At 30.6% G+C, this 71,772-nt stretch overlaps 8 protein-coding genes across 12 annotated transcripts in view; 5 read left to right on the top strand and 3 right to left on the bottom strand.

The window, feature by feature from the left end:
* The first annotated feature begins 2,871 nt into the window (after nt 1-2,871).
* On the top strand, nt 2,872-4,487 carry LOC114187386 (peroxidase A2-like). Its single transcript, XM_028075631.1, has 4 exons — nt 2,872-3,158; nt 3,270-3,461; nt 3,558-3,723; nt 3,818-4,487. The coding sequence occupies exons 1-4, from the start codon at nt 2,940-2,942 to the stop codon at nt 4,291-4,293; spliced, it is 1,053 nt and encodes a 350-aa protein (XP_027931432.1). The 5' UTR covers nt 2,872-2,939; the 3' UTR covers nt 4,294-4,487.
* Nucleotides 4,488-8,029: 3,542 nt separating this feature from the next.
* On the top strand, nt 8,030-9,718 carry LOC114189243 (peroxidase E5-like). The gene is made up of 4 exons (XM_028077964.1): nt 8,030-8,341; nt 8,435-8,626; nt 8,801-8,966; nt 9,055-9,718. The coding sequence occupies exons 1-4, from the start codon at nt 8,132-8,134 to the stop codon at nt 9,525-9,527; spliced, it is 1,041 nt and encodes a 346-aa protein (XP_027933765.1). The 5' UTR covers nt 8,030-8,131; the 3' UTR covers nt 9,528-9,718.
* An 8,051-nt stretch (nt 9,719-17,769) lies between these two features.
* Nucleotides 17,770-21,053, top strand: LOC114188922 (peroxidase A2-like). The gene is made up of 4 exons (XM_028077592.1): nt 17,770-18,074; nt 18,149-18,340; nt 20,150-20,315; nt 20,398-21,053. Exons 1-4 carry the CDS (start codon nt 17,847-17,849, stop codon nt 20,877-20,879), a joined length of 1,068 nt encoding a protein of 355 aa, XP_027933393.1. The 5' UTR covers nt 17,770-17,846; the 3' UTR covers nt 20,880-21,053.
* A 2,374-nt stretch (nt 21,054-23,427) lies between these two features.
* LOC114186697 (U3 snoRNP-associated protein-like YAO) lies at nt 23,428-27,047 on the top strand. The gene is made up of 7 exons (XM_028074671.1): nt 23,428-23,931; nt 24,015-24,354; nt 24,815-25,039; nt 25,271-25,499; nt 25,980-26,158; nt 26,615-26,680; nt 26,836-27,047. The coding sequence occupies exons 1-7, from the start codon at nt 23,540-23,542 to the stop codon at nt 26,908-26,910; spliced, it is 1,506 nt and encodes a 501-aa protein (XP_027930472.1). The 5' UTR covers nt 23,428-23,539; the 3' UTR covers nt 26,911-27,047.
* A 634-nt stretch (nt 27,048-27,681) lies between these two features.
* Nucleotides 27,682-43,936, bottom strand: LOC114186898 (serine/threonine-protein phosphatase 6 regulatory subunit 3). 2 transcript variants are annotated; one of them, XM_028074967.1, is made up of 19 exons: nt 43,645-43,936; nt 42,215-42,318; nt 39,149-39,235; nt 38,988-39,063; nt 38,838-38,912; nt 38,463-38,516; nt 34,966-35,025; nt 34,605-34,721; nt 32,921-33,015; nt 32,602-32,804; nt 32,001-32,098; nt 31,704-31,807; nt 31,463-31,628; nt 31,170-31,292; nt 30,893-30,975; nt 30,221-30,362; nt 29,509-29,538; nt 29,079-29,149; nt 27,682-28,963 (listed from the first exon to the last, which is right to left on the bottom strand). In XM_028074967.1, the coding sequence occupies exons 1-19, from the start codon at nt 43,681-43,683 to the stop codon at nt 28,432-28,434; spliced, it is 2,259 nt and encodes a 752-aa protein (XP_027930768.1). In that variant the 5' UTR covers nt 43,684-43,936; the 3' UTR covers nt 27,682-28,431. The 2 variants fall into 2 exon arrangements, with proteins under 2 accessions (XP_027930768.1, XP_027930770.1); XM_028074969.1 differs by having other exon boundaries at nt 27,682-28,915.
* A 3,441-nt stretch (nt 43,937-47,377) lies between these two features.
* On the top strand, nt 47,378-50,839 carry LOC114188840 (nuclear intron maturase 2, mitochondrial). The gene is made up of 2 exons (XM_028077497.1): nt 47,378-49,622; nt 50,430-50,839. Exons 1-2 carry the CDS (start codon nt 47,494-47,496, stop codon nt 50,557-50,559), a joined length of 2,259 nt encoding a protein of 752 aa, XP_027933298.1. The 5' UTR covers nt 47,378-47,493; the 3' UTR covers nt 50,560-50,839.
* A 957-nt stretch (nt 50,840-51,796) lies between these two features.
* LOC114188662 (beta-glucosidase BoGH3B-like) lies at nt 51,797-58,576 on the bottom strand. 4 transcript variants are annotated; one of them, XM_028077240.1, is made up of 12 exons: nt 58,390-58,576; nt 57,644-57,898; nt 56,386-56,590; nt 56,070-56,160; nt 55,800-55,945; nt 54,997-55,240; nt 54,218-54,322; nt 53,931-54,113; nt 53,181-53,385; nt 52,484-52,976; nt 52,327-52,406; nt 51,797-52,212 (listed from the first exon to the last, which is right to left on the bottom strand). In XM_028077240.1, exons 2-12 carry the CDS (start codon nt 57,870-57,872, stop codon nt 52,199-52,201), a joined length of 1,995 nt encoding a protein of 664 aa, XP_027933041.1. In that variant the 5' UTR covers nt 57,873-57,898; nt 58,390-58,576; the 3' UTR covers nt 51,797-52,198. The 4 variants fall into 4 exon arrangements, with proteins under 4 accessions (XP_027933041.1, XP_027933040.1, XP_027933043.1 ...); XM_028077239.1 differs by having other exon boundaries at nt 58,282-58,543; XM_028077242.1 differs by having other exon boundaries at nt 58,421-58,443.
* A 12,841-nt stretch (nt 58,577-71,417) lies between these two features.
* Nucleotides 71,418-71,772, bottom strand: part of LOC114188957 (S-protein homolog 5) — an 878-nt gene continuing 523 nt past the window's right edge. The window contains exon 1 of the mRNA XM_028077639.1: nt 71,418-71,772. This exon is cut by the window's right edge and continues 523 nt beyond it. Within this exon, the coding sequence (XP_027933440.1) occupies nt 71,682-71,772 (91 nt within the window). The 3' untranslated portion in view covers nt 71,418-71,681.

Below are 71,772 nucleotides of genomic sequence, written 5' to 3'. Positions count from 1 at the left end.
GAATGTTGTTTGGGACCAATGTCTGAAAAGTACAATTAATAAGAGTATAAATTCACATAATCAACTCTTAAATTATTCGTGTATAATAGTGAAATTTAAGTATAATTCAACTTCATAATTCCGATTTATAAAATGAGATTTATACCTTAGTTATATATTATAAAATTGTCTTATTTTTAGTTAACGTAAAATATTACACAATTAAAAATATCAATTTAAAAAATATCACCTATCAACTATTTAGAGACAAGAAATATGTCAACATATCATCATAGTATTTATTGTTCATACCGACTTTTATTAAGAGTCCTCTATATGATGAAAAAACTGAAAATTTATTTATATAAACATTAATGAGAAATGTATATATATATCAATCATTGCTGAATCTGCTAGGAAGTTACTCTTAAAATTTAAAAAAAAAAAATGTTATTGTTTACTTTAATTTCCTGTGTTTATTTGTTCTAGACCCTCTGAAGCAGTCCAAAAGTATGAACAGGGAGCGTGGAAAATAAACAGAAGAAGTGCATGCACGAAGTCCCAAAGTGTGGTGTGTCCTACCATATGGTACCCCATTAGGGGGTTTATTACTTCGACGTTCCCTCTCAAAACGTGTTTTATGTGCAACCTTCAACTTTTTTTCTTCATTTCATACTAACATTTTTCATAAAGAGTTAAGATCTTTTGTTACTTTCTATTTTTAGCGATAAATAATTTCTTAAACATCAATTTTAACAAGCAGTGACACATTTCCTACATTTGAATAATCCTAAGAAAAAGTTTATAATTTTATCTACGTTTCTACCAACTTTAGAAGCTTCGTACGCGCGGACTTCACTTTTAACTTCAAAAAGCAGAACTTTACCTGTGATTGAATACGATGTATACCCTCTCTCACACCACAAAAGTAAAGATTTCTTCTTCTTTTTTTCTTTTTACTTTCTATAAAAACTTGAATTAAATTTGAATCAAGATAGGTAAAATAAGACACATATTCTCACGAAAAAAAAAAGGTACATAAGCATGTCTTTAATGTTATTAGGAAAGTAATATAAGTTGAAGGATGATGTGATAACTACTCCATCTCGATTAGAATAAATTTGAAATAATTCTATTAGAGATGAATTTAAATTTAACTCATCTGTATAAAATATATTTGTAAAATAAGAAAGACTATCGCTTGTGTAGATAATTTAATCTTATCTAATTAACGTAAATAAAATATCTAACACAGTACCTAAGATCAAAACATTAACATTTTATCCGTGAAACAAAATGTTTGTGAGTAGTCTAATAACAATATTGTAGTGAGTGAGATAATATTTTTAACAAACTTTATTATTATAAACTTTGATACTAGGAAAATAAATTTAAATTATCTTTTACCTTCACTTTTAAGTCACGCCAATCTCCAACAAATATAAAGTATATTGAAAATAATAAAATTAAATATATGGGTTTACAAATAAATTTTTATAAAAAAAAGTAAATTTTGGTTTTAAGTTTTGTATATATATATATATATATATATATATATATATATATATATATATATATATATATATATATATATATATATTATAAACTATGGTTTATATTAATTTACAATTTAGTTTTTTTATGTTGAAAAAATATATATTAGAGTCAACATTTTTTATTATTAAACTTTATTGATGATCACGGCTTAATTTGTGAGGCCTGGTGTGAAAACATATTTCGTATCATGTAATTACAAGTTTTTTCCTACGTTATTATTCTTTTTATTTAACTCATAAAATTAATTGCTAAGAAATAAAATTTTCATGCATGGCATACATAGTGTTTCAATTAATACGGGCATTCATTATTTAACTTCCAATCTATTTACATATCCTAATGCATTTGTATATGATGAGGCCATGCATTTCTGACGAAACCATTATTTTTCACAGGGTGAGTTCAAATGTTCCTTTATTCTTAATGCAACCAAAGAGTGATTATTAGCGTTTTATGTTACATACACTAATAGTCCTTAAATTTAATCAAATTTTACTTACTTGTCCATTATTAATATACAAAGATTTTTCTCATGTATGATAATGTGAGAAAAATAATGTTCCTTTTTTAACACACCACCAAGATAAACTTTTTTTCTAATATCACCAAGATACGATAAACACAACATGAATAAGATACAAATACTAGTTCACTCACATATGAAGATGATCAACTTTTGATTCTAGTATCATTCGGTCTTTTGAAAACTTATTACCTAAAAGATATAATATCGTTAAAATTTAAATGTAAGTCTAAGTTTCTCATCGAATAGAAATGAGAGAGTAGAACATTATATAAGGACGAAGATCAATAAATTTATTATCTCAAGTTATTGGGTTAAGAGTGCTGTCAATACCTTATGTAGTTGAACTCATGTCTCATTGGTATTATATCGAAAGTCTAGCAAAGGTTTCAAGTTAAAAAAAATTTAACGTGGTTACATTTCTACTTAGCATTTTAAAAGAAAAAGTACATGGTGTCTGGAAAAGCAAGTGCAATGTTCTTATTTCATGTTCCTCGTTGGTGGTTTAGATTTTATTTAGTATCCAATATAATCTTATTCGATCTATTCAAGATTACAATAAGTTATAAAACTTTCATTTTTGACATTTAACCCATGAAATGTATTCAAAACTTAAACCCCGGTCTTGGTTCTTAATTTAATTTTTTTAATTATATTATTCATACCAAATAGTATCTATCAATTTTGTAGATATGCAATCTCTATCTACAAATCAGACTCATCAATCTTAGAGGTGTCATTCTTTGAATTGCGTTTTTTTCATTCACATGCTTAAAACCCTGTTAAAAGACGATCTATAAATAGAAGCACCTGATCTGCATGTTCTTGCAACAACAACAACAACAACACGCTCATAAATTTGAAACATCAGAAAGACAAAATGAATTCCCTTGGTCTCACTACTACTTTATGTTGTGTTCTGGTCGTGCTTGGAACACTACACTGCTTCTCGTGTGAACAACTAGATCCTTTGTTTTACAACACCACATGTCCAAATGTGTCTTCAATTGTAACAGATGTGCTCACAAATGTTTCCCAATCTGATCCTCGCATGCTTGCAAGTCTCATCAGACTCCACTTTCACGACTGTTTTGTTCAAGTAAACTATATTCTTCTTCATCTCGTTGCCACATTTCCTTTCATCTTAGTACAAAATCTTAATTTTGTTACAGTAAGTGAATTATAAATATATATTTAATATGACTAACAGGGGTGTGATGCATCGGTTCTTTTGAACGACACTGATACGATCGTGAGTGAACAAAGTGCAGCGCCAAATAACAACAGCTTAAGAGGTTTGGATGTTGTGAATCAAATCAAGACAGCAGTGGAAAATCATTGTCCTGGGGCTGTCTCCTGTGCTGATATTCTTGCCCTTGCAGCTGAGAGATCTTCTCATCTGGTATCTGCATAATCATTTCATCTCAAACTTTGTTAATTATTTACTATATAATGTTTAATTCTAAACAATTTTTGTTCAACTTTTGATATTCTGCAGGCTAAAGGTCCTTCTTGGGAAGTTCCATTAGGAAGAAGGGATAGTTTGACAGCAAATCGAACCCTTGCTAATCTAAACCTTCCTGGTCCTAATTTTACACTTGATCAACTTAATTCCTCATTTGCTAAGCAGAACCTCACTGTCACTGATTTAGTTGCACTTTCAGGTACGAATGTTTATGAAATGGTTGTGTATGTAATGTGGTTTACAGTGTGAAAATACACTAAAGCTATTTATGATTGAAAAAATTTGATTTTTAGGTGCCCATACAATCGGTAAGGCTCAATGCAGATTTTTTGTGAATCGATTATACAATTTTAGCGGTGGGAACCCAGATCCTATTCTCAACACCACTCTCTTAGAATCATTGCGAGCAATATGTCCCAATGGTGGAGTTGGAACAAATCTCACCAATTTGGACTTAACTACTCCTGAAACATTCGATTCCAAGTACTATTCCAATCTTCAACTTCAAAATGGCCTGCTTCGGAGTGATCAAGAGCTGTTTAGCACGACTGATGCAGACACTGTTCCTATTGTCAACAGCTACATTAACAATGAAACTCTTTTCTTTGAAGATTTCATAGCGTCGATGATAAAAATGGCCAACATTGGAGTGTTGACAGGATCAGAGGGAGAAATTCGAACGCAGTGCAATTTTGTGAATACAAATTCTTCTGCATTTGATATCTTTACCATCCAACAATCAAAAGAAGAAATGGTTAGCTCAATCTAAATAAACGGAGAAAGATTAGGGTGGAAAATGTAGTGATTAAAGGTATAATAAATAGTTTTATGTGTATGCGGCTTGTGGTGAACCATTCACGTTGTACTTTGTATTCTACTGAAGCTCTGTATCAGAACAAGCTTCTACCTTCAGTCTTTTGTTGAAGAAAATAAATAGCACTTTTTTCGTCTTAATTATAAAAAGAAAATACAGTATCACTTTCAAGTGTATTAATCGTTGTTTTTTTTTTATTTTAAATTGTAAATTATTATATTTAATTTTAAGATAAAATGTGTTTGTACTCTTTGGTTCTCATATTTTAAAAAAATTAATGAAGTTCTTTTAATATAATTATATAAACATTTTTTATGTATATAATGTATTTTATGTTAATATTTAAATTGTTTAACACATTTGACATGTGTTTCAATATCAATTCAAAAAACACAATTGATACCTAAAATGAAAATTAACATAATATAAATTTTACAAAAATTCATAATTAATTTTGATCTAATAATCATTAATATAATTTTACTTTATTTACAGAAAAAAAATGGTCACAAGTATCTAATTTTTTTTTAATATTTTATTTGATGCATTAATAAAAAGTAAAAAAATAATATAACAATTATACTTTAATATTGTTAAAAATTAAAATATAATTTAAATTAACAAAAAATAATGTTAAATATTTAAAAAATTTAAAAAATTAAATAATAAAATAATCATATTTTAATGTTATTAAAAATATCAAAGAGTTTTTTTTTCTTTTCAAAAATTAAAGATAATACCTTTTAAACCGTTTTAAATGTTTACGCTTTTTGTGTTTCAGTTATATATTTTTTTACCTTTTAATAGACACTTTAGAAATTTCAAAGTAATTATTTTATATAAAAAATATATGACATCAAAATTTTAAAGAATATTTTTGTTTTTATAAAATTTATTAAGTAAATTTATAATATAATTAATTAACATAGTTAATTAGTTAAGTTTTCATGTAAAATAATGAACGAAAGACTATTAATTATATTTCAACAATTACTCTTAAAACACTATTAGCATTCTCAAAAAATATATATTGATTCATTTATTTAAAATTTAAGATTAGAATATAATAAATTTCCATACGGAAATAAATTTAATTCTTAGTTTTACAATTATCTTTTAAATAAATTTAATTAAAATTAAGATTTTATTTATAGATTCTGTCAGAAGCAATCATGAACTGTGGTCTGAATTTCAACGTGTATTAACAAGGTGAGTTAAAAGTGTCGGTTGTATGTTGGCATGAAAGTTCCTCGTTGGAAAAAGTGAACCAAATGAAAAATTACTGTGTTTCCAAATTCCAAGCTACGTGGAAAATTTTCCTCACTTTAAAGATTGAAGCGATTGGGAAAGGTTTGGATTGTAGCAACTACTTGACTTTAAGGACAAATAAAGATGATGCAACCAAATTTTCTCTTATATGTGGGCCATTCAAGATCAAATTCCTGCATTCTAACAAAAAATCAAAGTATTATAAATTTAATTTAATATCATAAAATCAACTTATAAAATTAAATTTGTGTTTATTTTAACATTATAATAATCATTTTTTGGTAGATTTGGAATTTCAAATACGGAAATAAAGACATTAATTATATCTTAAATACATTAACTATAATAAGAATGAAAGAGAGGCCAAATATAGAGAATCCAACTTTCTTTTTATATCGTTTTGGTCCACTTTGATTTTAATGCATTATATATTGGAGCGAGTTTTCTATTTTATTTATCTTCATAGACTGTATACGATTTGGGTCATTTTTTAGACTAGTTGTTGATATAATAATTATTGAAATCATGCGTTGAGATCATTGATTGTTGACCTGGTATTTAATTAAAAGTCTATTCAAATTATTTATTAATTTAAATTAATTATTTGCCGATAGAAATAAGTAAAAATAAACATTGTTTTACCTTTTATTTGAGAAAAACATAGAAAAATAGAGAAGTTATTTTCATGATGTATGACCCCTACATATCATGAAATGGTTTGGTAATTACAAATTAACGAGAGAGATTGAATAATCAATTATTAAAGATCACATGAATCTGATATCACAAGTAATATTCGTTATCCATTTGGGGCATCAAATTAGGTTTTGTGCATTGTTAAATCCAAACATAAAGAATGGCAAAACTAGCCAATGAAAAATTGGTACATGTGTATGTGTGTCATTGAAGTTTCGTCCATATTATAATAATCATCTTCGTAACAACTGCTTCATATTTCAATGCCCAAATTAATAATTTAGGTAGAAATGTAAGCAACCACGTGGTTGTAATCTAGAGAAAACTCGATCTCAATTTAGGTTTTAACAACTATATGTGGAAGGAGATAATGAAACAAATTATGGATAAGAAGATAAAACGATGTCAATGATCAACAAATAAAAAAGGTATATTATTTATACAATTTATTTTACAAAAAGAGATAAAAAAAAAATACGTCAATTTAGTTTTCTTGATGGTTTAAAAAATACTACACTCGCATATTTTTTGCATTATTTGTTTGAAAAATATTTTAGCATATATATCTCATTAAGAAAATAAAAATCACTACAAAATGTTGAAAAAACAATAATTACCCCAAACATTTGTGCGAAGATCCATCCTTACTCAAAACATTTGTGCAAGAAACTGAAGTCTATAAACGATGATGTTACGTTCAAGACAATTGAGGGTTGAATGTTGAATAAAATACTTACACTAGGCTACTATACTAATAATTAAGTATAATAAATAATTAACAATGACCCAAAATGGAGTGTGTCGAGTTTGAATATTTGGAAAAAATATTATAATAGAGACCACGTAACATTTATGTTAGAGTGTTCAAAAACAAATTATATATGGACCACTTATTGTTTCTAATCTAAAATAATTACACCCAAATACCTAGAGGATTTAGATTGTTCAACACACTTCTGCGCTTGCCAAAATAAATCCTATGACTATAAACTATAGCCAATAATGTGAAAAGAATATTCATCGTATTTTTTTAAATATATGATCGACAACAACTTTAAATTTGTCAGAAATCATCATATATTTTTTTTCAGAGTTTAAATATGTTTACAATTTTATAAACATTTTTAATAAGACTAATTCAAAATGAACAAAATATTATAAAAACTATAACACAAAATGTTAAGTATTATAAGAGTAATTTTTATTCGATAAAATTCATGTTTAATAAATTAATTTTCCTGTATAGTCTGTATAATAGTAAAAGAATTTAATTTAAGTTATCCAACATAAGTAGTTACTTGAAGATAATTAAAAAAAAAATATTGACTAAGAAGTCATTCTTAAGATCATGTTTAAACATTTTACAGTACAGAAAAATTACAGCATTTGTATATAAGTATGGCGTATATTATTTTACGAAACTTAATTTTGGTCAGATAAATGGTATATCCACAGATCTAAAGTACGACTTTTTTTGTGGCAATCGATGAGAGTTGACTCGGCAATAAATGAGTCGATTAAGAAATGCAACACGGTAAAGACTAGCATTGCACCTTCCTTGATCAAGTGGCTCTCAACATAATCTATCACAAATACTTAAATCATCATTTAGTGTAAACAAACAACTTGTGCGAGTATTATGTTTAAAAATATATATGCATTTTGTACCAGATAACGTGCCCAACAAAAAGTCTTGATCTTCATTTCACAGTTCAGGAGCAAGGCCATGGCCATTTGTAGCTATAAATAAAGAGTGTAGCATCATGGTCTGTCTCAGAATACAGCAACACACAAAAACACTTAAGGGGTTAACATTTCAGACATAAAAATGAGGTTTCTTTGTGTTGTGGTAACAGCCCTAGTGGTGCTTGGAGGGTTACCCTTCTCCTCAGATGCACAACTAGACCCCTTCTTCTACCGCTGGACTTGTCCACCCGTGCGTAATGTTGTGTTCAAAGTGGTAGAGAAAGTGTCACGAAGGGATCCTCGTATGCCTGCAAGTCTCGTCAGGCTTTTCTTTCACGACTGTTTTGTTCAAGTATGTAACTTTTTCATGTTGAAACAACCATCAAATACTTGATAGTTTTAAGAATGAACTGAGATATATGTTGGTGGTGGTTGTGGCTTGCAGGGTTGTGATGCATCGATTTTGTTGAACAACACTGCAACGATAGTGAGTGAGCAACAAGCCCTCCCAAACAACAACTCCATAAGAGGTTTGGATGTGGTGAATGACATCAAGACAGCTGTGGAAAATGTTTGTCCCAACGTTGTTTCTTGTGCAGATATTCTTACCATTGCAGCTGAAGTCTCTTCTATTCTGGTACGTCTCAGAACTCAGACCAAACTTCTTTGCACCTTTTTGAAGTTGTCCAATCAAATTTAGCCACATAGTGAATACTATTGAAAACAAGATTCAACACGTGTCTGTCACCATTCAAGTTCTTTGATTTGAATCTTGTTATTATTTTGTTCAACAATTGTTTAATATTGATAGGCTGGTGGTCCTTCCATCAAATTTCCACTGGGAAGAAGGGATAGTTTAACGGCAAACAGAACACTTGCGAATCAAAACCTTCCTTCTCCTTTCTCCACACTCGGTCAACTTAAAGATGCATTTTCTGTTCAGAAACTTGACACTACTGATCTAGTTGCACTCTCAGGTAATAACAAATGTTCCCTGATTGCATTAATAGCAACAACAAATGGAAAAAACTGTTGAAAACCGATTTGGATGTGGTTGAATTTCAGGTGCTCATACATTTGGCAGAGCTCACTGCTTTTTCATTCTTAGCCGATTGTACAACTTCAGTGGCACTGGCAGACCTGACCCAACTCTTGACCCTACTTACTTACAACAATTGCGCAATATATGCCCTCAGGGTGGACCAAACAACTTGGTCAATTTCGACCCGACCACTCCTGATAGATTCGACAAAAACTATTACTCCAACCTTCAGGTTAAGAAGGGTTTGCTTCAGAGTGACCAAGAGTTGTTCTCAACACCCGGTGCTGACACCATCCCCATTGTCAACAGGTTCAGCAGTAACCAAAACGATTTCTTTAGCAGCTTTGCCAAATCAATGATAAAAATGGGAAATATCGGTGTTCTCACTGGAAATAAAGGAGAAATAAGAAAACAGTGTAATTTTATTAACAGAAGATCTGTTGAAGTTGATACTGTGGCCTCTGAATTGGAAGAGGGTATGGTGAGCTCTATATAAACGAATTACGAGGAGTTGTGCACACTTGGAATTGTGTGATTCACATGGTCACTAATAACGAAGCTATAGCCACTTTATTCGCGTAAAGTGTCCGCAGCTTACCATGTTTCATTGTCGCATGTATCGTCTTTGTCTTTCTTGTATTTTTGAACCATGTTCTGTTCTTAATATCAGTTTTTCGTTTTCTTATCTCTTACCTGCTCTTTTATTTACCTATATGTTTACATATGTTTCACCAAAGAATTTATACAAATAATCTAAAAATAAAATAGCTAACTAAATTTATAAACTTTGTATTTTCGTAGATTCAAATCAATTTCAAAAAAGATTGTCAAAAGCCAAATACAAGAATACGAACTCTGTTGAGACAGACACGATAGAAAACAGAACAAGGGTTGGAGTGGTTAATTATAGATTGAAATATACACTTGCTTAAGAACTATTTGCAAATTAATGTCAAATTATGTTTCTACAAGTGGTATATATTAGATTGAATAGAATAATTCACCAAGCCTGCCCTCATAACTCCATCCATGGCAATGTTCATTGCTACATTATGGTAACAATCATATGTTTGTCGGGTTCGGTAACATTTGATTCCTTCTTAAATGTAACGTTAAGAAAATTAATATAACTAATATATATATATATATATATATATATATATATATATATATATATATATATATATATATATATATATTATAATTGGTTTCTCACAGCATCATTAACTATGAAATTATCTATGATCATATTAATTTATATCACTATACATTCGTATAAATCAATTTATTAAACACATTCTCAACTTCATCTAAAAACACTTCTAATTGAATTAACTTGACTTATCATTTAGAAAACTATTTAGCACATCAACAAAAAAATTAACTACTAATACAAGATTAAAATTTACTCATTAATATCATACTTCACAAAACAAATAAAGCAGTTCCTTGTATTTACTATAATAACTAACACGGTAAAAATTTCTATTAGTCTTCATGTGTTAAATGTAGGGGCAGTGGTACTTTGACATTGTCAATTTTCTCTTATAACCATTTAACACTTCAAAAAACTACTATTTTATTATAATATTTTATATATTTATTTTTATAATGTTAATAGAATATTTTATTATTAAATCTAGTGTGAAATGAAAATCAAAATTGAAAACGGTGTGAAAATAACTTTTTCTTAAATGTAGAGACCTAAACATTAGTAACATTAATCTTGACGTCTAATACACGTTAAATCTCGGTTAGAACTACTTTCGTCTACAAATGTCACAGAGCTTAGTGTAATATGAGTGTATTTGAGATTTCCCGTTTTTTTTTTCAAACACGTAATATTGTATAAATAATTTTTTTAATTTTAATATATTTTATATATTTAGCGTTCCAAAATTTTAGTATATTTATTTTAGTACTTCTAATATATCTGTTGAAGATTTGACTTTGAATATATCAATAAAGTCATCAAATCATTTTTTTTATTTTTTATTTTATTAAAGGAATTCATAACTAAATATGCAAATTTATTTAAGTCCTATAAACAAATAATAAAAGTTCATTTTTTCAGAAATCCATCCTAACATTCTTCAAAATGTTCTCATTTTAACGAGTTTTTAAACCCACTAAACTAATTGCACAAAAAAAAAACATATTACATATATCAAAGTACCGAAACCACCCTTTTCATAATTTTTCCAAAATTGTCCAAACATCAAATAAAATTGCCAACTAAACTTAATATATATTTATTACTAGTTGATCCAAAGTTGTAAAATATATTTTGAAATAAAAATTTCTATTATATATATATATATATATATATATATATATATATATATATATATATATATATGAGAAACTTCTACATTAAAATATATTTACAATCTTGTACCAACTATTTTTGGTCAATAAACCCTAACAACTTTACAAACTACAATTCAGCTAAGGAAATTAATAGTACGCATTGTCTCTAGTCAACTTAACTGAGCACTGACGAATTTGTACCAAAAACTCTCATGTTTTGTTTAAATTATGTACTTAGAACACAAATGTTTTATTTTAAACAAAATATTACTTCGTTATTTTCTTTAATTTTTACATTTTTTCCATTTACATTACTATTGAATTTTCATATGCAAATAATCTTTAGTAATAAAAAGTGCACCGATCTCAATAACTTAAAAATTTGTGTTTCTTACACGTTTTGTTCTTGAGTAAATAAAGTACATCAATCAAATACTTATATTTCAGATTAATTGACTAAGATAAAATAAAATACATGTGCAGCAAAATCCAAGCAAAAATGTCTGGGGGTTTAGGTCGAAATCCTAACTGAAAGTTAGACAAAATCTACATTAATTAATAATCAAATCAACGTGTGGTTCCAGCAAGATGTTCCCATAACCCCAGATTGTACCAACTACTTAAACAAATTTAGCTATAAATGTTAATTAATTCCATTACGAAGCACGACACTGTGCATGCACACAAACAAGACCCACGAAACTAGGGTTATTTTATTTATTTATTTCATTCTCGAAGTTCGATCCTCGGTTTGATAACTTTTATTTAATAATTCAATAAGCTTTTTTTCTTAGAAATAGAAAATAATTTAAATAAGCTGTACCCACAAAACTAGGGTTCAATTTATATTTTTCTTACCGAGGGGACACCTAATATAGATAAATACAATAATTAACAACTAATAGATCAATAAAATAAACCCTCAATTGGATAAGGCTAGTTTGAATTAATCTACAGATTCAAGTTATATCTTATCGTGTTATATATTTAAAATCTAAATGTCGCATATTTGATATGATAGTTTTTATTTTTGGTTTAAACTTTTTTTCTATTTTATCATTGTTACTTGACTATATTGATCTAACACGATATTGAACGATCAAGGAGAGTCAAACATCTTAAAAAAAAATACAAAATATTTTTGCTAGTTAAAGGGACACTATAATAAACTTAAAGACAAATAGGGATGGAAAAAAATCTAATTTTCTTAATCCGATCCAATTTTACTCCGATCCAATCCATTTAAAATTCATTTTAATATATCTGACTTTCAATCTTATTAAAATTATATAAATTTTATGGATTGGATATTCATTATCTAAATCAAGATTTTCAAATATAGATAATCAAAAAAATGTAATCTAAATTTTCAATTTAAATTTTTAGTTGGATTAGGCTAAATGTTGGGATGAATTAAACTAAATTCAAATTTGGACATGCCTTTCCCGACAACCAGAACGGGTTGGGTGGGCCTAAAGATACAAATGGGCTAGGCGGGCCTGACAAATTGGACGAGTCGGTTGGGCCCAACAAACCGGACGAGTCAATCAGGTTCGAAGGCTGGGTCGGCCCAATGACTCGGATGGATCGTGCCCAACGACCTGTACGAACTAGGCAGGCTCAACGACCATAATGGATCGAGCGAGCCTGATAATCTAGACAAGCTGAGTCGGCCCGACAACTTGAACGAGCCGTGCTAGACGACCCATACAGACTGGGCATGTCCAATGACCCGAACGGGCCAGGTGGGCCTGAAGACCCATATGGGCTAGGTTGGGCTGACTGACGACTCAAACGGTTCATCTCCAACGACCTGTACGAACTGGGCAATTTCGACGACCCTGATGGGCCGATCAGGCCCGATGACCCGAATAGGCTGAGTCGACCCGGCTACCCGTATATGCTGAGTCGACTTGAAGACCTGTACAGACTAAGTCGTGTCGACCTTAAGGACACAAGTTTTAAAAAATTTAATTTAAATTTCTTTTATAAAAAAATGATTTTGAATTTTGAACTTGATCTAAATATTTGGATCTATATTTAAAAAAAAATCAAACTAATTTTGTTAAAAAAATAATTTAAATTATAAATTTAGATCAAAAAAATTGATCCAATTATTTAGATATAAAATATATATAGATTGGATCATTAAATATCCAATCCAATCCATCACCACTATTAAGTATAAGCCCAACAATTGGAGACCAAATCCGTTGTTAAGTAAATTTTAATTAAGAAACAAGATGGAGATGGTAGTCAAATTAACTTTATCACGTGATCACTAATATAATATTAGTAATATCCAGTTTTGGTGGGATCTTGTTTAGAAAATAGAAACTAACATGAAAGCATCATTATAGTGTATTTTGAGACATAAATTTGTGATTAAATAAAAATATATATACAGATTGTGTATAAATGTTAAAATGGTTTGGTGAAAGCAAAAGGAGATGGTTAAAGAGAAGTTACTCGAAAAGGGCATGGGGTGATTTTATTGACCAAAGGATCATTGAAAAATAATGGTTGGAAAACTCAGATTAAATAAATGTATTCAGAATTCAGAAAGGTCCCACGTTACATGTTACTGTTTCACCACTCGTTGTTTCAAAAGCATGGTTGTTGGAACACACCTTTACTTTAAGGTTTAATAATGCAGACCTTATCTTTTCTCCAATATTAAATCGGGACAAGATTTGAGTTTAATTTTTTAAATAAAACATTACTTTTGATAGAAATTCATTTTCAACTATCTACATTTCATACATTTAGTTTAGAAATGATATAAAGTCTTTCTTCAAAATTTGTTGAAAATATTTTACTGCATTACAACACTATTTTTAGATCATCAAATATATAACATCACTTTTTACTCAATTTTAAAGGAATAAATTTGTAGATATATTTTTATATTATGTTGCTTAACTTTATTGATTTTACATTGTATAAACTCCATCTTAGATTTCATTCCTAACATAACACAAGAGAAATACTTTAATGAACTTTATTTGTTGATATATGTACATTCATACTCCTCTTCACAGTATTTTATTAATATTTATTCAATAATTTAGTTTATATTTTCATTTAACATTTTATTATTGTTTAAAGTTGTTAAATGGTTATAGAAAATAAGGTTTAAAAAAAATTCCTATTATATATACATATCAACCAATAATATTGATATATAATTTTTTTAATTAAATATGTTATCACGATTTTGGGTATGAAATAATACTGCTTCTCTTTTATTATAAGTATAAATATTTTAAATAAATTAAACTTTTACAAAAGTTAAAACATAAATCGCAATACTTATAATACAAAGAACCTTAATTAAATATGGACGCCACAAAAAGCAAGGTTAATAACGTGAGCTCAGAAAGAAAAAGTTATCAACAAAGAAATGGACCCCATGTTGCTTTTGTAGGAATATCTTATTTTTACATGTATGTTCTAAATTTTAAATACTTAATATTATAATTAAAGTTTCAATTTCAGTAAATAATTAATTTAAATTTTCAAATTAAATTGTATTCTTAATTATATGAATACCATTAAATAAATAACACTTGTGGAACCATGGACCATCTTGTAAAAGGTTAAAACAATGAATAATATATTAAAACTACTTCAATAATATTTACATTCCAAAGAAAGTAAAAATAGTGTCTTTTTCCTCTCTCTTTTTTTTCTCTTAGACGCACCAACCGAAATATGCTCCTTGTTAAAATAACATTATAACTAAAGTTTTCCAGAACTTCAATAAAGGAAATCCAATTATATATTAATCATTCATACACTCGTAAGTAAAGAGGAAAATTAAATTTATTCTCTCATCATAGTCTTGATTCAATGTTGAACAAAATAGTAATAGGTATAATAAGTGAACTTTGTGTTACCGTACGTAGCATTGTTGTAGATAATCGTTAAATTTATTTAAATTAAGGGTTAAATATTTTTGTATGTTTTCTTTTTGTATATATTGATTTTAGTTCTTATAAATAATTTAGTTGTTCCATTTCTATAGTCTTAGACAATAATGACCATGGATCTTATTTTTGGATGTATTAATTTTGTCTTGTGAATAACCATGTTTATCTTTAACTTTATATAAGGTATACATGTCATGTTTTTAAGGTAAGTAATGAATGTGTATTTCTTTAGTATTAATTTGAAGAGTAAAAAAGAATGGGAGAAAAGTGTTATCTTGAAGTGTTTATGTAAAGCCTTCCCTATTCTCTTCCATAGTTTAATTTTTTTTTTCCAGTGAAGATTTTAAGGTCTTACATAAGTGTCATGCAAAGGTGTCACTACAACAAAAATGACTTTAGACAACGACATAAAATTATGATATAAATTATAAAAATCGTGGTCTAAAGATTAGACCACAATTTTTTAGGCGTGGTATAGGTGAGTGTAGCTATAGGTAATAGACAACGGTTTTTAATATGACAATATTTTTAAAATCGTTGTTTAAAATTCTTACAATAGACAATAGTTTTACATGTTGATTTTATACCTTACCTATGTTTTTAGACCACATTTTTACTAGTTTTGCCCACATAGTTTAAAGCAACAATTATATAATCATGGACTTTCATGATATTTATACATCATTTATAAAAATGTTGTTTATTATATGTTTAGGCTACATTTATTTAGCCTTTGTTTATTTTAGTGTGGTCTAAACTATAAATTGTTGTAGTGTGTGTTTGTGTTTCATAGGAATTTGTTCGTAAAGTTGCCTTCATTACAATGCAGATATTTTTTTTTTCTATTTTAATATTTGGGGTGTGTGGAAGATAACTTGATGGAGTATATAATTGTTAGTTTCGAATGCGCTTAGTTTGCAATGTATACAAAATAATGAATTTAAGATTTTATTGTTTGAGTTAACATGTATTAAAGGATTAAATTAATCATACAATGAACAATGTTTGATTGTTATATTTGTTGAGATTAGGGATAACAAATAAATTCGTTTTGTAAGTATTGTCTTAATATGTTTCTGTTTTGATAATGAATCCCTACGATTAATTGGGTATAGATATGGGATGTACACATTCGTACATATAATTTTATTATTATAATTATATAAATAAATTTTATTTATTATAATATAATGATTTAATATAATTGTCATGAATTTTTTTTATTAGAATCCAACATATATATTGAAGTTCAAAATATAAAAGATATGTTAAAATTCTATTATTAATAATTTAATTTTTTCTTTGTGTGATTTTGATAGAGTGATGTATTATAACTTTTGTTAGTGTATAAAAATAGAGATTTCATTATAATTTTAAAAATTGAAGTAAACATACATTTAAAATATTTTTTAATTTGAATATATTTTTTATATTTTTTTAAAATATTTTTAAATTTTATCAACTAGGTTTCATTAATGTTTGTAAATTTAATAAATGTTTTGGTTCTCACAAAATTTCAGTTAGTATTCTAATTTTGAATGTATACAATCATAATTATAATTTATTTATAAATATTTAATATTAAAGAAACAATTATCTCTTAATATTGAATATTTGATAATATTACGTTTCTTTTACCGTAATCTTTTATTATTTCATAAAAAAATTTAATTTAGTAAAGATTAGACAAAATTTTGATACCTGTTAAATTTTGATATGGAGATAAGAATGTTTTTTTTTTCATGTTTTATCGATGAAAAAGTTAAAATTATATATATATATATATATATATATATATATATATATATTTACACACGAAAATATAAGGTAGAAAATATATATAGTCAACTACAAAAATTAGTAGTGAAGAAAATCGCATTTACTAAAAAAAACTAAATCGTAAACACATGTTAGGAAATAAGAATGGAATAAAATTAAATATATACAGAGACATCAATTGTTGTGCAAGAATCATAAGGATCCATATTTTAATGTGTTCAATTTTATCATCCAAGTCAATTTAATCACACCACTTAGAGAAAATAAATAAAGGAAGAGTGAGTAGAAACTAATGGACATATGAACATTTGTTCGGAACGAAGATAGGTAATTGTGATCATTATTTAATTCTATCCTCATTCAAACCAAACATTATTTTTTTATCTAATATTTTTCTGGTTAAGTTCAAACATCAATGTAGTTATATAAATATTAGCTCATCAAATTTTTGGTCAAAATCAGAGTTCACCATATCATATATTAACGTGTTTAGTTCTGGTTAATTTATTTTTACTGAGAGAGAACACACTTAAACAACCTGGTCTAGGTGTAGCATCGTGAATATATGGATGAATTCTTATTAAATTTCAGAAACACCAAATTTGACTTTTCTCATTAATCGCGGTAGCATGATTGAAATCTGAACCCACCACCAGCGGATCATAAAACTAAACCACGTTCCTCTTTTCTTCTTTCTTCTTTCTTCTTTCTTCTTTCTGTCTCTTTAAATAGACCACAAGCATCTGGGGAAGCTCACAACAACATCACATTCACTGCTCAAAACACAAGAAACAATGAGTTTTTTCAGTGTTTTCACAGTGAAAGTAGCACTTTTCTGTGCGGTGGTTTTGCTGGCAGCATCACCACGCTTCTCAAATGCACAGCTTGATAACTCATTCTACAGAGACACGTGTCCAAGGGTGCATTCTATTGTGCGTGAAGTTCTCAGAAATGTCTCCAAATCCGATCCTCGAATTCTCGCCAGTCTCATAAGACTTCACTTCCATGATTGCTTTGTTCAGGTATATACCATTTGTGTTGATTTTCTTTTTATAAAGCATCTTTGAAAAATCTTAGTAATCACTGTGTGTGACAGGGGTGTGATGCATCAGTTCTTTTGAACAGCACTGACACGATCGTGAGTGAACAAGGTGCAGGGCCAAATAACAACAGCTTACGAGGTTTGGATGTTGTTAATGAGATCAAGACAGCAGTAGAAAATCAATGTCCTGGGGTTGTCTCCTGTGCTGATATTCTTGCTCTTGCAGCTGAGATATCTTCTGTTCTGGTAACTATGCTTATCTTCCTCTATCACTCATATTAACTAATCATGTAATTCAAATAAGATAAACAAATCTCGCTCTAAAACTTCAATTTTCCCATTCTTTTGGCTTGAAAAATAATTATAAGAAAAGAAAGTTAGTATTCAAATTTCATAATTACAAAATATATTTTTAAGTTTAATTAAACTTTCTAAAATTTATTTATAAAATAAAATAAATAAATTGATATTATCTTTATCGGGCATGTGACTTCAATAATACTCGGTTATAATTAACTTGAAGATGATAATAAATTTAGGAGTATTCTTTTTATTTAATGCATATGTGAACTAACTTAGATATGAGCTAGTGAGTTGTTGTGGTGTTATTGTCAAGATTTTTTATGAGTCCTCAATAATGTCAGATCCTATGGTACTATAATAAATCCTTGTACTAAGGCCAAAAACTCATCACACAATTTGTGATATATCTTTCCATAGACAGAACAACATGACAGTGAACCATCTGAATAAAAAGTATTGATATCTCTTGTTAAAACTGAGAAAATTATATTTTTACTTTCTTTTTCTATTTTCATTATTATTTTTAATATAATTTAATATGGATCATTGCTCCTTTCAATAAAAATAATAATAAGATATTAATCAATAACTTATACTAAATCATGTTAAAGAGGAAAAGATCTAAATAAAAAAAAGGAGAGAGATATTATCATTATCGTTAAAATTATTCAAACATAATGACAAAGGATTATATAGTTCCCGTTAGGTTTTGAATGGTAGGAGGAAGCTTCGTGTACTTATAGTAATACTGAAAAAAAAAAAAAGGTAGGTCTTTCTTTAAATATATTACCTTGCAATCATTTCTCTTTATCTTACACACTATTCATAACTAAATATAATATAAAAATCTGAAAAAAAAAATTTCTATATAAGGGACATCTGATGTATTGGTATAAATCATAGACATCCTAACAGAGGTAGCAGCACTGTATCCATCAATTATTTGGATAATTTCGAAATAATATATTTTATTTCAAAGTATATACTTGTTAAAATTAAAACATAAATTACTTATTATATAATCTAATTGTTTATAAGAAAAGTAACAAGTCATTCTTTTTAGTTTTTATTTTTGTAATGAATTTATATAATTATTGTTACTTTTAACCGAAGGAAATAAACGAATCCAGATGCTAAATGTATCATGGTACTTTAACATTAATCAAATAAGTTCGATATTTTTTAAATAAAATAGGAAAAAATATTAAAGAAATTAAGATAGATATAATTATGTATAAAAACATTTCCCAGAAATTCCACTTGTTATTTAAAAAAAAACAAAAACATATAATCAGATAAATAAATTTATTTAAAGAAAATAAGCATTCAAATTTATTATATTGTAAATCTGAATCTCATCTTAAAGTTTTATTGGGAGATGTGGATCCATGGACAATAATCAACTTGCCTTTGAGCCTGGAGCCCAAGTCTATAAATATAAAGCCCATATTTTAAAATATGTTCAAGGCTTCTCTATTCTCACTATACATGTGTTAAGTTCACCTTCGAAAAATACATTGATAGGATTATCTTAAAGGAAACAGTATTTAGATACATAACCAAAAGAATCGGTGGATGAACTCATAAAAACAGGGTGGAAATAACACAGTCCTATGTACTTTACATAAAAAATATCATCTTAAATTTTTAGTTAAAAGAAAATACAAGTTTAGACAATTTTGCCCTTTTTTTTATAAAAGTCAAACAAATTAATTTCAAATATATAAATTTGTTTGTGTTGTTACTTATTAGGCTCATGGTCCTGATTGGAAAGTTCCTCTGGGAAGAAGAGACAGTTTAAACGCAAGTTTCGATCTTGCTAATCAAAATCTTCCTGGTCCCAATTTCTCTCTCGACCAACTCAAATCTGCATTTGAAAGGCAAAACCTTAGCACAATTGATTTAGTTGCACTTTCAGGTAAATATATTTTTTGCATTCTAAGAAACATATATTTAACAAAATTGGTATAATATGTTACATATATATAATTCCTCTTCAGGTGCTCATACAATTGGCAGAGCTCAATGCAGATTTTTTGTGAATCGATTATACAATTTCAACAGCACTGGAAACCCTGACCCAACTCTTAACACAACCCTGCTACAAGCACTTCAAGCAATTTGCCCTAATGGTGGACCTGGAACCAATCTCACTAATTTGGACTTAAGCACTCCTGATAGACTTGACTCTAACTACTACTCCAATCTTCAACTTCAAAATGGGTTGCTTCGGAGTGATCAAGAGTTGTTTTCCACCACCGGTGCAGATACTATTCCCATTGTGAACAACTTCAGCAATAACCAGACTCTTTTCTACGAAAATTTTAAGGCTTCAATGATAAAAATGAGCATCATACAAGTGCTGACAGGAACACAGGGAGAGATTCGAGCTCATTGTAACTTTGTGAATGCAAATTCAGCTACTTTGTCTACTCTACCCACCAAACAATCTTCAAAAGATGGTGTTGTGAGCTCAATCTAAAAAAAAATGAAGAATGTTGTAGTAAATGCGACACAGTGGTCATTAATAAAAGGTTTTACAGGAACATGCATGTGTTTGGTAATGTTGTGTTGTAACAACCTTTGTATTTTGTACTCGTTAAGGATAATATCCACTTATAAGAATTGGTTTGTTTGGTTAATTTGGAGGTGAAAATATATTTGTCATGGTAAATTTGGAATCCAACAACTATTTTCAACGTGTTATTCATTGTTATATTTAGAAGAGTGTAGATTTTAAAGTTATTACATCTTAGTACTTTATCACAATCTTTATCAATTTTTAAGTAGGAACATAACCATGATAATGACAAACAAAATAAAAATGGTGTAAATTTTGTTAACTATTGAAATTAACAAATTTTTAAAAAAATCATAATAATAAACAAGTGGTGTAAATTTAATATAATTTTGTTATAAAATTGTATCAGCATAATACAACTTCAATGTATTATGATATAAATTGAATTAAAAGTCGTGTTAAACATAGTAAGACTTTTTCACACTAACGCGACTTGTTCCTTTTGGTAATTTTTTTGAAATATAGTCATTTGAATAATTTTGATAAAAAATTTCACCATTATAATTAGGGTTAAATATGTTTTTAGTCCCTCAAGTTTTAGTAAATTTTGGGATTAGTTCCTCTTCGAAACTTTATACCAATTTAGTTATCAATCTTTAAAAATGCATGAATTTAGTCCTTTTGTTAAGTTGATTTGACGTTTCAAGTGCATTTCATGATAATATTTGAATTGTTTACACCATTTGATACATTTTTGCTTCAATGTTAACTCAAATATTATCATAAAATACGTTTAAAATGTCAAATAATCTTAACAAAATTTGGTAAGAAGGACTAAATTTATGTATTTCTAAAGATGAAGGACTAAATTGGTATAAAATTTTGAAGAGGAACTAATCCAAAAATTCGCTGAAACTTAAGAGACCAAAAACATATTTAACCCTTGTAATTATAATACTTTACCTTTCTGTACCTCTAGTTTAATAATATGCATTAAATAATATGCATTAAATGTAATTATTAAAAGATGAGTTAATAGCTATAATATTTTTTTTTACAGTTAAATGACATGAGATTCGCAAAAATAATAAACATATTTGGCTCATATGTCTAATGTACAAAATCAAACAATTTTCATAAAAAAATTACCACTGTAACCATTATAAAATAACTGAGAACAGTAAATTTCATTGTATTTTTTAAATTAATCACGTAGGATCGTGAATTCCAATCTCACAAAATCAACTGCTTGTTATACAAATTTGGAATTGTTTTCAATGATCATGAAGGAAAAACGGGAACAAAATAACTTGTAAAATTTGGAATTTTATGTTAGATAAAGGAATTAGAGAATAAATTAAACATGTGCCAAGAAAACAATAATAGGAGAATGAACACATACAAAGAAAGTAAATAAATAAATGAACGGTGTCTGAGAAGAAAATGATTTTTTATTAATATTTTGTTGACAAAGTTGACAAAATTATTAAATAAAATAATTTCTTATATTTTTTATGAAAATTATAAAAATAAAATAGTAAAATTTTAGAATTTTTTATCAAAAATAATTGTTTGTCAATGTTAAATAAAACTTTGTCAAAAACATATTTTCCGTTGACAAATTAAAAAGGTGAGATAAATTAAAATCTAAAATCAAAGTGGGGAGAAAAAAAGAGAGTTTTTTTACGCGTAATTTAATTATATTTTAGATGTTAATGGTTATTTTTTTAATTAGTGGAAAAGTTTATTTTCGTTCCACTGAATTCCTTTTTTTTATTGTTTTTATGAATTTTGTATTGCAATTAAATATATTATTAAAATTAAAAAGAAATCCTTATATAAACTTGAAATTATAAAAGATATGAATTACTATCGTAATTACTGTTAAATATTATTGTTTTTAACTTTTATTTGTATAAGAAATGAAATATTATTATTGTTAACAAATTTTTTTCAAGTTATTCAATTTTTATTTATTATTTTTAATTAAATAAATTTAATATTCTTTTGTTAACCTCTTCTTCCTTTTTTTACTCTTTTTTTTATTATTATCAACATGCCTTAAGAAAGAAAAGAGAGGAAAAGTAAACAAGAGAACATAATTCACATTAATATGCATGTGATATTCCTCATTATTCATGAAAAAAATATTAAATAAAGAAAATGCTGGACTTAGTAATCATGTAAAAGTATATATACATAATCCATAATCTTGCAATGCATGCAATCTGAATAATATAAACTTAAAATATATTTCTCTCCAATATAATATTTTATTGTTAAGAATAACATTCTTAATTAGGAATATTATTTCCAATGAAAAATAAATATTTGAAATTGGAAGTAATTAAATAGAAAATAAAGTTGAGTTAACAAAATAATTTCCCCTGTTTTTACGAGAAAGTTAAGACAAAGTTTGAAATAATGTTAAAGTTAAGCCATTTTTTGTTGTTATTGAAAGAAAATAAAAAAAATTAAAATAATGTTTGGAGTCCATAAACACAAACTATGTTTTTTTTTGTATCGCTCTTAAACCCTAGTTTCTTCTTCAGTCGCATCTCTTCTCAAAAACCCTACAAACACTCTCTGTATCGTAAATTCGAACCTTTTGAATCTGAATCATGCCGCGAAAGAAGAAAAGCCATGATCCGTTCTTCTCCAGCGATTCTCGAAAACGCCGAAAGCCCAATGGCAAACTTGACCGCGACGATGAAGAAGATGCCGAGATAGAAAGCGATTTTGATGAAGATGGCTTCTTCGCCGGCGCAGACGACGGCTCCGGTGAGGATCAGGAGGTAGAAACAGGTGCGGAGGCGCGGAAGAGAATCGCACAAGACTATATCCGAATGGTTCGGCAAATAGCGCAGAAAGATAAAGAACAAAAGGACGGTGACGAGGAAGAAGATGGTGATGAAGAAGACGAAGAAGGAGCAAGAGACTCACTCGTAGCTCAGAAGTTGTTAAAGGAGCAACAAGAGGAAAGTGGTCGCGTCAGAAGAAGCATTGCTTCAAAGTATGTTTCATTCTTCACCAACTGTTTGTGTTTGCGTTTTAGATTTTGATGGAAGTCTAAGATTTGTTTGTTTGTTATTTTAGGGTTAAAGTAAGTAGTGATGAAGGGTTTAGGGTGTTGGTGAAGCACAGACAGAGCGTTACAGCGGTGGCCCTGTCTGAGGATGATTCGAAGGGCTTTTCGGCGTCGAAGGACGGAGTAATTCTGCAGTGGGATGTGAGTAGTGGGCAATTTGAGCGGTATAAGTGGCCCAGTGATTCGGTGTTGAAATCTCATGGTTTGAAGGATCCGCAAGGCTCGGCTACAAAGCAGAGTAAGCATGTATTGGCTTTGTCTGCTAGCTCGGATGGTAGGTATTTGGCGACTGGAGGACTTGATCGCCATATTCATATATGGGATACTCGTACCAGAGAGCATGTTCAGGTGCTTCTTTTTTCTTTCAAATGAATGGTAGGAATGTAGTATGAAAGGTGGCTTGCATGTTTTATTCTGGTTATTTGTGCAGATAAAATAGTAGTTGGTTTATTGTTTACTGATTGTTTGGATTGGACCGATTGTATGTGTATTTTGCTTCATTTTTTTTTTTGAATAAAAATGTTTTACTGCTATTGTTGTATGTTTCGCCTTGCTTAGATTAAAGTCATTGAGAAATTTTGTGTTTCTCTGGATAGTGAACTTATTTGAATGTAAACAGGATCCTACACAGGGTTTGACAAAGTAAAATGTGAAGTAATTTGCTTCCTTTGGTTTGTAGTTGTCCTTGCTAACACGTTACACTCAATATTTCGAAAATCATAGGTTTGATTGGGCTAATTGTTTGAAGATTGTGGACTGTCTAATTGTCGATTGGATTGCTGATATTGAATTGCAATTGTTTTTACAGGCTTTTCCAGGTCATAGGGGCCCTGTTTCTTGTCTGGCTTTTAGGCAGGGAACTTCGGAACTTTTTTCAGGTTCATTTGATAGGACAATTAAGATATGGAATGTTGAAGACAGAACTTACATGAATACTCTATTTGGTCACCAAAGTGAAGTATTAAGTATTGATTGCTTACGCAAAGAAAGGGTACTGACTGCTGGACGTGATCGTAGCATGCAATTGTTTAAGGTAATCTTATAAATATATCAAGAATTAAGTATTTGGCTATCAACTATCATGTATGTTAAGTGTTTATTTATTTCTTATACTGTTGCTCTGTTCTTTTTTTATCTTCGTGTGGAAAATATTCAAGTGATTAAGTTGGAACTTTTGCCAGCTAACTACTTTTCTTGGGTTATTCCAATTTTTGTTTTAGACTTGACTTTTTTAACCATTGTTCGTGTATTCTCCCTAATTTAGGTTCATGAAGAGTCACGTCTTGTATTTCGTGCTCCTGCATCCTCCTTGGAATGCTGTTGTTTTGTTAGTAATGATGAACTCTTGTCTGGTTCGGATGATGGAAGCATTGAGCTTTGGACTGTAATGCGAAAGAAGCCTATTTACATTTTGAGGAATGCTCATGCCTTACTGGTGGATAACATGAAATCTGACCAAAAGGACAGTGAACGTCTTCTCAATGGCAACATAGGTAAACTATTATGGTTGTACAAGTTTCCTTTTAATCCAAATGTCTCAATATTGGCAGTTCCTTCAGCAGTGTGAATTATCTTATGTCCGATGGAATATACTTATGATGTTTGTAACATCTTTTGTTTATTTTTTCTTTTTCACTTTTCTGAAAGTGTTTTGTGATGCACACGCACTACAATGTGATACAACACTTTTGTGAATATCTTTCTTACATCATTTATTACATGGTATAATAATCTCTCTTCACTGTCTGCTGTATACTGTGTTGTACGAGTTAGTGTACGAGTATCATTTATCTCTTTGAGAGTGTTGTTTTATTTCCTCCATGATTCTGTATTCCCTTACTCCTTTCTCAAGAAATAGCAAAGAGCATCGCATTTTGCTGTTGGCTTACTTTTACAATTCAAAGGTGTGAGTTTGTAATACATTTACCCTTGTCTTAATATCCTAAAGTGATGCCGTTGTCTTCAACATGCAGAAAATGGTTACCACCATCCTGAGAACCATCATTGTGCGTCAGTATCCTCTTGGGTCAGTGCAGTCACTGTTTGTAGAAACAGTGACCTTGCAGCATCTGGGGCTGGCAATGGTTCTGTTCGATTATGGGCAATTGAAAGTGATACAAAAGACATTAAACCTCTTCATAATGTGCCATTGGTAAGTGAACGAAATAGCAGTTAAACTCAAGCTACTTTTCCTAGAAAGTTTTTTCTTCGATTTTGATTATAGTTATAGTCTCTGCTGAAAAAAGGATTTTGCTTTTTGTTTTTGATTTTGTTCCTGTTGAATGTGGTTCTCTGTAGAGCCCTGTATTGTACTACTCTGAGCAATTATCTCCCCTTCTGTACAAACCTTACTCTTATGCCATGTAATATCGTTAAGGTTTCTCAGAATGGTAGATACTCAACATGGAAAACCTGCTCCCACTATATAGTTGTCAATTTGTACATAATTTTTTTTAGTTTTACATAATAAGTAAATTTTACTATTGAAGTCAAACTTAATTTCCAAACACGTCATTCGTTATATTTCTAGTATTGCCTTTACATTTGTACCGAGTTATTTGCAGTTTAATAATCCACTGGCATTTAATTAAACCTTTTTGCATTATAGGTTGGATTTGTGAATACCTTGGCTTTTGCAAAATCAGCAGAATTCTTAATTGCTGGCGTTGGACAGGTGAAGTTTACCCGCCTTGTGAATATTTGATTAGCATATTTGTACCAATGAATATCCAGTTATTATCTCGATTAATTGTTACTCTTTTCCTGCCATTATAACCGCATTAGAACTAGTGGTTTTTCTTGCGTCACTTAAGAGTGTTTTGTCTGCAGGAACCTCGTCTAGGGAGGTGGGGACGTAGCTCTGAAGCACGAAATGGAGTGTCGATTCTTCCTCTTAAGTTGTGAGATGACGCAATGAAAACATTGTACCTCCTCAATTTTGGTATACGAATTGTAACATTGAGTTGAATGTCCGTCCGTGATCTTTTAATTATATGTATCGATTACATTTTTTTATTATAAATAATTTCTTAGTTTTTGCATGGTTGTATATGTTAAAAATTTTGGAATGGTTTTTTCAGCAAAAAAGGAAAAGTTTAGGTAATGGCTACAAAAATCCAGAATAAAAAATTCCCTTGACTTTAATACCACCTGTTTCATTACAGTTCAATGTTCCAATGATCTAAAGCCTTTATGACACTACAAAAGTGTCATGCACTAATCCTCATCCTCGTTTGGTGTGGGATTTTATCTATGCTGTACCATCAACTCATAGGCATTGCCCACGTAAGTGTGACACTATTGACGAACTTACGCTGAATTTGGTCCGGGAACTCGTCATTATCGTATGAATTAGTGAGAATTTAAGTAATAAAAAATAGTGTAAAAGACAATTAATGTAGTTTTCTATCATAATATGTTCCTGCATAAATTTAAAACTGAGATAATCATGTATTTTCTCGTATCCAACAGTCTTAAATTGAATGTTGATTTAACGATCGAGAAATTTTATTTTACACCATTTACCAGCACTTGGGTTTGAACAGGAAGAATTAAGTACGAAAAATGTTACTAGCATTAACAGTAGTTCATATTGTATGAGTATCAATCACTGAAAAATTTATGCCCAAAATTGAAGACAATGGATTCAATCAAACTATCATGTTCAGAGTAATATATTGTAAATCCTGAAACACTACTCATAAATGATCAATGCATAGAAATTCAATGTAACTAGTTAAACCCAACCAGGAAGTGTTTCCTAAGTTGATTCTGAAGCAACTTAACTTATACAATATACTGGGACAAGTGAATACAAGTTTCAGAACCCGAAGGTTCATGTAACAATGAAACGAATCTTGTTCATCTCAGAAAACTCGTAATTACAGAACGTCCTCCCCTACCCCCCATGTTTTGGTCTTTTGCCCATTTTCAGTATGCTTGAGGTTCAACTCCTTATCAGCAACCATCTCAAACTCTTCAATGCTAAAGACTCATCATCATTTGAGCTTGGGCAAGGAACTTCCTATAAAAATCATCATGCAAGGTTACTTTGAGCGATTGAAAAAGTCAAGCAAGGAACCCATTTTCATACCGAAACACTCGGATCGGAGAGACGTATTTATATGAACAGTTAATACGAAAAGGGGGAAAATTTAGTAGCACCTAATTGGGCGAGCTAAACATTTGATATGAACAGGTGAAGAATTCAGTAGCACCTAACAGCATGAGCTAATAAAGCCACGTCAAACATTGAATTTATATCTTCAGAAGTTGGTGGGAATAAAAATTTAATACTCCTATTAAAAAAAAGCGTGCAGAGAGGTCTAAATGCCCTTGCCCAGCCAGACTCCAGGATGTACTTTTCCCACCTGATTAATTTTGCATGATTAGCTACCCAAGCCAGTTCACAGGAATTTACATTATCTATTCAGTTGTGTCCTTGTTACTGTTTCCTCCAACCTCGGCGACTGACCCATCCACAGAAGTCGGTGCACATGAACTTGGATTTTCACTTACTGTTTTAGTTGTCTCAGAGGTTACAATGGTGGAGTTATCGAGAGACGCTGATGGCAAATCAGTAGCTAACTGCTTATCGTTTGTTTCTGCAACACTGGATGATGGAGATGGTGATTCAGTTGCACCAGGATCATTGTTCCCAATTTCCCCATTCGGAAGAACATCAGAAGGGTCATTGGCATCTGAAGATTCCCTCCATTCAACCCACTCAACAGGTTTATCTGTTCCACCATGTTCTAACTTTGATCCTGCTTCTGGAGAAGATGTTGCAGTGTCAGCTAACTCCTCATCCTCACCAGCAACATCATCACTGGCTTTTACATTACCCTCCTCGGCATTAGGTGATGGAGAAGCAAGGGAACCGGTTGAGCGCTCATTCGCTACTCGATCTCTATCCTCCTCGAAAGCAAACCAGTTGGAATTCGTGAATAGAGATCCACTGCATATGCCATGCCATAAGGTATACATCCCAAGAATGGGAGGAAAAACCAGGCAAGACGTTCAATTCAAAGTAGAACACTGACACGTACGATCAACAAAAGCACACCATTTACCTTTCATGGTCATCTCCCAACCGCAAAGAAGATATAACGACTTCTGCAGATTCATCATCAAAGTAGACATCCTGCAAGATTCATAGTCTGTTAGATATTTTATCATAATAGTAAATCAAACCTCAACCAAAAACCCTAAGACACATTAGTGAAATCTATCAATTTACATGAACATGAGAAATCAGCCCTAAATAAAGACACTCGCAGACTTGTATGATGAAAGCCATTAATTTGCTCAGCACAAAGCTGCAGATAGGCAAAATTTATGTGATGGAGGAATTCAAGTCAGTACAAGACACCCAAGAAAGAATGTTCATTCCATCTTTAAACATATTTATCTTAAGCATTAACCTGCACATATTCAACTATAAATTCACTTCAATTCAATTCCAGGACTGGGTTTTATCATATAAAGAGGAAAATAGTATACCTCATCATCTCGTTCAAGAGAGCCATGAACCTGAAACACACATACATTGGTCAGGAATCAATAGCTATTGCATAGAACTATTAATGACAGAATCCGATAAGCAGTAGTATCACCACAACAATAAACAGGAGAATAATAAAGAATTATCACCACCTAAAAATGAAATCAGCATTAGGAATTTATCATTCCACAATGCTCAATGAACAAATTGGTCACTACATCAGCTGGTCTACATACTCTAACAACAATCTATTAACTGTAGATAAGTAACAACTCCAATACAAAAAATAACTGAAAAAAATACTGGCAAAACTATGTGCATTCACTCTGCTGTGATTATAGCTAAGAATGGAAAGGATTTGACTGTTGCAAATCACTTTCTCAAAAGGTTGTGGACTGCCTTTACTACCCAACATAAGTTCTTTTGAACCCAGACTGAGCTATTCCATTCTCTGTTAATCTTCTTCATATTTATAACACTATAGAAATAAATTTTCTAGGTATTTCATGTACTTCTGGCCACTATGAAGAAAACAATTCAAAGGGATTTGTGAGCATAAACCAACACCATATCAGAAAGTGATTCTTAATAATCTCAGAAGAATTCCACATATTTCCGTTCTTCCATTCAGAGCTATATAACAAATGACAATAGGAAATGCACATTCAGCTACAGGCAGACAGGAGGTCCCCTGAAATAACTGCACTGTACCTCTTCAATGTCATCATTATTGTAAATGCCATAACGGAAGGCTTGACTTAAGTTATTTGCTAATGCCGCAACATCATAGTCCTGGTCTTGATAATCATCCTCATCACTATCCCTATTTCTGTCATGCAACGCTGTCGGCCTCCTGTAATAATAAATTAATTAAGAATCATCAAACGACCCAATACACAGCCACAATATGAACTACATTGAAGCTACATCAAAATACACTCAATCCCAACAATAATAAGTATTCAGTAACAGGAATCAAGATCGTGCTCAAGTTTGAGGTTCCAAGCATGTATTTCATCATGTGACAGATCAGAAAGCATACGGTGGCACAAAGAAAGATTTTTGGAAAGGGACTACGAATTCTGGAGGTCAAAGTTCTCTTGCTTCAGTGAGCAATGATCTAATCGGAGCATTGTTCTTGATTGAGAAAGGTATATTATACTCTGATGACTCTAATGGTTGGTGTGACATTGTGTTTATGACTGTTAAGAAAAAATATTAGAATATATATCTGGACTCCAAAGATCCCAACCACGACTTCTAAGACCATGATGGCATTCAAGGAAACAGGAAAATCTTAATTTTTCAGCTCATTCAGATAGTGGTAGTGCAGATTAACCATGGGATATAACAAGATAGTGCCAGTTCAGAAAAGCAACATACCCACAAGCCCATTGATAGACATTCTCCACAGCATTGCGATTAGATAGAACACCCAAGTACCAATCTGTCCAATCACTATTTCCCTGACAATTTAAGAAGTTTGAAAATGAGCTTCAAGATTATGTAGTTAACCTTTAAAATTCATTTTGTTCAAGTTCATGTTAAAAAATCAGACAATTACTTACTGGGAAAAGAAAGAGAATTGATCAAATATCACAACTAAGTTTAAACATTCAAAAATCATACGACAAAACTTGCTGGAGACATAGTAACAGACCTGCAAATGTTCCTGAATCACAGCGTTGTTATTCCCTAACTGGATAAGTTTGTTAGCTATACGAGTTAAGTGTCCTATGCATCCTATCCTGGGTGCTGATTTGCCCTCTGCAGGTATTGTTGCCTGCAAGAAATTTTCAGATATAGAACATTTAAAATATTTATTTATTCCAAAACATTTTTTTAGTTTTCATTAAACATTGTATCAAAATCAGAGAGCAAAACAAAAACAATTTTGCAAAAAAATTCTGCAATACAATATTTTGTGCGTAAGGGGCAAGAGGAATCATGTACCTTGTTTGTATCAGCTTCCAACGTGCATTGCTTTTCTGCCTGAATAATTTTCCCGACAAAATCACAATGATGGAGAAGATGTTCCAGTAGAGAAGAATTCTTACTCTCCAAGCAAGATGTTATAATGTTTTCCACATGGTGATGCAAAAAGTTATTGTATGGGTACCTACCATATTCAAACATAGTAGCAAGGCATGAGATTAAATGACAAGGCACAAGATACCAGAATTGCAAAACTTACTCAAAGAACAAGTGTATAATTATTTGCACTGCTCCAAGATCAATCAATTTCTTTTCAGCAGCTTCACCACCAACAGTTACTAGGACTGATATGAACTCTACAATCTGAAAAAATAAATGTTCAGTTAATATTACTTGTGGCAAAGCTCCAATATTACTTTTTAACGTCTTCAAAGATCGTGAACCACAAATGTGAAACAAGGCAATTACTTGTGATAGTACCTTCAAGACAGTACATGTTCAAAACTAGTCTTCGAATCAAATATACAAACAGGGCAATTTCAAATAATTAGTTTACCTTTAGACGATGTTTACCGAGAGGTGGTTGTAATTTGCCAAAAGTAGTTAGCAAGAGATTTTCAGAGGAAGAAACATCTAATAGCTTGAGTAAATCACCTGCAGAGTAAGAGTTAGATCAACATTTTTTTTCTCCTTTAGACAAAGTAACATAAAAATTCAGAAAAAAGAATATAGATACAGACACAAATGGACTCATGATTAATGTTTGAATTAATTTACCTAATTGAAGTGAACTCAATTTTCAAATGTGAAATGAAAATTATAAATCAGTGTAACAAGAATTTTACATGCTAGATGTGAGTATAAAATTTATTGAAAAGTATAAAACTTATTTCTTGCTTGAGGGAAAGGGGTGTTTTTTGATTAAGGAAATTGGAAAGAAATAAACCAATAAACTCCATGAAGAGTGTTACGAAACACTCTCTAACACACTATTCTATTGATTAAAATTTATAGATAACTACAAATCATGAGATGTTCATTAAATAAGGATGTGGAACCAAAATGTTAGTGATTTCCAATAAACTCAAACCCACAAGAGTTTGTTCCTAGCACTTCTCTTCTCCCAAAAAACATATTAAGCGATTCAGAAGTCTTACCTAGGCTTTCTAGCATGCCTTCAACAGTCTCGGGATTTGCAGTTACAGTAGATCCATTAGTCATTTGTCGATTATATGCATAATAAGCTCCAAAAGTATGTCTCTTGGGGTCCAACAAAGATATGCATACAGATAAGGAGTTCACAAGAACAGATTTTGGCCGAGAGACTTCCAGGGCATGACGGAATAATCTTCCTATAAAGCTGAAGATATATGATGAAAAATGTTGCTTAATGATAGCGATGCATAAACTTCCAAGTGATGAAAACTAATCTAGGATTGCACTAATAACAAAAAGCAAGTCCTCAAACAAATCTACCTAGGACTGCAGACTTTTGCAGAAAGCCCGGCAGGAGCAAATCGTGTAATAGCACAGAGAGTTTCTGCTGCATTAGCATGTACTTCTGGAGAATCCTGTAAAAGCCATACCAAAAGAATGTATAGTCAGTGAAAATGTATTGGCCGGCCTTCGTTATTGTATGTGCTTACTGTATTCATCTTTATAGGTTATAGGAGTTTAAGAAGGTTTTGTTAGAGAAAAGTGTAGTATAAGTCACAAAGATATCCTTATGTGCCAAAAAAAATAATAGCGTAAGTGAAAAAGAAATTGGCATTGTATATTTGTTCTAAAACTCAAACAACAAATATTATAACAGTCCAGACAAAAAGAACATTCTAAATACATCACAAATATATTTTGAATTTAATCTACATGATTTCTTGCTCTTAACCTAAAACTTTTATGATTTCATAGTTAAGTTGGGTTTTCTGATGTAATTATGTTTTATATATTTCTAATAGTAGTTCAAGTAATATGTTATTAGGCCTTGATTCAACATTTTTATAAAATTCCGTTATTCCTCAACTAATCCTTATAAACAAAAAATTAACATACAGGAAACAGTTGTCAATCCCAAATGATCGTGTGAAGTGGCCAACCCACTAAATGTCATTGTGGGCTAGTAGGATGGCCGCTGTTGTAACCAATTAGAATAAGAATGGTTAATGAGGGTTAAAAAACGAAAAACAATTATTCAAAAAAAATTGGAATTGAAAGAGAATCTTACGACTAAACCATGTGGAAACGGCTAGAAACACAATCTAACCTCATCCTTAAAAAATATACCGCGCCTGCTTTTAGAACCACAACCCGTCCAAATCAACTTTGGGTCAAGCTAGCAGGTTGGATTGGCTCATGCTCACCTCGTAACAAAAAGCATGCAAAATGACTCCGAGAGGGCTTCAATTCTGATTCAGAGGGAAAAAAATCCTTAACTGACCCCCCCAACCCCCTCTCTCCCCCGCTGGAAATAAGCCTCTTTCATTATTAAGTACACTTTTTTCAACACACTTCAACAGCACTTACTCACTCCAGCTGCAGTTTTGTCTGGCAAGTGGCAGATCTTGGACCATGTCTCCCCCAAACATTTCTCTCTAAGTTTTTAAAGTAAATAAATTAAATTATAGTTTGGCACCTGAAAATTCTATTTCAAGCTTTTAGCTCCCCCAACATTATTTCAAGCTTTTGACTTCTCCAATTTTTTCAAAGAAGCTCCGGCACTGTGCCTGGCTGTTGCACAATCATTAATGCATGTTCCAGCCACTTGACAACATAATTCAGCAACAGCACCATTATATGGTGCCATTGACAACTATAAAAAAAATACCTCAAATGCAAAAGAACATGATACAGATAGAACTGCACCATTCCGGAATTAAAATGGTTAATACAAGTCAAATGAGGCACCATGATTTATTATTAAAGTATAAAGTAATAAAAAAAGACAGTGAAAAAAAAAACTTAAAGATCATATGTTCCATATGAAAAAAGAAAATCATACAGCATCAGTGTGCAAATATTTAATTCACTTATTCACCTCACATATCAACTTAAACAATTACCTCTTACTTTTAATTCATCCAAACTCCAACAAATTTAAATTTAGAATCAATAGCATATCCAAATCCTCCACTATAGACTTCAGAAAACTGATGATACTTACTGAAGAACTGAATTTATCCGCAATCATCTCAAGCACATTAGTATCTTCAATCCACTGCATTGCATTCACATGACTTACATACATATGTTCATCAGCACCAATTAAACGTATCAAAACCTGGCATTTCGAAGAAAAGATTACCAATAAAATTACAAATATACAAAAACACGCACAGAATAGAGAGGAAAAGAAATTCACACCAATGAAAGTAATTGATTCCTAAATCTAAAAACACTAATTCCCATGCAGGTGTCTAGGCACTAAATACCAGTGAAACAAAGATTTGAACTTACAGCAGCAAATATAACCCTTAATAGGCGAGTTTAACAATTTAAAATAAAATGAATGTGAAAAACCCAACCTCCATGATAGATGTGATTCCGATCAAGTCAACTAGTTTCTTCACAATTTCCTGGTGAGCCTGGTTAGCCACAAGGACCAAAGATCAGCAAACTGATAAGTGCAACCTAATGAATGCTAACACATCAATGAAAATAGAGTAAATTAAACAAACACCCCTAATGTTTATGGAATTATACTAACACCCCAGGATTTTTTAGTTCTACACAAATGTCCCATCTGTTTTAAAAACATTACACTGTCTCCCTTTTTACATTACACATACACCCTTTTTAAGTTTAAAATCATTACATGTGCACTCCTTATGTTTTAAACACACAAGAATTCCATTTTACATTACCCCTTTAAGGGAGGTCACTGTAACAATGAAAAAAGCAGAGGGTGTCGGCATATTTTGAGAAAACCTGAAGGGGAGAAAGTTTAATTTACTCACGAAAATATGTACTCAGTCCATTACTAAAACATATATATCACCAGGAAATATTCCTCAAATTGTTCCATAAAGTAACATTCTTTATTGTACACTTTCAATTCCAACACAATTACTCCTTTTAGTTCAGTTGTGCTAATATAATAGCCATGAGAGGAATGAGAAAAATCTGTAGGATATCTTTCACATTCACATGTAATACACATATCACACTTTCGTCATGGAGTTGTTCTAAAAGCCACAACAAGATTGAAGCATCGAAGGTATTTTTCAATTCAGAGACTCAACATCTAATTGTACATTTATAGTATTTCAATTTAAAGGATGTCACAAATCAATGAGTTTTGCCTCAGCTGATGTATTCAATATATACAATGAGAACAAGTATAACTAAAGGAAAAAGGATCCATATTATGCCCTTATGCTACAGCCAAAAAGCAGCTTTAAAGCTGTACAACAAATAATAAACTATTTTAACGATAACCATATGTGCAAGCAAAGCGGAATAAGAGAACATACATTTAATATGACCCATAGTTAAACTTACAATGAAGCAACGGCCAAAGTCCACAATCAAAACAAAGAAAACTACCTAACATTACAATCTAATTGTAGCAAGCCACTCAACATTCAAACACTAATCTCAATACAACATAACACACATAAAAGATATTTCACAACACACTGCAGACCTGACCTAACTACTACTGAATTTAGATTATACAAATGCACCCAAACAAATCCCTCGCCCCCAGACCACATAAGCTCCTCGAAAATTCTGTTTGAGGTGCCTTGCCAGGTTGAACAGGTGTAGAAAATAATTGTTATGTACAGAAAATAACTGCTAGTAGTTAGTTTTATATTAGGAACTGCAAGATCGAAATTATAATTTGAAAATAACTGTTGGTAGTTACGTATTAGCAGTACATATCAGATAGTAGGTTATGTAAGAATGTCTCCGGAGTTAATTTTCAGCATGTGGACGGTGAATACTCTCTGTGGGAGGCCATGGTCACTGGGACAGCAACTGTATATCTAATTTATGGAAGGGAAGACTTCTTCTCTGAGACAAGTGTATTGTTGTGCTGTCTGCTGTGAATTCCCAACAGTATTTTTTTAATAAAACTAGAGTTAGACATCACTGTGTACTATGACATCTTAGGTAGGCTCATCTCAAAGCACACCAATCATTTGCCATCACATGAAAAATATTAAAAAAGAAAAATAATAACAGAAACATGGGGTGACCAAACCAACTCTCATGTACCATTTTGTTCAAGAGTTTATATTTCAAGAATCACGGTTTGTCACCACTAGGATGATCAATTGTTTCACAAAAAATTTTTTGGAATAGAAATGGAAGACAAAGAAGATACAAAAGGGAAATATGATAAACAGTTATAACTCAATTATAAATAGTATAAGGATTTGAGGTGGATTGAATACCTACCCTAAAAGCTATAAACCAACAAGAGTTTTCATCTTGAGCATGCATGGTATTAGACGCTTACATGAATAAAAAAAGGTTCTCCACGTAAAGTTGGATTAGTTCTTCGTGCCTTGCGCTGATCTGAGATAGGAGGTAAAGAGGAATCAACAAGAATGTTGGTTGAAGAAGAGGATTCATCTTCTTATGATTAGGAGACTCATGATGAGGAATCGACAATGGATAAAAGGACGGGACAGGTAAAACCTATTGGATAGTGTGTAAGCCTTGTACAGAAGAGGTAAAGAAGAAAGTTTCTTCAAAAAGGTAACATCTAGAAACATCTAACATCATTTAATGTTTGGAGAATAACATTGGTACCCTTTCCAAAGACAAGAATATCCAGGAACATACATTTGATAGCTCAGCCTAAAAGCTTATCCAAACCTAAAGAGGCAGCATGAACAAAACAAGTACAACCGAAAACCCACACAAAAACACAGTACAACTGTTTATTTCAAAAAGTTATAAAATGAGGAATTTGTTCAAAAGAAGAGGAAGGCCTTCTATTTATGAGAAACCAATCCCTATTATTCGCAAACAAGAATGCAGATCACAAAATATAATCAAACAAGGAGATTACTGCAAATACTTATTCACGATACTTGAAGATATTCCTACATAATAGTTACCTATACATAAATTGGTGCATTATGTAGAACTAAAACTTTTGACAACTTGGGTGAAGATGAGGAAGAGAGGATTTAGAGAAATACGAGAAGTGACTAAGAAGGTTAGAAAGCAGACTTCAAAGAGTTTGTATACTTCATAATATCTCTGAGCTTGTGTTTGGTTGTGGGGAAGATCGTGTTATGAATTCAAGAAAAGGAAAGAATAGTGTGGAAAGGTTGTGGTTTGGATAAGGGAATTGTGGAAGGACTGTTCAGAAGTGCAAGACAAAAAAGAAAAATAACAAGAAAAAGAAAGTATTAACCGGTAATTTTTTGGAGATGAGTGATGTAAAAGTTCAAAAAACTGGTTGTGTATGGAGAAAACAGGAGTATGAACAGTTGGGGTAGTGTAGATTCGTGGTAAAGTAGGAGCATGGAGTTTGACAGAACAGCTACTCCATTGTGCTTACGAAATTGATTTTGCTTGTAGAAACTTGGTTGAGCATGGAAAAAATATATTATGACATATTATGACCTCACTTTCCACCCATTTCTTACCTACTTCTTTTCTTTACTCTTTCACACCCTTAATTTATTTCCTTCAACCAAACAAAGGCTAATTGTGGGTTCTGAATACTAAATCAGAGAGGAGTTCGAGACCAATTTCTTACATATACAAATCTGTATTTCTTATCGATGATCAAAAATAAGTAACAAACTTGAGGAATATGAATCAATAAAGCATCAGCACAGCTCTCTTTTTTCAGAATCAAGACATAATCATAATATAATTCATCAAAAGAGGATGACAAAAAAAAATTCTTTTGTTCCTCAGACCAACCAACTAGTGTTATTTACAGAAATGCATTATTGTCTGCAATAATCGTGTTACACAACAGTTCAATGTGTAACCATACAGCATGGCAAGAAGGATACGTGTAAATAAAATAAATAAGAAGTTGTGGACTTACTTGAACATATTGCATGAAAGGAACTGTCTTACGTAACAACAGGCATACAACTACCTAGCAGCATAAGAACTTAATAAATACAATGGTCAAGATTATTCGTAAAAGGAACTTTGAAATGCAAAAAAATAATTAAATTAAAAAGAGAACAAGGAAAAATTAAACAGAATGCTAAGTCCTGATATCAATGAGAAAGGAAATGCCTGGCAAGTTGACGGGATTAATTTTTAAGTCAACAACTTTGGAGTCAGAGAGCAAAAGTTAACTCTCTAGTCAGCAGACTTATTTCTGTGAGCAAGTTCAAGAATGCCCACCACAAAAGAAATTGTGTTGCCTGACTACACAGGCAGTGAGCTTCTAGTTTTAATAAATGAGTACCTTGCTAAAATATCCTGCTAGTAGGTTACTGTGGGAGTGATTTAGATCCAAAAAGGAGAACAACAAATTCATCAACTGCCAAAAAGAAATCAGGTAAGAACTACTTCAAAACATTAACCAAAAAGATTTTAAAAGTGGTTGATGACTTACTTCCTCATCCTCTATAAGAGTTTTGAGTATGATATCAACTTCACAGGTAAATATCTCACAAGCAATAAAGGGAAACCTGTTAAAAAAATATAACAATAAGGTTTCACAGAAAATATCCACTTAAAAGGAAACTTAGTCAATCTTCATTTTGAGCATCCTACTTAAAAGATCTCGTCTTTTCAGCATCCTCTGGAGCTTCTTCAATGATGTATCGTATCAGTTGTTCAACCTGTGGTTTTGCAGACAAACTGCAACAAACAACATTGTACTTTGTTCAGTGCAAATGAATTAAAAGGGTAGTGTGGTCGTACAATTACACAATAAAAGACCACATTTGAAAAGAACAAAGAGAATAATTGATCCCAAACCCCACACGCAACTTTGTTATCGATATCCAAGCCAATGTATAATTTAAAACCCAGTTACCAATTATCTTAATCTTTTAAAATAATTCAGAAATCAGAGATAAACCAATTTTATTTACATCTTTAGAAGAGAAAGAGCTGCACCAACGAGACAACCCTTGCCCTAACAATTAACATGGAATGACGTGCAATTGCTCAAAGTCTACAACTTTAATACAGTGGGAAGTACGAAAGTCTATTAAAATTAAGTTCCATTCAACTTTTTTTCATATTTATATTATTTCTCTCTATATTAATATTAGCCCTTACTTTTTCCATTCATTGATTTTAGCCCCCCAATTTACCAATAAATATAATGTCACTATAGGAACTTTTCGTCCAAACTACTTGTGAAAATGAATGTTGCCTAGAAACTTCGTTAAGTAGTATAATCAAAGATGATCAATGCATCTTCAATGGAAAAATTCAATCTCACTCACTTTAATCCTTCAAATGACTTTTAAAATAGCAATTGTAAAAGTTAACAAAGTTATAATATATGACGACTTGTGATTGAACAGTAGAGTGAAAACATATTTCATTTCAATTCTTAATAAAGTAATTTAGGGGGAAAATCATATACCGTGCAGGTAGTAAATTGGGGGCACTGATAGGAACCAATTGACAACACAAGGATTAAAACTAACATAACAAAATTATAAATATTAAAAACTCAATTAAGTCTAGAAAGACATTGTTTGGCATCAATTTGAAGAAATTTAGTGTCAAGGTATGCATCAATTTGCATAAAGGGGGGCATTTTAATTACTCAAAGAAAATGTGCCTTAATATCCTAAAAGAAATAGGCATGATTGATTGTAGAACTATGGATAATCGTATCAATCCAAATCAGAAATTAATGGCAAAGCAAAGTGAGTCCTTCTCAAACCCAAAATACCTAGAAAACTTGCTCAAAAACTTACTCTTACTAGACCTGCCTTATCTTTTGTAGTTGAAGTGGTTAACAAGTTTATGCAAACTCCTCGACTTGATCATTGGAATGTTGTTTTATGCATGCCCAAATAACTAAAAAAGCTCCAAGACAAAAGCTACCTTTTGAAAATAAGGCAAATACTCATATGACTAGGTATTGTGATGTTGATTGGGTAAGATCTCCTAAAGAGATTTGATCCACTAGTGGATATTGTGTTTTCATTGAAGGTGAAATTGTTTCTTGGAAAAGCAAGAAACAAAATGATTGGTCGATCTAGTGTCAAAGATGATGAGTATAGGACAACAGCATCACTCACTTGTAAACTTTTGTGGATAAAACAATTCCTTCAAGCAGTTTAGTGAAGTTTATCAAATGAATGTGTATTGTGATCACCAGGCAGTTATTTTCATTGCTTTCAATCTTGTATTTCATCTGAGAATTAAACATATAGAATGTAGCTGTCATTTTGTTCGATAGAAGTTGTTGAACAAGGAAATTTTCATGAAATTTGTCGGCTTCAATAATCAACATGCAAATATTTTGTTTAACTCTTTGGAAGAGCTCAAGTTCAATTTATATATTCCAGCGTGGTACATACCATTTGTATACTTCTGCTTGGTACATGTGTATACTCCAGTTTGAGGAGTGTCTGAATTTAACTTGTTTAAATAGGTTACTTGTTAGAAGAAGTTAACTTATCTTTTATATTACCCTATTGGCCCTATCATAGGTTGTTCCTATCATTTTGTGAATCTTTGATATAAGAACCCATATAAATATACGAATCAGCTAAGAGATGAAACAATAAGCATTATTTCCATATTTTCTCACTTAAGTATCACTTAGGATTGGTTCATCTATTTCCTTATTTTCCATGTTTCCTAATACTTCATTATCTACTTCCTTGTTTATCTCTTCATGTTTAAGTATTAGTGATACATCATAACAATATCAACATTAACTTCAGAGAATTTAGTCTCCACTCTCTTTACACAAAGCCCTACAATTTCACGATGTACATTTTATACTTTAAATCATTATTATGATGATGACTAAATGTAGGTAAAAAAAGACTTTTCTTTTTTACAAAATGGTACTTCCAAACATTTATAGGAATGAAATCATTTTCCTTACAAAAATAACAGATAGTGATCTCAGAAGTTTACTATGATGAAAACCTCATGCACTGACCACCCTTTTTACATTAGTATGAGTTATACTATAGAAGAATTTCTCCATCCTTTCTTCACTCTCCTGATTCCTGAACAAGATTTACTTTTAGACAAAGCTAAGTAAATGAGTATTATCTCAATGGTTAGTTATTTCACAATAATAAATATTAAGACATGCAAAACGGGTATATCCCTTAACCACTACTCCTTATAACCGCCAAGATGACAAATTTTTAAGTTTTGGATCAGATTATCAAAGTAAAATTAGGATAAAAATTGGAATATCAAACCAATATTTTGTTTCCTGATTTAATTAATTAAAACGTAGAGGCACAAGTCCAAATTGTTAAAAAATAGAGTGAGGCTCGCTTTAGTGAATTCAAGCACGTCACTTGATCTCATCCTCACTGTAAACAATAATATTAATCCAAAAAGTACTTGTTCATAAATCAGCTTTTATGATTCTGATAAATTATAATTCACTTGCGAATGATAGTTTCTTAGAGAAAGAAAACAGAAAATGGAAAGCAACTGGGTGCATGTTTGGAATATATTTTTGGATGCTGAATATACTTCTAGAGTGAGATATTTTTTATCTTTTATGCAAAACATAATTTTAGAATGGATGCAGTAGTTATCAAAGCATGCACTAAATAATAAACTACAATAATTTCAAATGTGAAATACATTTGTAATAGAAGAAAAGAAGAGGATTACAAATTTATAAGGCGACTATTGAGAGCTTTGCATTCCTGAATAATTTCGTCCTCATCAAGTAGTTCATCCAAAGTAAAGTTATCCCTATCCAAAATGGTCTCCACCTGCAATATAATACACCGAATAAATAGTAAAATCACCATACCAATAGGCACCTATATTACTTCAAAAATTTAATTAAATAAATTTATTCTGGTCCCAAGAAACAGGCAATAAATATTGGTTTCAAGCCTTTACAAACCATCACAAGGGACACCCTGACATGTATGCATAACAATTGAGCACATTCATTTTTTTTTCTTACATCTTTTTGTTCTCTAATGTGCTTCTCTGTTCCATTTTGGATCACATAGTGTCCTCATTACAGATGTTACTACTTAAGTTTTTTTCTACTAAACTTAATTTTACCATAAAAATAATCCTCAAATTAATATTTTACTGATCTAGGACGGAAGGAAGAGAAAGAAGGCATAACTTAGTAAACACTAGTATAAAAAAGAAAATGTTACAAATGTAGAAGTTACTTATGAGCAGTGGTACAATGCCTTCTAACAAATTCCAGAAGACAATAAGAAGCCCCCCCCCCACCCCCTAACTACAAATAATAGAAGAACTAAAAGCAACGAAAACAAGCCCTCCAAAATCTTCCCATATCCATTATGGAAAAAAAAATGTCCAGCAACAATGCATATAACACCAAACCCAAGTCAAGAACATAAACCTATATAATTAAAATTGAGGAGAAATAAACAGCTGTAGACATTTCCGTACAACCAAATACGCCATAAAAATATGTAATGTAGAAAGAACAGCACGGTTATTAAATATTTAGACAGGGAAAAAGATATACAAATCGTTGCTAAAATCAAATACTTCGACAATAAATGGCAGCTCTTCTTCTTTTACCCTATTTAAAGATAACTGAAATTTGTGACCAACACAGGTCGTGTAAAAACAGGAACATTAGTTTCATTCAATCTATCCACAAACAACAAAAATATTAATTCCTCCGCATTACTACATTGATCAGTCACGCACTCCTTACTCCTGTTATCGATCTCCATATATCACTTCCAAAATTCTTAAATGCAGAGACTACCCCAGTGTCCTCGCCTGATGTGGCACTAACTACAACCTGGCCAAACAGCGCAAGCCATCGCTTCACAATCAGGTCCAGAGTTACATGCACCAATTCAATTATTCAAAACATCCGATTGATTAAACAAATTGGAGAAAAAAGACACTGAGATCACCGTAGAGTAAATTAAAGACAATAACGCTCCACATGGTCACACTTCCCGAGAAACAGAGGAAAAACAAATCCAAGCAAAAACCGCATCCAGAAAACAACCGAAACCACCACAAAAACACATGAATCAGTGTCGGCGCAGCTTGCGCCAAGAATTGAAGAATGAGAGTTCGGAACTCACCGGCGACGCCGTGGACAGGCCAGCCATGCGCCAAAACATGTTGAATTTCTGAATAAATGACTGGGAATCCTGAAAGCGGAAATACGAAAACGGATCTGGCAGGCAGGGCAGAAACCCTAGTGCTGTGCCCCAAATCGAATTGGAGAAATTGTTATCAGAACGGAAACCCTAGAATCGGGAACGACGAGGCATAGGAAGATCGAATAGAGAGAGACCAAAAACAACCTTCAATCGCGGGAGGAAGATTGTTTCCAAGTGATGAATGAACAATAGCATCGCAACCATCATCATGTACCATCATATATATATTTTTCTGAATTTTAATTAAACTCAAATTTAAATAGCTGGTGCCAGGATTTATTTTTCTTTATGCACTTTATTAATTTATTTTTATTAAAAATTAAAAATATGCAAATTTGATGAACAATAAGATTTAGTAATAATGAAATGTGATAGATGAGAGAATGTAGCTTTTGTTTCAATTTTAGAAAAATAATAATTTAAAAATATGTAAAAAAATATTATTTGAAAGAAATTGGGAGTTAGTAATAAAATACTCTATTTATGATTGCTCCTCTAAAGTTGGAGGATTATTGTTGTTGTCCACTTGCCAACATGAAACATTCAAAAAGTTCCCTCAATTGTCCAGATGATATGTTCCTTTGTGATGTTTTTTTTTATGTTAAGGTTGTTTACCATGTAATTTTGTAGTCATGTATAAGTCATCCACATTGTTTCGTCACTTGACGGACTGTGTTTATTGTCTTCCTAAACTATTTTATTAGCATTGCATATATGTTTTTGAATGAAACATTTCGTGTAATAGGGGAATAAATAAACATTTCTTGTTAAATTGTATTACTTTATGATTAATTAAAACATATAATATGTACAAAATTAATGAATTTATATATATATATATATATATATATATATATATATATATATATATATTATTTGTTATAGATTATTTTATATTTTATATCTATACATATATAATTTTACTTTCAAACTTATATGGAGAAAAAAAAAAAGTTATAAAGGGTGTATAAAAAGACTGAAACAACTTAAAATAATATATATATATATATATATATATATGTAAGGAGAAAAAATCTTTGAAATAAGTCATATAAATGAATGCTTTACTTGTCAATATATATGGCATGAAAAATGCATGCACATTAATTAGTGTTCATAAAATTGACCTAATGATAAAAAATATACTCTTGTGTATTTAAGTGTCATGTTGACTAAATGATTAACTGAGAAAATTATTAAGAAAAAGTGTTTAGTCATCGGAATTTTTTAAATGTCAACGTGTGTGTATATATATATAATATTAGATTTTATATTTAAAAAAAAATTATTATTATTATAGGTAGAAAAAAGACCGTTTGAAATAAGTGGAACAAATCGATGTTTTACTTATCATTATCAAGACATGGCATAACAAAATGCAATTAATTAGTTCCCATAAAATTAAGTAAATGACTAAAAATATGTTTTAGTGTATTCACTTGTGATATTGATAAAGTTGTTTGAGGTATAGGGCTTAACTTTCACTTAAACAATTTGTCTAAAATATTTACTTTTATTTTCTGTCAAACTTTGTTGCTTGATCTTCTGGTCAATCAAGGTAGATGCTAAAAAGGATTTGACGCTTAAGTCAGTAAATGTGTGTGTTTGGTGAAAGTAATTAATGTTGTAATAAATGTGAGAGAAAAGTCTTTTTCAAACTAACCTTTGAGTCTTATTTATAGTTTATTATATGGACCTTTTTAATTAGGGTTGGCCTAATTAATGCCCAATGATTTTTTAAAATATTACTAACTTGTTTATCTTAACTACAAAAATACCTCCATCTTGTTGCCATTGCCCGATGCTAACTGTCATATGGTCTGACTCAAGACATTCGACTGAACGATGTTGTTGACGCATAAATATTCATATTTTCAGACTCACAACTTTAAAGGTTGGCGATCGCTCGATGACGACAAATATCGTTAAAAATTAGAGATGTCAAAATGAGTTTCAACACATGAGCCAACCCGGCTCACCACGGATTCGAGTCAGGTTGGGTTGAGAAAAAATCAATTTTTTCATAAGAGAAGTGGATTGAACTCAACCCGTCATACTTAACCCCACGGGTTAAACGGGTTCGACACAAATTGAAGTTGGGTTGACCCACTTAACCCACTAACACTTTTTTACAATTTATTTATTTATTTTTTATAATTATTTATTACTCCTAAATATATAGGTTTACAATTTCATATTTTTAAATGCTACGATGTTGCTCAATAATATTTGAATAGATTGAATATTTAATTAATTTAATTTTCAAGTTATATACATTGATACTTTAATCTTTAACTAGAGTTTTTATAGTAAATTATTCAAGCAACTGTTTTATAAACAAAATTTTTTAAATTATCATGACAAAAATATGTAGCTTTTTTATTTATATTTTGTTGAATAGCATGACAAAAAATATGTAAAATTAGTCATGTTTTCTTGGACTATATGGATACTTTTTTGGAAACAATTCATCATATATTGGTGGTGAGTATGATGAAAACATTAATTTTTGATTATACTGTAATTCTTATCTCATGGTTGCTTAAAAAATTATATATAAATATATATATATATATATATATATATATATATATATTTGAATACTTAAAAATAAATAAATAAATATTTTTTTGTGTGGGTTGGTAAGGCAACTCACTCAACTCACCAACCCATGGTGGGTTGAATCGGGTTGCAAAATTTTTAACTCATTATAAAGTGAACTGAGATGGGTTCACTCATTTTTAACCTAAATTGTGGTGAGCTAACCGGTGTGAGTTAGATTGACTAACTTTCACATGTCTATTAAAAATTGATTTATCTTATAATACTTAATGAAAATGTTATTATCCGAGAATATTTCAATATTTTATCTTAATAGTTCAAATTCTTAATATATTGTTGGTTTTAGTATTTAAGAAAATATTTTGTAGGGACATGATAAATGAATTTGTTTGTAGAGTTAACTTGTCTGTCTAATTTATCGCCTCCAAGAAAATTAGTTTATATAATATAGTTTAGTCCTCTAGTCGAGTTTGGTTGATTAGTTGAATAGGTCTTTGCTTCCTTTCATTAAACTGGGTTTTACGCATAAACATGTAATAATAATTTATTTAGCAAGAGATATTGTCCACTACTACGAAAAATCATCAATTGTGAACAGAAGAAAAAAAAATCATTATAAGCCAGACAAAACCATGCATGAGTTATTTAAAATATATATATATATATATATATATATATATATATATATATATATATATATATATATATATATATATATATATATATTTCCCCTTTCGGCCAGTTCAAATCAAACATTCATGGTAGATGTGTACTTCCCAATATGCAATTTTTTTCCATGATAATGAAACTCAGTGGAAGTTGGCCTTTTATATGTGTTGTGGCTCTGGAGATTATATCTAAATTAACCAAGTTTGGCATAATGGTTTCATAAATCTCGAGTGAGATAGACAACAAAGATCTTCGATGTTGTTAATATTACTACTTGATCGAATAGACAACATTTCAAACACCACGATAACATAAGCGAAAATGTTTTATTGGTATATATTTTATATTATAATAAAAACAATTAAGATAAAATAATTTATAATTTTAATATTTTTCTAAAATAATTTTAATATGTTCAGAAAGATGGAAGAAGGAAGAGGAGAGTGAAAGTGGTGGAATAGCAGAAGGGTTTTTGGTGGGTTTTGCTTCCCTCACTCACTCCATTCCCAGTCAATGCTCTGACAACACAAATTCCAAATGCGTCGCCGCCTTCCCCTCTTCTCCGGCCGCCTCCGCCACCTACTCCTCCCCAATCCCACCAATCCCCTGCGGCCAATTCCAGTATTCCCTATCCTGCACCCTCCCCACTCCTCCCCTCGCCGTTTCTCCTCCTCCACTCTCTCCAGAGACGACGGCGTCTCCCTCTGCTGCCAGATGTGGATCGACAACTTCCGCCACCCCGACCGCGTCGTCACCTCCCTCTCCCCCCTCCTCCGCCGCTTCGACCTCTGGCTCCTCGCCTACCAGAAAGTCGCCACCGACGACACCGGCTCCTACACCCCCCGCTCCTCCATCTCCACCTCCACCCTCCAGGACCTCCTCGCCCTCCGCAACGCCGTCCTCGACGGAAAATTCAAGTGGGGCGCCAGACTCAAGTTCTTCGTGAAATCCCCGCGAGACAAAACCGACTACGATTCTCTCTCCAAGCGCAAAATCAAAACCATCCTCACCACCACGCAGCCCTCGCCCTTCCAGGACAAGATCGTTCAGGAGGTTCTGTTGATGATCCTGGAACCAATCTATGAGCCTCGCTTTTCCTCCAAGTCCTACGCTTTCAGACCGGGTAGAACACCGCACACTGTATTAAGGGTCATCAGAAGGAGCTTTGCTGGTTATTTGTGGTATATAAAGGCTGATTTTAGTGTTTTGTTAGATGGGATGAAAGTGGGGTTGGTGATCAATGCTGTTATGAGGGATGTTAGGGATAAGTTGATTGTTGATTTGATAAAAGACGCGCTGGTTACGCCGGTAGTTGTCACTACCTTGGAGAAAAAAGAGAAGAAGAAGAAGAGGAAGTATCAGAAGAAGAGGGTGCTGGCCGAGGATGAGCCTAAGCCTGATCCTTATTGGTTGGATACCTTTTTCGGGTTTGCGCCGGAGGAGGCCGAGAGGGTTCCCAATTGGGGGCATTGTGGAGTGCTTAGTCCACTTTTGGCCAATGTTTGTTTGGATGAGTTGGATAGGTGGATGGAGGGGAAGATTAAGGAGTTCTACGTTCCTTCCAAGAGTGATGTTATATGGAATAGTCCTGAAGAGGAGCAGGGGAACACTTCATGGCCAGAGTTTGTGCCCACGAGTGGGCCAGATAAGACTAGGAAGATGGATTTTGTTCGGTATGGAGGGCATGTCTTGATTGGTGTTAGAGGGCCTAGGGCGGATGCGGCTGCATTGAGGAAGCAGTTGATTGAGTTTTGTGATCAGAGGTTTATGCTCAAGCTTGATAATGAGAGCCTCCCTATAGAGCATATAACCAAAGGGATAATGTTTTTGGACCATGTGCTGTGTAGGAGGGTTGTGTACCCAACTCTTAGGTACACTGCAACCGGTGGTAAGATCATAAGTGAGAAGGGTGTGGGGACGCTGTTGTCAGTGACGGCCAGCTTGAAACAGTGTATTAAACAGTTTAGGAAGTTAAGCTTTCTCAAGGGGGATAAGGACCCAGATCCCCAGCCTTGTTTTAGGATGTTTCATGCCACGCAGGCGCATACCAATGCTCAAATGAACAAGTTTTTGTCAAGCATGGTTGAGTGGTACAGGTATGCGGACAATAGGAAGAAGATTGTAAACTTCTGTTCTTATATCATAAGAGGCTCCCTTGCTAAGCTGTATGCTGCAAAATACAAGCTTCGTTCGAGGGCAAAAGTGTACAAGATAGGTGCTCGTAACTTGAGCCGCCCATTGAAGGAGAAAAAAGGTCAGTCTCCTGAGTACCAGAATTTGTTAAGGATGGGTCTTGCGGAATCAATCGATGGGCTCCATTATACAAGGCTGTCTCTTGTACCTGAGACAGATTACTCTCCATTCCCTAGTAACTGGAGGCCTGACCATGAAAAGTTGTTGCTAGAATACATAAAACTGGAAGATCCAAAGACTTTGGAGGAGCAACGGAGTTGCATCAGTGAACAAGGTCTTGTTACACCCCAAGATTATATTTCAATGCTTGTGTGGAATTACAAAAGGAATTCTCTTGCTATGGACCAGCTTTCCTTAGTAAGGAGCAACGAAAGTGTTGTAGAACAGCATTCGCTAGTTGGCTCAAACCAGGATGATCAGGACCACATAAACAAAGAGGAAGAAGATGATGCAAAGATGAAGGCAGCACAAATGTAACAAAAGTTTTTGTAATCTGTACTCCCCAAGGAGTAATATTTTTGTATATGGTCTTTGAATAGGTTGTTTCAGCATATTTTGGACTCGTTGAGAATATGAAATAATAGTTTTTTCGTTTAGTTCCTTGATTCCCTCCCTTGCCTGCACGAGTGGTGTTAACCTATTATACCTGATCTTTGGGTGGTAAACCACTTTATCCCCTTTCTTTTGTTCTTGTGCTTTTCCTTCCTAGTTTTATGACTTGCTAACATGAAGTGTAATATTAAAATGTGTTAAGAAGGATGGCTATTGTATATATAAAAACCAATCATGTACTAAAGCTTTTAGTAGAGTTCCTTGCCTTGATGTCGAAAACTTTGTGGCTGAAAGATCGAGTGTTGGATCCTAACCACCTCATTCATTTAAATAAAGTTGAATGTCAGCATTAGATAAAAGAAGGTATGGGCATTGTACAAGACAAGCGTGTGTTGCCTAAGGCCGTGTATTAGAGATGTATGGAAACCATTCATGTGGTTTCGACGTTTCGTTTCACCTATTAGCCTTAACTTTTAGGAGAGTTGATGATCCTGTGAGATATTATCATGATACAGGGTTGAAGTGTTTCTGAAGTTGACTTAAAATGAGTTTCTTTGTTCTCATTCTTTATTTTAATTTGGATTTTGGCAGTTGGCTATTTCAGTTGACTACTTATACTTCTGCTATCTGTGTTCAGAATGTAACGTTTTGGAATTTATCAGAAATGTCACACTTCACATCTTTGAATCTGTCTCTGATGTTCCACAAACCCTTTTTCCTCTTTTCAGGTTGATATTGTCTTTCACCTTCTCATGGAGGATGCTTTCCAAGAGAAAGAGGATGCTATATGAAGTGGGGACCCCATGCGTGCAGGCATTCAACTTGGGCAAAATATTAACGTTGCCACTCTGCTTGTGAACACTGGCCAATGAGATGGAGGTAAAAGTTCACGCACTTCAAAATGTGGAAAGTAATTCCTTTCCTCGTACTGTTCTGGAATGCTTATTTGGGAGTTCACAGGAAGGAGTATGCAGAGTGTGTTCCTGGTGAGTGCGTAGGACAAAGCACGGTGTGAATTGAACTCTAGCTGGATCATTTCAAATATCATATTAATTTTGTAAATTAGCTATTTGTCCATATGTACTTGCCTCGATTATTCTTTAATTAATTGAGTATATCGGCAACTCTTAGTTCTTAACCACACATTGATACGTGCTTTTTTTTTTCCCTCTCTTTTCTGTTCGGGCCTTGAACGCAAGCTGTAAGAACACATTGAATTTTTGCAGTGTTACTAGGAAGAAGCTCATTGTTCTACATTATGAGTTTCTCATTTTTTAAAACAAATTATAATTTAGTTCGTAATTTTCTTTTTCATTTCCAGTTGGTCTTTTTTGTCTGTTAAATATTAAATTTTTGTTTATGTATTATTTATTTCTGAATATTACGAGTTTCTCAGTTGAGATCCATTTAGCGACTTCAGGAGATCCTTGACTTGAATCCAGTCAGTCTAGTCTCTAAAGTGGCATGTTATGCAAAACTGTTTTGTAAATATGGTCCAAAATACTGTGATAGGAAAATATTACTACGCTCAGTTTATATTCTCACTTCATTATTGAAACGTTAGCTATTTTTCTAGTGTGTTTTGAAATAAGTTATCTTTTTGAAAAAGAATAAAATTTAGAAATTTTTTTAAGAATGGATATTTATTATATTATAGCTGTTAATACGTATTCATGCATGTGCTCACAGACCTAATTTGCGAAAGAATATGATTATTCGTAAGGCAAGGCAATAATGTACTTGAGTTGCACCAGAGCATCAATTCCGCCAGGTTTATGTTCAGTTTGATGAATGGAGAGAAATGGATTAGAAAAAAATATATTAATAGTGTGAAAGTAGATAAAAAAGGTACAAGTTAAAAATATTTGGTTGAAAAAAATATAAATAAATAATGATCGGTGAAGAATGAAGCATTGCAATCTCTTATAAAACCTCCCAACATAAAGCTACCCGGAATAAACTTTTTCATGTAAACCCTTCCGTTTTCAGTCTAAAATCAAAATAAATATACAAATTTCTAAAGTTTTTTTTCTTCCTGAAATAATGTTACTTTTTCAGCAAACGCATTAATTGGACTAAAATAAAAAATATACCATTGAAGTAAACTTGATTTTTTTTATATGACGCTCTCCTAATACCCACACCCAAATCTCCTAGTACCAATCTTAAAGAACATTACTTTCCTAATTTTTCTTCATTTGGGCTTATTTACAGACATGAAATTGAAGTTTTTAGGTGAATGGTACAAGTAGAGGCAACAGGGTTGTGACCACCTCCTCACTTTCCCCAGCACAAGTCAAAATCCCAGTACCTCTCAAATCCCAGTAGATTTAATACCTAGTTCCTTGGAACAAAGTTTTAAATTGTGAAAAAGAATGTGCTCAAATTACTAGTTCGAGAACAATAATAATGTCTCAAATACAATGAATTACACTATAAACTAAGCTGGGAAGTGTCCCAAGTTAGTTCTCTAGCCGTCTGCTACAATAAGCCCCCATCAATTCTGCATACCTATCAGAGTGAACAATCAAACACTTCAGTATTTATACATTATCTTGTGCAACTTGAAAAAAAAAAAAAAAACTTCATTATGTATTATGTATAAAGTCACAATCACCAACATACCAGTTAAATACAAGGCGATGAATAGTGTGAGCATGATGGTAAATATAGAAGCTCTTACACCAGTTGCAGCTGAAGTTGACCTGCACAATGGATGGCTCCATCAGTATAACAGGAGCAAGCAAATATTGTGAAATGAAAAGCAGTTAATGGAAATTACCTTGCTACCAGGTCCTTAACAGATTCTGTTGTTAGTCCAAAACCAAAAGGATAAAGAGGATCATAGTGAGGATCCCCAACATTCATCGGAAGTTGATCAACAGATTTGAACCATGTCCTTGCAAGCTTACCCGTGAAACCATAGTCACCAAAAAGAACATCTGTCACACCTTGGCCTTCAGTGCCTGGCAACCATGCCGCCACCAATGCATCTATTGTAGAAACGTATGGTTCAATCACAATAGGTCTGCCAGAGATGATGACAACCACACACCTAACAGTTCCACACACATTGTTTATAACATTTGGCCCAGATTCCGTCATTGTAAGTGTTGTGCTGTCCCCAGCGGTTTCAGCATAAGGAGGCTCACCAACTACAACAACTGCATATTCAAAGTTATTGGATTTCACAAACTCATTGTCGGGGTTGTCGCGAAAGACTACTTCTGTGCTTGGATCAACTGCTGATTTTATGGCACCAAGAATAGTTGTTCCTGTTCAAGGAAAATAACATTAGTTTAAGTTCCCTTTCATTGCTTCACAAAGTATAATATTTTGGATAGCTTCAGATAATGCTCAATGCTCATTAACTAGTCTCACTCGTCAAAATATAAAAAGTCACAACATTTAGAGTTCACAATCTCATGCTTCCATGGACCTAGACCTCAGCTTGTTATGAATGCCAGAGAGTTGCTTACCTCTAGTGTCACTGTTGCCACTGAATCCTTGCCATTTGATTGTCCATCCTCCACATTGGTAGCCCAAGTTATCGGCATGGCTACCGGCAACTAGAATTTTTGGGACTTTCTTTGGAAGAGGCAGAAGTGGAGTACTTTCATTTTTGCCATTCTTGAGCAGCACGAGAGTTTTTCTCACAGCTTCCCTTGCTAGGTCCCTGTGTTCCTAGTGAACCAACACAATCATGACTCTCAGTGTCTCAATCATGGTCAGATAAATTACAGGCAACAAGAACTACAGCATATAATAGTTTTGTTCATAAAAATCAGAGCAGGTATCAGATAAATTCATTATTGTGATAGGGACTTGGATATTATAGGATGTCTAAGTCCACAATCATGCAGTAAGATTAAGAATTAACAAAGAATGTAAATAAATTCTGTTCAGTTTCTTAATAAAAGCCACTTTCAAGATTTTCAACTTTTCTTTGAAAGTGTTATCAACTGAATCTATTAGGAAGCTGGATCATCTACAGTGGGTTGAACAATAAGAATCAATCCCAAATAGGAGATATTTAATTCACACCAATAGGACATGGTCAGGTCGGTTTGGAAGCAAGGAAGATTACATTCCATGTGGTTCAAGTTCTTGATATTGCCTGTGGTCTTCCTAGGGGAAGACAATTTCATCAAATGTATTTGTTTTTCCATGAAAAGAAAGAGGATGATATTTTATATTGTTGGTTGAAATAATCGGTTTGAATGACTCACCTGGCTTCCAAGCTCATTGACTAAGCTGGTATCAGCTAAAGGGTTCTCAAAAAGACCCATGGTGAACTTTACAAGCAAAATTCTCTCCACAGCATCATCAATACGCTCCATTGGAATGATATTGCTCTTGACCAAGAGTGTAAGATCCTGAATGAACTCATCATATTTATATGGGACCATGACCTGCAATGATCGTTAACAAAAAGAAAGGTTTCATGAGCTACACTTGAGCAGATATATTATTCACTGCAGCCCTGCAGGTAATTTCAGCATAAAGAGCAACTAACCATATCAACACCAGCTTCAATGGAAGCCTGCACAGAGTATGTGTAATTTGAATCCATTGGTGATGTGATTCTATCAATACCTTGCCAATCTGAGATGACAAACCCCTGATAAATAAGTAAAACAACTGTGTTGTTAGCATCCAGAGAATGAAACATGTTACTTAAACCAGGATCAGACAATGGCCTAAAGACAGGCTGTACAGTAATAGAACATCAGATTGGTTTATTCTCACAGTATTCTTGAAAATATGGGTCAAATAACGTTATCAAAAAGTTGAAATGGATTTCTAAAGACTGACACACCAAATTTTGTAGTAGATTCAGTAATGCATAACATTAAACATAATAGTGCAAATATTGATTTTCAAGGATATTCAAAGTGAGTTTCTCTGAAGAAGGATTCCAGAAACTCTTTATTCACAAACCTCCCCTTAAACAATAAACTTATCTAGCAGTAACAAATAGCAAGTTACAAAGCAATCAGCAAGTGACAGAAATATCAAACACTGGTCAAATGTTTCAAAGGAAATGACTAGACATTTTAATATTTGGATTGAAAATCAAATGGAATTCACTCGAAAAAGAAAAACACATAAACCAATGATGATCAACAATGAAGGCCTTAATCAGTTAAGTAAAAGAATTTTCTTGTGCTGCCATGTCCAAATCAAGCTGTGCCAGGCGGGGTCTGTTTTTCATACTTGACAGACAAGATAATATGATACTGTACCAGAACATTTATCATGCAAGAGGAAAAAAAAAAAACAAAGAAGCCAAACCTTAAACTTGAGGGTATTCTTGAGGAAGCCAGTGACTAGATCACGATTTGCATGCATCTTTACACCATTCCAACTGGAGTAGGAAACCATGACTGTAGAAACCCCCTTAATAATGGAATCAGAATAGGCAGGCATGTGAATGCTTAACAATCCATGCCAATCGATCAATGTGTTGTTCTCATTTATTCCCTTCGCTGTACCACCATCTCCAACAAAGTGTTTAGCACAAGCTGCTACCTTTGTCCTACAAAAAATTCATAAGCCTAATAAGGGATGGAGAAAAAACATAAGTACAAGTCAGTCATGTAGACTTTTTCATTTGGATTGCAGCTTAAAATGTTGGTTGATGATGATAATAACTACTTGACTGGTATCACTATGTAGACTGCCGTTTGTTTGAAGTGAATTCCCAAGTCAAATTATGATATCTTAAGACAGTGAGCTTATTTTCCAAATAAAATAATATGTAATAGTTACCAAGACGATGAATCACAAGCATACAACATATCAACAAGTTGCTAATACAGAGGAATAGTGTTACTTTTTTCACACTTTAGTTAAAATGCATAAGAATCTTTCAAATTATAAACTAGATTAAAGTTTAGATTTACTAAAATAATAAAGATCTATGAATTATATGTAAATTTATCATCTTTTTGGGCAGACAAAACACTAGATTGGGCATAAAAATCCATATCACGTCCCTGGTGTAAATTTTTGAAAATAAATCCAAAATATGCCTGAAATAAAAATAATGAAATGTGATCCTATTTTAAAAAATGCTTTAAATAATGAATACATACTTGCCACCAACATATGGAAATCCCTTTCTGGAATTGGCAGGGATACTTCCTTGTAGACCAGGTATGATTGCTGTCATTTCTTGCACAATTTTAGCATCCTCGCTATAGCTTTCATAACACCGACCCCATCTTGGATCTCTACAAACCTATAATCAATGTTTCAGGAGTAATCAGTAACATCATCAAAGAAAAAGGTACACATTTGACAACCTCAAACCTGTATAATAAGAAATTTTCTAAAAGCTTATCATTACACTCTTTCCTATTTACCGCTATGCATGGAGCAAAAACATAAGGAATCCCTGTAGCTCTGACTTCAAGAGCAGTAGCAGCACCAATCCTTTCTGCCAGATCTGGATCCCTGTTCATCAAAGATTATTAGAATGGAACAACCTATGTTTTAAACCTACAGAATTGACTGCATATTTCTTATAACCACTTCCTTCTCACCCAAGTATGCTATTGGTGAAATGGTTCAAGTGACTACGTCAATTATCAAATTAGAAATGAAAAGGTCTATTAGTTATCAAATCTTGTTCATATGGCACATACCAAGAAAATAAATGATAATAAATCTTGAACTTGCCTGGTACATCCAAGACCAACATTATGGGGAAATATGGTTGCATTGTAGACATTATTGTGTCCATGAACAGCATCAATACCATAGATCATTGGTATACCCAATCTACTCTCCAAAGCTCCTTTCTGAAATTCATTTATCATATTAACCCAATCTTCGGCAGTAGCCTTTGGAAGGGGCTCGCTACCACCACCACTCAATACACTCCCTGCACACAAATAAAATAATTTCCTATCTTAATTCAATTTTTCATCAATCACTCATCCCGGCTTCTTTCAGCTTCATAATTATTACGAGATTATAAAACTAAGAGGATAAAAATAAACTATAGATTCAAAAGGACGTATTCGTATGAACAAATATAAAGTTTGTAACAGATTATGAGAGAAAAGGAAACTCAAACTGAAGCCAAGGAAATAAATAGCACGAATGTTGCAACTTTCCCACTTTCTTAAGGATCACTTTCCTGTGCTCTAGACTCTAGTCTTCATATTTAGTGAATTAAATCTAGTGATTATGAATTCAGTGAAGAAGATGATCACAAGGTAATCAGCACTTGAGTTGGGATTCAAACTATCTAAAGGAAATCCCCCAGGAGTTGATACTGTTCATGTACTATGACAAATTTTACATTTTGAGAGGTCATAGGTTTTGAATAATACACTTGTCTCTTCCTGGGGTAAAGTATATATGTAAGTAAGTTCTGTTTCAACCCAAATACTTCCCTTTCCTTGGAAAGAGGTATCATCCCCTTCCCCAAAAATATCTTGAACCCAAAAAAATTGATGTCCTGGGACAACACACAGTTATCAATAAAAATGAACTATATTTGCAAGTATATAATTACACGGAAGAAATCCTTCTTCGTAAGTGAATAGGAATATCACAAGCAATGTCAAACGTAGGTTGAATAACAGGAGACTCACCACTACAACATGTAATTTGAAAGATTAGTCAGACTTGCAAACAATCAAATGCAATGCAAATAAAAAGGAAAACACAACATAAAACTGAAGTTAGGTTACAAAACAGTAAAATTCCTAGGCATGCGGATAGTAAACCATATATACTCCCTTTTCTTCTAAGGGAGATACCAGACAATCACATATGTAGTTATTTTACCCATTTTCTCTAAAAAAAAGCTCCTAAATCAAGAGATATAACTGCATAAAAAATTCGCTCTTGAAAATGAAATTACAGATTTGACTCGAACACTGTCAACTGAAAAGAGAAAAAGGTAGGAGTTCTCAGTTATTCTTACCAATGAAGCTGGTTTTCATAACCTTATCATTGGCAACACTCCTATCAATCTGAACCATTTGACCAATCTTCTCCTCCAAAGTCATTCGACTCATCAAGTCCTTAATTCGAGTTGCAACTGGTTGCTTTGGATCCTTGTATCTCAGATACTCTGTTTGAGCCTCCCCAGTTGATGCCAACCACCAACATACCCACAGAACCCCCAACAGATGAACCAATGCCCTAGACATGTTGAGCTCCCCAGCTCAAGCGTCACCTGCAGAATTTGACACAAAACAACACCCGACCCAATAAAGGTTTAGTTTTTGGAGTTATACCCCATTTGGTCTCTAAGGTAAAAAAGATAGAATAGCAGCAAAAGAAAAGCATATCCATTGAAATGGGATTCAAGAAAACTAAACCCCATTCCTTGAAAAGCAGTTTTTTTTAGTATTTTAACTTTAAAAATGTGAAAATGTGAAAAAGGGTCTAGACTATAAAGCATGCAAGTGTCACCAAGATCAAACACACTTTTTTTTTCAGCAAGATTTCTTTTTTTATTCAACCAAATAGAAAGGGAAGTGAAGGAATGAATCAAAACAAAGGAACAGCTACACCGTTCCGGTGAAGGAGGAGAGAGAGAAAGGGTGGGGTTGATACCTCAAAGGGAAGCAAAAAATAGTGACTTTATGAGATGATATCTAGAAAAGTTGGTAACTTTGGATCCAATAGAAATGGGGTGATAGAAATAATGGAAATGGCACTCACTGCATACGGAGGAAGCAGGAAGAAAACATACGAAAGGTAGTGGGAGACACCTATCACAGTTGTAGTCAGAAGTGGGCGGTTTTTCACTTTGAGAAGTGTGGAAGTTGGTTAACAAATGGGGGTGATCACAACCATGTGGGTAAAATTTCCTACATACGAAAATGTCAATTTTTTTCCCTTACTAAGAAAAATAAGTTTCTTCAACAGTCATACCAACTAGACTTTGGTTATACTACTTGATTAGGAGTTAACTAGTATTTGAAACCACGGTAAATGTTTATTTTATACAATTCAAATTTAAACTTTGTTCTTACCAAGAAGGATGGTAGGTTTTTTTTGTGGAGTTGGATAGAGAAGTATTACTGGAAGTTGAGTTCGAATCTTCGAGAAGTGATAGAGCTTATGAAGACAGAAGAAGTTTCACTTTCAGAATAATTTCCAAATTCAAGTTAGTAGCAACCAGAAAAATTATAAAATATTTGAATATGAAAGTGATTGAGAGAAATCGAGTGACTCTTGTGAAATTAATTTGTATTTATAAACTTTTAAGTTCTTAAATAAAAACTGGAAATGTTATCAATATAAACAAAAAATAATAATATAATTGATTATTGAATGCAATTTGATATATAAGATATCAAGAATATATTCAAATAAGTGTTGTTCTAATACCAGAATATATTTCATATATTATTTCTTAATATCTTCAAAAATTAGTTGTAAAAGCTTAAATATGTGATTATAATTTCTCTAAATTAATAACTTTGATTTAGTCTAAAATTATGACGTCAACCGGACGGGTAAAATACATGTAATTTTTCTGTATCCCTATCTTATCCACCGAATAAATATTTGTCTCATATTTATATATGTGCACGTATTTATTATATGCGGGGATATCCATATATTTTTTAGTATCTATCCACGGATATTTAAAAAATATGATATTTAACAATATATTTTAACAATAAATTTAAATAAATAAAAATATAATGTATAACATTCACATTTATAAATTTCAAACAAAATGCAAAATAACTCATTTAAATAGTATTGAATGATAGCATACAAATAAATAAAGATTTTTTTTTTAAATAATTGATAACAAATAACCCAATTAGGATCGATATGTTCATGTTTTAATCATGTTCTTTTAATTTATTTTAATTTGAATTAGAGTACAACGGATACGGATACTATGATACTTGTACCTGTCCTCTTAACCTGAGTATAGAACAAATCGTATCCATTATCTGCAGGTGTTATTTATAATATTAATTTCTTACCCGTTGGGAGTTCTATACGAAGATATCCCTAAATACCATTTTTTTTTACGATCCCACTAAAAATACTTTAGTTTTTATTCTCCTTCTTCAAATATATAATAAAAAAGAAAGAAGGCAAAGGTGCCTACACTTTTTTGCAAGGGTATATGAGCTTAAACAATAAGATAAATACATTTTATATATTAAAAGTTTTGTTAAACAATACAGTCAGATAATATTACGTGAATAATAAATGGAGGAGTAAATCCTTTGTATGTCATGTCAAAATGGATGACAAACAGATGTTTTAACAATAAATAGTATATTTGCGTAAAAGAAAAAAAAAAACAGTGCAATTTGAAAGACATTATAGAAAGTTAGTGTAATTTAATCTAAAATGAATTCGTATAAAAGAATAATTAATCTAAAATTTCGATGCTGTAGTTTACCAGTGGAATAAATATTTTGTTTCCACACTTTCTAATAAAATAAAAATATATAATTACCTAAAAATAGTGAATGATTTATAATTCATAAGTAGTTTATATTTATTTTTTTATAATGTTAAAATATCATTTAAGACAAAACAAAAATATAAAATACGTATAATTCTCCTTATAAATTATTAGCACAAAGAAGCATGCTATTCTTATATTTTTTAAGAAAATAAAATTAAAAATTAAATATAATTTTAGTCTTTAAAAATTAAAATTAGTTTTTTTTTAACCAATTTAGTCTTTTAATCTTAAAAATACGTAAATTTAATTTTTTTAAAATTATTTAAATTTTTGAATGGATTTTATGATAATATTAAGTTATTTACATTATTTATACTATTTTACACAATTTTATGTCTAAACAATTTATATATATATATATATATATATATATATATATATATATATATATATATATATATATATATATATATATATATATATATATATATATAATATCGTGTGTGTTGAATTTTTATCTCTTCCAACTAATTTATGAGAAGATAATAAAACAGTTGTAACGTAAATGGTTCATCCTACCAGCTTTAATAGATTTGGATACAACATTAACTAATGAAATAACGTTTATAATAAAACTTGACTCATATACGTTATTTATTTTGTTGTTTTAACTACTTTACATAAATACATTTTAGTTTTAATTTTGTTGTACTTTTAATTATTTTTTCTAGTATAATAAGTTTAAGTTAAAAATAATTTTCTTAATTAATATAATTTTAAAAATATAAAATATTGCAAATATAGTTTATAAATATGTAATTTAATTAAATAATTTTTATGTTATAATTTTCTAATATATTATAAATAAATAGTTTATCACGAACGAAGTGATAAACCCGTTTCCAATATTTAGAATTGTTAATTATAACATGTTAATATTATATAAAAAATTATTCGTTATTTACTATCTTTCCACAATTTCCACAATTATTCGTTAATTAAATAAACCTAATGATAAATGATTAAATATATGAAAAAAATGTTCACCGAATAAATATGACACTGATGAAATTTAAATTTAATCACATAAAAGATTAACCTCACTCTCAATTTAAAATTTTAATACAATAAATTTATAAATATTTATTTATATAAAATATTTTACTTTCTCATTTTTATTTTTTTTATCCGTGTGAGACTTAGATTCAAACATTCTTAATAAAACTTTCATAAAATCAATATTTATTGATCATATAAGATAATCTATGTGCTATACTATAAAAACTAAAATAGTTTCCTTGATCTACGATGTCTATCTTCATAAGAAGTTATATATATATATATAATCTTCAAACGTTACAAAAATTTAGTATACGACAAATTAAATCGAAATTAAGAAAGAAAAAATCTTAATTTGCTCAATTAAATTATAAGAGGTTCGTGGATTTGAACGATTGGTTATATCCATGCAAAGATTTATTCACCTCTTAACAACATTTTCCTATTCTCAATGAAAAAAATAAAAACAAACAAACTTGCGCGCATAAAATAAGCAGCATTCAATTTCATGGTTACTACCTCCTAGCTAGCTACATCGGGAAAATGCCATTATTTTAGTTAGTAATTTGGTGAGACTTTTATTCATGCTTTAATTTCGATTTTCGTTCTTCGCTTATAAATTTCAACTATCAACTAAACGTCGACTTCTTTACATCTTCTCCCAACACCAAAAATTAAACGTAGATTTGAATCGATGAGCTTTCATATGTAAACGTATTTAAGAGGACCCTTGGTCATATTTATGCTTAAGCAATTTTCAAAAAAAATATTTTAGAAGAAAAAAATTAGTTTTTTAATTAAATTTGGACCACACCAAATTTCTTAAAAAAATAAGTTATATTAAAAAATTTTCAGAAATTAGTTATATATAACAAAATTTTAACTTACGAGAAAGCATTTTATTTTCCCAAAAGTTGGACAAGTTTGTGAGAAAAACATGTGTAGCTTGTTTATGCTCCTTTAGTAGGTGAGTTGAATAACAATGTACCAATCACTTAACCTAAGGTCTCTGTTTTTTTTTTTTTTGTTTAAGACGGGAAGTTATTATTTTTCATAACTATTTCAACCATTTAACATTGATGAGATCATATTAGTTTTTTTCACCATATCAGTGTAATTTCAAGTAAAAGTTATCAATATAGATAAATTTTAAAAAAGTATTCATATAAATAAATCTTATTTGTATGATATGAAAAAAATTTATATACATGACTTTAAATTTTTTAAAGTAAAATCGTGCAAATCACATTACACTGAAGCGTGTGAATGTGTTTAGTTTTCTAAACAGATCTTAAGATTTTTTTTAGAGAGAGAAAATAATTTAGAAAGTTCTTAATTGCTCACATAATGCCTTCGCAACTATCCTTGATATATATATATATATATATATATATATATATATATATATATATATATATATATATATATATATATATATATATATATATATATATATATATATATATTTATATATATATATATATATATATATATATATATATTTAAAAAATTTTAAGTTCATGTGAAGTTACAAGCAAATCGTGATCTTTATTTTACTGAATCACTGCGAAAAAGTTGTGGAAAGGTGGATTCCATATCATAAAAAGTGTATAATTTGGCAAACAGATTTGAAAGAAGAGGAAAAAAAGAGATAAGATTGTGTGATAAAGACAAAGATGATTATTGTGGAGTGGTACTTTGTTCAAAAGTGCATAACATGCAAAGAATAACTTCAACTTTTTTTGTGTATGTTATTTCAGGGAATCTCATTCAAATTCAATTATTCTTTACTACATTTTCTCAAATTACTTCTTTTCAGATCTTTTCGGATTCAAAAGTAACAATAATATTTAAAATAGAAAAAAAAAAACATTTGCTTTCAGTTCTCCATAATTTTCTTTGGATTCCTTGCTGTGGGAACTATGTTGCTTTTGTCTTTTCTTTCTCATTCTTTATGGATCAACCTAAAATTGCACAATTCAGCTCTTACAAATGATAATTGATGTCTGCACGCAAATTTAAAAAAGAAAAAAAAATAATAATAATAGCACAGGAATGAGTCCACTTTTCATAAATTAAACATAAAATCATTTTTTAACCTGTGAAGTGTAATTAATATTTACTAATTTAGTATCTGCAATCAAACATAATTGGGGGATGACAACATATAGGTTGGACTGAACATATGGGGCTTGTTCTATCCGCACCCTGTAATTTCTAACAGCACACCATAAACTTTTTAAAATAGAATTTTTAGAACAAATTATTTTAAACAATGAAAGTTGTTAGCTCAGAATTTATATTTAGAAAATTATCAATTGGATTTTATACAACTTATCGTTTTCTGAAAAAAAAAAAAAAACTTGCACTTTACATTAAAAAAAAAGTTAAATATGTTTTTGAAAATTAATTAATGTTTTTTCTTAATCTAATTTGTCTATACCTAATGTTGATATATTTTAATCTTCAAACTTTTAATAATTAATACATAATTTTTAATTTAATTATATTAAATATTTTTTATGTATCAAACATATTTTGTATTAGTATCAGAGTTATTTACACCATTTAATATTTATTCATATCCATTTAATTTTAAAATTTAAAAACTAAAATATATTATAAAATTGATAAAAGAAAATTCTAATTTTACATCAAAATTTAATAATTAAATTTATATTTAACCCAAAAAGATATTAAGATACTTTCTTTCACCGTATCATTCTGATCTTCCACATTAATATTATCACTTCGTTATTACTGTTATAGAGAAAAGAAAAATAAAATCAAGCAGAACAAAAACTAATTATTAAAACTTAGACTTTTATATTATTATAATAACTTTTAAACTTTATTAACTTTGACACTATTAAGATTTTAAGTGTGAGTCTAAATTTTATATTGGCTAAAAATGAGAGAATAGAACGATATATAAAAGTAAGTCTTATAGTTTTTGGTTGAGAGTGATGTCAATGCCTCATGCAATTAGACTAATGTCTAATTGGTGTTGTATTTTTCAGTGAAATACCCTATGTAAACCTAACAAGTGACATCAGAGTTGATGGTTAAAACCAGCTCACACAAGTGAATGTTCATGATAAATTTAAAATTTTGCAATTAGGTTCATGATAAATTTAAAAACTTTATGGATAGGTTCCTGATAAATTTAAAATTGTACAGATAGGTCCATGATAAATTTAAAAACTTTGCAGGTAGGTCCTTGATAAATTTAAACAATTTGCAGATAGGTCGCTGATAAATTTAAACACTTTGCAGGTAAATCCTGATAAATTTAAAAAATTTGCAAGTAGATTCCTCATTAGATTAAACCCTTAGAGGGTAAGTCCTTGATAAATTTAAAAATTAGTAGTTAGGTCCCTCTGATATATTTAAAATTAGTAGTTAAGTCCCTTTAATAAATTTAAAAACTTTGCAGTCCCTGATAAATTTTAAAATTTGTAGTTAGGTTTCTTTGATAAATTTAAAAATTTTGCAAGTAGGTCCATGATAAACTTACAAACTTTGTAGGTAGATTTTTTATAAATTTAAAAACTTTGCTAGTAAGTCCCTGGAAGTTTAAAAACTTTGCAAGTAGGTTCCTAATAAATTTAAAAATTTACAGATAGGTCCTTAATAAATTTAAAATTTTGCAAGTAGGTGCTTGATATATTTAAATACTTTGTAGGTAGGTCACTGATAAATTTTAAATTGTTGATATGTCCCTGATAAATTTAAAAACTTTGCAAGTAGGTCAATTATGAATTTAAAAACTATGCAATCAAGTTCACGATAAATTTAAAAATTTATAGTTAGGTCCCTCTGATAAATTTAAAAACTTTGCCTATAGGTCCTTGATAAATTTAAAAAATTTGCATGTATGTCCTTTATAAATTTAAAATTTTTTCAAGAAGGTCCCTACCAAGTTTACAAACTTAGCAGATAGGTTCCTGATCAATTTTAAAACTTTGTCGGTAGGTCCATGATAACTTTAAAACTTTGTAGGTAGATCCTGATAAATTTAAAAACTTTGTAGGTACGTTCGTGATAAATTTAAAAATGTGTAATTAGGTCCTATGATAAATATCAAAACATTGCAGATATATTCTTTATAAATTTAAAAACTTTGCAATTAGGTTTTTAAAAAGTTTACAAATAATTATATATAAAATTATTTTTTATTATTTATGTTTATATTCGGAAATTTTATATATAATTACGTTATTAATATATTATAATATTATATATTAAATATAAAAGTCTTGTTTTTTATTATGAAAGTATAATAAAATAAACAATAAAAATTAAAATATTTAGTAAAATAAGTTAATTAAACTTTTATATTTTATAAACTAATTCAATTTAAAATTATTTTGAATTTATATTTATTAAAATTTAATAATATTATTATTTTAATTTAAAGTTTTATTTTTAACTCTGTTTTGAATTTTAGTTTTATATCAAATTATTAAAAGAAAATATTTTATATTTTATTTTGAAATATATATATATATATATATATATATATATATATATATATTTCAAAATATATAAATTTTATCAAATTATTTTTCTCCCTTCAATTGAAACATCCTTAATTTTCACTAGTTGCTTCTACTGTGTTCTTATCCAAAGAAAGCGATAACGAAAATAAGTCTTTGAAAAGTTATGGATTGGGTTTTTGACATTGCTATGATATGAGATAATGTAGCTCCATATCCCCATCATTACCCTAATACAATACCACCTTCAAATCTTCCTCCATCACTTATCATTTTTCTTTATATATATATATATATATATATATTATACCATGGAGATATAAAACATTAGTCGATTTTATTTGTAATTTATTTCCCGATAACTTTCCATATCCTGCGGTATTATGTAATGAATCTTGGTTAAGTGAATCAGAATAAATTCACAATAACATAATAAAAATTTAAAATATATCAAGCAATGAGATTTATTAATCTTTATTGAGTGATTTCAGTCAAAATTTGAAGTATATATTAAATTTATGGTTAATATTAAGAAGTAGAATATATTTTAATGGTAACTCAACTATTACATATTCCATTTGTATGGTAAGATCGACAAATTGTACATTAAATAGTGGATAGTTGTCCACAAATATGTGAAATAACAGATTTAATAAATAATAATTTTCATTAAAATAAACTAATTAATAATTTTATTATTAAAATAAAATTTTAAATCTAATTTAATCTTACAAAACCCGTTTGTAAAATAAAATTTATACTCACTTATCTACTATATATCGAGTTTATCTAAAGTTTATGTGTGATTTCTGACGTTTAAATAAACTCAAATTCTTAATGTTACTTAAAAAAATCTTAATTTAATTTTTGAGGTAAAATAGTTATTTAATACAATGCGACAGAAATTGGAACGTGGTAATTGTGATAAAGAGAATAAGACTAGAGGGGATATGGCAGTGTTTTATAACCTTATTCCTACTCTTCACACATAATTATGAATTTTGTTGAAAGTTTTACATCCATGAAAATTTATTTTACATATAAATAAACCTGTTTGACTGGTCCACTTATATAAGATATAAATAAGATATCCATGACTTATAATCAATTATATCATGTTTTTATAATTGCTTATAGTTAAATACAAAATCAATTATAAGTGATTATGTTTTAAGACCACCTTGTACGATAATGAGCGCATTGTAACACTAGTTGGTTGAATCTTAACACCAACATAGTGAAATATTGCGCAATGGTTGAAAGAAGATAAATATGTTGGGATGTTTCCAGCAAGAATTTGGATACTTTAACTCCAACTACTTATAATTTATAATTGAGTATACCATACACTTAATTTTAATGTTTCTTCTTTTTATAATATTAATCATATATATATATAGAATCTAAAAAACTAAATGTATTTTAAATAAGAATCTAATTGATATATAATATAACATTTAAGACACAAACAGATTTACACCATCACTAAATTAGTTTTATATGAATGATCTGAAATTAGATATAAATATTCATTACAATAATATTATGTAACTTAACTGTAACATTAATAATATTTGTATAAAAATCCCTCATAAAAGTTTTATTTGATTGAATTTTATATTTGTATATGAAATAATTATGTTCCTAATTAAGTTATGAATTATTTGCAATGAACAGAAATGTTATGTGGGGCTTATCCACTAGCTATATATAGCCATCTATTTTCTGTCACCAGAGCCCACTCATCCTAACTCAACGTGCTCTTGGTCTCTCTGCAACTAATTGAGTGAAGACTATAACGGATTAGTGTTATAAATATTTAGTAGTGATGGTTAATAATCTAATTTTGAAGAAACTAATATGAGACAAATTCCATAAATTTATTTATGAAAAAACAATTTTAATCTATAAGAAAATTATTTCACCTGTTTTTTCTTATTTTTCTAAAAGGACATTAACTTCATGGTTTATAAGTATGCTTTTATATTTTAAATTTAATATTTTTAGTTTTTATAATTTTTTTTTAACAAAAAAGGTTCCTATGTTTCAAATACGAATATCATTAACGTTTTTAATTATGTATTTATGAATTTCAAAATGTTTACACCACCACCATTTACTCTAATTTTGAATGATCTTTGATACTATATAATAATTTTAAGTCTATACGAAAAGCTATTACACTCAAATGTTGTAATTTGAAGTGAGTAACATCGTCCTAGAAATAATTATCAGATTTTATTCTTAAAAGATGTCTCAAACAGTCAAAGAAAAAAAATATATTTAAATTATCATTGATCTCGACTTCTAGATGATGTAAGACTATTGAATGTACATAAACATCAAATTTTTTAATAATACATAAATTATTCCAACAACATAAACATAAAGTATCCAATCATTGCATGAATCCATGGACATAATTCTAATATAATTTGATCCAAAAGAAAAAAGGATGTGAAGGAGAGAGTGTGTGTTTGATTAGGAGATGTTGTTTAGTTAGGAACATAAGAGAATAATTGTGGGTGAGTAGGTGATGGAGGCATCTACATAGATGGAAGGCACTTGTGCTGTTGTTGTTGACAGGGCTATGTCCAAAGAGTCACTCAAATAAAATTGACCACCCATCATATGCAATACTCAAACCCAATCTTGACCAACTCATGCTTAGATACACTTTTTTAGGGAATATGTATAGGTGCCCCTAATTATTTATTTGTGGAATTAATCACTCTTTCCATCTCAACCTTCCCACGACCACCATCTACTTTTAGTGGGATTCACGTTACTTTTTTTTCTTTTCTCTCTCAGTTAGCTTTATTTTAAAGAATTAAATATGGTTTTGTTTCTTTAACTTTTGGTAAAAAATGAAATTAGTTTTTTTTTAAACTTTGATCCAATTTAATCTCTCAACTTTGTAAATGTAAGGATTTAATCTTTTTTAATCAAATTTTCTTAAAATTATTTAACGTTTTAAATACAACGTATCTTTGAGCGAACTAATGTTGAAGCAGAAATATGTTAAAGAATGTAAACAATTCAAAAGTTATCATGAAACATACACATATTTACAAAGTTGATGAACTAAAATTGAGTCAACGTTTCAAAAAAAAAAAAAAACTAATTCTAATTTTCACTTAAATTTATGAGATTAAAAACATATTTAACCATATTTTAAAAAATATCCTACGTTGTACCTTTAATTTCTTAAATAGATTAATTTAGTCTTACTCAATCAAAAATTAGTTAACATAATAAAAACTTGAAAATTGAAATGCCATGAACTTAATATTCATCAACTAAAATAAAATTAACGATCATTCTTGTCAACTGATAGTTAAGAGTGACAAAAACAAATTAAACTGATCTATTTTAACTTTATCTGTCACAATAAAATGGAATGAAAATTTTAGTCCACTCCGTCAAGGCTACCTTGAGTTAAAATAATTTTTATGATAGCTATTAATTAATTTTAGTCCTTACATTTATAAGGATTAATAATATTTTAAATTTATTTTTTATTTCATGTGATTTCTGTATTTTTTGAAAAAATTAATGTGATCCTTCCGTTTAGATTGAGGATGAAAATAACATATAAGTTCAATTCCACTTTCAGAAACATAATCGTTCTTCCATTCTAACTTTGTTGAAATGCATGGAAATGTGAGGAACACACGGAATCTTTTTAGAAATTATACTAAATTAACAATAAATTGAAAAGAAAAACATTGAATAGTTATATAAACATAAAAAAAACAAAAGTGATATTAAGCCTTTTATGTTATCACTTTTGTGAAACAATCTTAAGCCATCTCTCCTTTCATTTCCTCTTTTGAACAATAAAATTTGTATTTTTATCGTCAATTAAAAGTTTATAAAAAGGGTTAAATATGTTTTTGATATCTTAATTTTCAGTAAATTTTGAAATTAGTCTATTTCAAAATTTTGAACCAATTTAATACTTCATATTTCAAAATATGTGAATTTAGTTATTTTAATCAAATTTTGTTAGGTTTATTTGATGTTTCGTATGCATTTTAGGATTGTATATAAGTTGTTTATACTATTTGACACATTTTTTATTTAATGTTAAGTCGAATATTATTATGAAACGCGTTTGAAATGTCAAATAAATTTAACAAAATTTGATTAAAATGACTAAATCCACGGTATTTTACAAGATGAATGACTAAATTGGTTCAAAGTTTCGAAATAGACTAATTTCAAAATTCACTAAAAGTTAATAAACCAAAAACATATTTAATCCTTATAAAAATTATATTAAACTTGGTATCCAAACAAACATAATTCCTTATTCATTACGAATTTGAATTTTCTGCTGGATTTTTTTGTATTGTTCTTCTGTTTCTGTTGTGTCTTCAAAAATCTTGATGATCACTGATTTTAAAATTTTAAAATTTTAAAATTTTAAAATTTTAAAATATTTTTAAAGTACTAACATAGTTTATTTTTAGTGTTCAGCAAAAGACACCACAAAAAATTCAGTAGAGAAATTGGAGTCGTTGGTTACGCTCTTAATACTAATAATTAAAAACTTATTTTATGTAACTTCGTTTTTACTGTTTCGTGTCAAAGTATTTTTGGATATGTAAGATTGTCTGATTGAGTATATTATAGCTTAAATTGATATAATTAAAAAAAAATACAATGAAATTGTGCTTGTTTGAAGGAGAATCTTGATCTACTTTTGAAAAATCAAACACTAAAGAATTTCATCCGAAGAATGCAACACGTTTTTTTTTTCTCCTTTTAGTTTAATGGGAAATCTGTACAGCTTTTGAACGAAATGTAAAAGAAATCTCCAATTGTGTTATGCTTGATTCTTTTCTTTTCACAACCCAACACAAATCCTCAATTCGATAATTTTTATTAATAAAAAATAATGTGTCTTTTTTATTTGAAGAAAAGTAAAAAGAAACTGACACAGGGAGAAAAAGGGAAAAACAGAAATCAGAGAGAAACACTTTTAAATTGAGTTTGTTTTGTGTAGAGAAAGAGAATAAAAAAGAGTGTTAAATCTGGGAAAGATATCTGGATGAGAAGCACTTTTGAATTATGATTTGGCGTGAGAAATCCATTGAAATTATTTGTTTTTGTAAAGAGAAACATCCCCCACCTTATCATTTTGGCATGGATGCATCTTTTTCAGCTTTATCTATTTTTTTTTTTAAAAAAAACATATGATAAGATTGCATAGTAGTTGTTTTGGCAGTAATGTGTTGTGAATTTGACATGTTTATTGTAGCCACTTGTGTTAGTATTAACTATTTGTTGACCCTTGTATGGTATATGGTTTCATCCTCTTTTCTTAGTGTCATCTCTATCACCTGTTTGATATTGTCGGACAATTAGTTTTCAACAACTGCCATTATTTCACCTCAAAACATCTTCTAACATCACTTCAATAACAATATCTACATTCAGCGTGCTTCTATATTTTATTCTTTCATCTTTAATATTCTCACGCCTCCTTAAGGGTTACAATAAATATGTTTTATTCTAACATTTTAAGATACCGATTAAGAATTAAACCATGATAAGTAGGAACATTTGGAATATATATTTTATTTGTGATTAAAAAATGTGTAGAAATTTGCTATGCTCGTGCCGCCGCAAAAGCGCAATTTCAAATCTGCTATGTGTAATTTGCATGTCTAACACACACCACCACTTCCTCTATTCATTATTTTTTCTTTTCTTTATCAAAAGAAAGGAAGGCATCCTCGTTATCATAGCTGAGTTCTACAAGCAAAACATTTAGATTCTCGACCGATACATACGATGTTACGATGAAACAAAAACAAAACTCGTCACCTTTTCTACCATTACAAAAACCGCACACACATTTTTATTCCTTTCATTTATATATAATTATACAAAACTCCTCTATGCTGACATTGGGTGATAGATAGCATCCCCAGATTGAAGCAGGGCTGTGATGTGAATCCAAGATGAAGGGGAAAAACCTTGGCATCGCAGTTCTCACACATTCACCACAGAAAGTCCTTCCTCCAATTAACCTCATCATTGCTGAAATAGAACCCATCCTGAGTCACCATCCAGGAACACGTCCTGTGAATC

Source organism: Vigna unguiculata, chromosome 6 (genome assembly GCF_004118075.2).
Source record: "Vigna unguiculata cultivar IT97K-499-35 chromosome 6, ASM411807v1, whole genome shotgun sequence".
Taxonomy (NCBI): Eukaryota; Viridiplantae; Streptophyta; class Magnoliopsida; order Fabales; family Fabaceae; genus Vigna; species Vigna unguiculata.
Note: the sequence above shows the minus strand (reverse complement) of the source record. Positions and strands in the feature narration are given on the sequence as shown.

Excerpts from the sequence above, each read along its gene's own strand:
- LOC114187386 (XM_028075631.1), top strand. The coding sequence starts at position 2,940 with ATGAATTCCCTTGGTCTCACTACTACTTTATGTTGTGTTCTGGTCGTG. Across the intron at positions 3,159-3,269 it reads TTCACGACTGTTTTGTTCAA|GGGTGTGATGCATCGGTTCT; the intron begins GTAAACTATATT and ends TATGACTAACAG. Across the intron at positions 3,724-3,817 it reads TGATTTAGTTGCACTTTCAG|GTGCCCATACAATCGGTAAG; the intron begins GTACGAATGTTT and ends TTTGATTTTTAG.
- LOC114189243 (XM_028077964.1), top strand. The coding sequence starts at position 8,132 with ATGAGGTTTCTTTGTGTTGTGGTAACAGCCCTAGTGGTGCTTGGAGGG. Across the intron at positions 8,342-8,434 it reads TTCACGACTGTTTTGTTCAA|GGTTGTGATGCATCGATTTT; the intron begins GTATGTAACTTT and ends TGTGGCTTGCAG. Across the intron at positions 8,627-8,800 it reads CTGAAGTCTCTTCTATTCTG|GCTGGTGGTCCTTCCATCAA; the intron begins GTACGTCTCAGA and ends TAATATTGATAG.
- LOC114188922 (XM_028077592.1), top strand. The coding sequence starts at position 17,847 with ATGAGTTTTTTCAGTGTTTTCACAGTGAAAGTAGCACTTTTCTGTGCG. Across the intron at positions 18,341-20,149 it reads CTGAGATATCTTCTGTTCTG|GCTCATGGTCCTGATTGGAA; the intron begins GTAACTATGCTT and ends GTTACTTATTAG. Across the intron at positions 20,316-20,397 it reads TGATTTAGTTGCACTTTCAG|GTGCTCATACAATTGGCAGA; the intron begins GTAAATATATTT and ends ATTCCTCTTCAG.
- LOC114186697 (XM_028074671.1), top strand. The coding sequence starts at position 23,540 with ATGCCGCGAAAGAAGAAAAGCCATGATCCGTTCTTCTCCAGCGATTCT. Across the intron at positions 24,355-24,814 it reads GTACCAGAGAGCATGTTCAG|GCTTTTCCAGGTCATAGGGG; the intron begins GTGCTTCTTTTT and ends TTGTTTTTACAG. Across the intron at positions 26,681-26,835 it reads TAATTGCTGGCGTTGGACAG|GAACCTCGTCTAGGGAGGTG; the intron begins GTGAAGTTTACC and ends TTTTGTCTGCAG.
- LOC114186898 (XM_028074967.1), bottom strand. The coding sequence starts at position 43,683 with ATGTTTTGGCGCATGGCTGGCCTGTCCACGGCGTCGCCG. Across the intron at positions 39,064-39,148 it reads GAAAAGACGAGATCTTTTAA|GTTTCCCTTTATTGCTTGTG; the intron begins GTAGGATGCTCA and ends TTTTTTTAACAG. Across the intron at positions 35,026-38,462 it reads CTTTCATGCAATATGTTCAA|GCTCACCAGGAAATTGTGAA; the intron begins GTAAGTCCACAA and ends GTGGCTAACCAG.
- LOC114188840 (XM_028077497.1), top strand. The coding sequence starts at position 47,494 with ATGCGTCGCCGCCTTCCCCTCTTCTCCGGCCGCCTCCGCCACCTACTC. Across the intron at positions 49,623-50,429 it reads AAGATGAAGGCAGCACAAAT|GTTGATATTGTCTTTCACCT; the intron begins GTAACAAAAGTT and ends TCCTCTTTTCAG.
- LOC114188662 (XM_028077240.1), bottom strand. The coding sequence starts at position 57,872 with ATGTCTAGGGCATTGGTTCATCTGTTGGGGGTTCTGTGGGTATGTTGG. Across the intron at positions 55,946-56,069 it reads TTTTTGCTCCATGCATAGCG|GTTTGTAGAGATCCAAGATG; the intron begins GTAAATAGGAAA and ends CATTGATTATAG. Across the intron at positions 53,386-53,930 it reads TCAATGAGCTTGGAAGCCAG|GAACACAGGGACCTAGCAAG; the intron begins GTGAGTCATTCA and ends TTGGTTCACTAG.